The sequence below is a fragment of the Alligator mississippiensis genome, chromosome 9 (genome assembly GCF_030867095.1).
Source record: "Alligator mississippiensis isolate rAllMis1 chromosome 9, rAllMis1, whole genome shotgun sequence".
Classification (NCBI taxonomy): Eukaryota; Metazoa; Chordata; order Crocodylia; family Alligatoridae; genus Alligator; species Alligator mississippiensis.
In genome coordinates this window covers 62,036,579-62,108,667 of record NC_081832.1, presented here as the reverse complement: position 1 = coordinate 62,108,667, position 72,089 = coordinate 62,036,579, and the positions used below count along the sequence as shown (strand labels likewise).

General features: G+C 43.4%; 2 protein-coding genes across 2 annotated transcripts; both read right to left on the bottom strand.

Moving 5' to 3' along the window:
- Positions 1-22,805: 22,805 nt before the first annotated feature.
- On the bottom strand, positions 22,806-30,878 carry BNIP1 (BCL2 interacting protein 1). Its single transcript, XM_006270853.4, has 6 exons — positions 30,764-30,878; positions 30,590-30,682; positions 28,894-28,985; positions 28,192-28,293; positions 27,313-27,431; positions 22,806-25,215 (listed from the first exon to the last, which is right to left on the bottom strand). Exons 1-6 carry the CDS (start codon positions 30,845-30,847, stop codon positions 25,019-25,021), a joined length of 687 nt encoding a protein of 228 aa, XP_006270915.1. The 5' UTR covers positions 30,848-30,878; the 3' UTR covers positions 22,806-25,018.
- A 1,961-nt stretch (positions 30,879-32,839) lies between these two features.
- Positions 32,840-71,474, bottom strand: CREBRF (CREB3 regulatory factor). Its single transcript, XM_019478524.2, has 9 exons — positions 71,319-71,474; positions 54,739-54,927; positions 52,771-52,896; positions 48,802-49,873; positions 42,741-42,935; positions 40,393-40,582; positions 39,851-39,924; positions 39,442-39,564; positions 32,840-39,203 (listed from the first exon to the last, which is right to left on the bottom strand). The coding sequence occupies exons 2-9, from the start codon at positions 54,850-54,852 to the stop codon at positions 39,088-39,090; spliced, it is 2,010 nt and encodes a 669-aa protein (XP_019334069.1). The 5' UTR covers positions 54,853-54,927; positions 71,319-71,474; the 3' UTR covers positions 32,840-39,087.
- Positions 71,475-72,089: the final 615 nt, after the last annotated feature.

Genomic DNA, 72,089 nt, shown 5'->3' with positions numbered 1-72,089 from the left:
TAAGTGCCTACTTTAGGCTTCACATACAAGGCAGTAACACAACTGCCTTCAATGCTAAGTCCTGCTTGGTTTCAGACTAGTAAACTGTATACTAAGGGCTGTATATAACCTATCTGAAATCACACAGTCCATAAAGTAACCAGATAATCCATTCCATCAGGCTGCATTGTAAAATATTGAATTAATACCAAATTCCTTGTCTTTTCCAGTTTCTTTCAATCTGGGGCAATCACTATCCCCAAACAGAACTGCAGTTGACAACTGGCACATGGACCTGAATTTTATTCCTTGCATCCAGAGAAACTTTGGAGCTACATGGATAGCTAATTTTATAGAAAAAGAAATGTAATTCTGTTTTCTTCTCCTGTTTTCCTGCAGGGGGAGACTGTCATGGCAGGGATTAAGCTACCAAGCTCAATGTTCTTGAATAGCCCAGTAGAAATACATGCCATTTCCCCATGCCAAATACATACTTATCAGGAGTAAGTAGACCCGTATCCATGAGTGCCTTATTCATATAATCCTGGTTAGGCTAACTGATTATAAAGAATCAACATCTTTAAGAAAATGTTGTAGGTAGTTCTGAGGGGTAGACAAGAAACAGGCTTGCACACCATAGTCTGTTTCTGCATCACCTGACACCTTGGACAATCATTGACACCAGCAGTACAAACCAAGTGTAAAATGTCTTCCTCCTGTTCTGATCCAGGATCGGAAAAAGGCCAATTCCAGCTAACATGGAGTGCATTTGCAAAATTAACTAAAGTCAATGTGGTTTTAGTAAAGTGTGCCAGACCATCATGTAATGAATGAACATATCCAACCAGGCAGCCACTTTCAGCCTCCCAAACGAATTAAAAAAAAAAAAATGTTTATAGTGCAGCAGTGTGACCAGACAAGACTCTGCTGAAGGACAAGATCATCTGATCCAGAATCAAGAGCTAAACAGCATTTCACTTCCTTTTCATACAGGGGAGGGGGAAAAAAAATGATGGATGAGAAAAGCAACTGGAATATTCTTAATTGGCCTCACCAACTGTTTTTCCCATCCAAAATGCTATGTAATTCAAATTCAAGTTTAGTTCCAGCCTGCACCTCACAGCATTACTACAGCTTGTCCAACACTCTGGGCCTTGTGGTCCCATAGAGATCCCTTCTCACACTCATAAAGAAAGAAAACATAGGATCACCTAAGAAACAACCAGCAGCATATGTAAAATCTTTCCTTTTACAGCTTACCAGTAGCAATTGAAAAACAGACTAGATTATAGCTACTGACTCTAGTTACAGCTCCTTTAAGTACCACCTCTTCTATTTATCGGATGGGTTCACATTAAAGTATCCCTAATTTTTCCAGCACAGTTTTACTCAGCTTTAAAATGAAAACCACCTCTTCAGCTGGCCAGTTTTTCCTAGTCTATTATTGACTGTTCTCAGAAACATATATTGGCTTGATGGACCAACGGTTTGATCTGGTAAGAGTAAATCCTAGGCTAGTTTTGTTTTGTTTTTTTTAACTTGATTTCATCACCTTACACACCTTTGTCAAGCCAAGTTACTGGAACTGAAAACATTCATTTTATGCAAAATCATCCTGTGATTCATGAACTCTTGTTGGCAGATCTTTACATTCAGAGGGTACCCAGACCAGAAGTAAACTATTTCCAGGGCTTTGAATAAAAGCAAAAGCTGTTAGAAGCCCATTTAAAAAAAAAAAAAAAAAAGAAAAACTCAGAGAAACAAGTCAGTGGCACTTTTTAAATCAGTTCCATGTACTGAACAATCAATGTATTGCCACAGCAAGATATAAAATATTTTAAGCCATCCCTGCTTAAAATAGCATGTGTGGTGTCATCAAAAGAAAAATGGGGCAGTGGATAGAGCACAATGCTAGGGGTCAGGAGATCTGGCAGTTTCCCAGCTTTGCTACACAAACCCCAAGCCTGCAATTGGATCAGTCTGAGCCAGCCCTGGCACCCACACTGACTTCAGTGGGGCTTCATGAGCACAGAATGTGCCCAAATGTTTCCTACAAACCTTTTGCACTTAACTTGATATGTAAGAGAAATCTTATTGAGCTCAATGGAGTTTCTTATGAGTACACCATAAACACATTTACTAATGTACGTTGAACCAAGGAGTTTCTGTGTGAGCAGAGTGATTTAATCTCCTTGGGCCTCAGTTTCACCATCTCTAAAAGGGGGCTAATCTTTACCAGTTACACAGGGAATGTTGTGAAGTTGAATTGATATCAATACAGAAGAAAGATCTTTGAATCAAAAAGTCCTATAGATGTGAGTAATGTTCTAAAAGGGGAGGAGGGAGCAACCTTTTTGGCAAATGGACCACAAATTAGCCCTGTACCCTCCTTCAGTGCCAGTCCAATCCCCTTCTTCTGCCTGATCTGCATCTCTCCCTGCCACATCTCCTGCTCTGCTTTCTTCTTCCTGTCCTATCTGATGCAGGGCTCCCTGACCCCTCCCTGATCTGTACATGCTACACAAGATGCCCATGCCACTTGTACCACAGGTTGGCCACGTCTGCTTTAACACATGGTGAAGGGCAGACATTAGCAAACTCAATTGCACAAAGAAAAACAATGTCTGTGAAGTGCTGTAAGTGCTTTGTATTAATTACTAGCAAACTCAGTTGAGTTTAAAAGCACATTTGAGTGCCTTCTGTCCTAGATCCAACTAATCAGTATAACAAATAGCACAATTTAGATGATTTAATAATGTAATAGTCAGAAACACTTTCTAAACATTCTACCTAGTGGAAGCAGGAGACTGCAATATGGGCTTTCCCCTTGAGTATGAGCCCTGGCTTACTGTAGTACAGCAGATATTTCCTAAACCGGGGGGGGGAACCTACAGCCCATCTGCCAGAAGTGGCACAAGCAGCCTCTGTGTGGGGGTCACACTGAATGTCAGGTTGGGGGGGAAGCTGCACAGCAGTAGACAGGGGAAATCAGAGCAGCAGATCAGGCAGGGAACACAGGACAGGAAACAGAGCAGCAGAGAACGGGGACTGGAGTGGCAATCAGGGCAAGTGCAGGGCTAATTTGTGGCACTGCTGGCAAAAAGGTGCCCCCTGGTCCGAAACAGATTGCACTGTCCTTTGTATGTTTCAGTATAAGCTGAGAAGACACAATACCAGCTCCTAGAAATTGCCCCCAGATCCTATCTTCCTAGCTAGGTTTTTTATACCACTTGCTATCAGTAGAAGATAAAAGCCACTTTGAGTGCCCTTTGCCATCTGTGGAAGCTGCAACCAACAAACATGTGCATAGTACAGGCTACAAGTCTGTCACTAGGGGAAGAGGGGCCAAAAACAAGCCATCCAAAAGCTTTCCGAAAACTCTACAATTCTTACAAAAATTGTAAGCTCATTGTATTGCCTTACTCATGCAAGTTCTCCAGTTGATGTCAAGGAAATTACTTAAGCAGAACTGAATGCTGAAGGGGGTTCAGTGGTTACTCTGTACATTTTTCAGTGTCAGCTGCTGCTTCAAACACAGACACAGACACACACAGAGGCAAATAAACACACACTTAACTTTGTCTAACGGGACTACCCACACGCATACTCTGACAACTAGAGTGGCCAGACTCAGTGATGAGTCGGAGAGGAAGCTGACAGGCATTCTGACACCAGGGCGTGTTGCTGGCATCCTTTTGTGTGAGGCTTCAGTTTCTATTACTAATTTAGTTTTGGTTCTTGGGTAAAGAGGTAAGGTTTTGTTCTTATTTTGGGATGTTTGGGTATTAACATTGTATGAAGGTTCTCAAAAGAACCAAATACCTCTATGTAAATTGGTATTGCCAGAGCCGTACATGAAGAGTCCAAGCTGCATGCAGAGGTTCTTCTGACTTCAGTAGTTGAGCTGCCTATGAAGCAGTATCATGCGCAGAGACACCACCTCAGCTCCTGCCCAGCTCAACAAGTCTTTTAAGCAAGTTGTTTAGGAATGACTTTACTTGCAATGTTAAGAGCCCAAAAATACAATTACTGTTGAAAAGTGACAGTTCTGCCATCCGTACATTGGTCTTTGATCTCTTGAGTAAATTCTTCCTGTAGGGGCTTGTGTACAGCTCTCAGTAAAGCCACTGAGCGCTGTGGGTGTTTATCTGAGATGCTGCACAGGTCCCAGGTTAACCAAAAATGAGGGCACCCCAAATCAGTTCGACTTATGAAAGCATGGGGCTAAATGCTTTGACTAAGGTCATGCCATGAAGCAGTTAGGAACTGGGTCCAAGCTTTAGGATTTATTCCTGGTTGCAACTATTACGTACAGCCACCTATTTTTAATGTGTTACATACATACCAATCGGTACCTATTTTATTTATGCCTTTAATATCCCCATGAACATGTATGCAAAGGTTATTTCATCCAGCAGTATTTGGGAGTAGCCTAGTGGGAAAGTTGCTGGCCCAAAACCTGGGAGATTCAGATTCAATCCCCTGCCCTGCCACTGACATCATGCATGATTGCAAGTCACAGATTCCCACTGTGGGACCCCTGGAGGTTAGAGTCTGGCTGAACCCACAATTCCTCTGATACAAAAGGTGACATTGGCACTGTAGGCACAGAATGAAAAAGTGAATCCAGTAACATAATATAGATGTTTCTAGAGTAAAAATTATGAACTAAAGAACAAAACACTGCAGGAAATGTAAACTAACCTCAATCTCTCTCTGGACTTTCTATGTGCCTTATTTTGTCTTGTCTCTCTCCCAGCCACTTTTTTTTGGTCTCAATATTCTAGTTATAAAACACGCTATACTCTGCCCTTTGATCAGCTAATGAAAAGCCCTTTCATGTCCTGTCTTCATTACCATATTTTCTAACTGCTAGCCTTGCACAGGACAGACTCTTACAAGGTCAAAACAGGAGATGATGGATGACTTTTGGCATTTCATGTCCAGATTACACACACTAAAATGAACCTACAAAGGCAGTGGTCTGCTGTGCCTTGTAAGATCAGCTGTGTGCATGCTCAATAACCAATGGCTACATCCACTGAAATACACAATCTACTTTAACTGATGCTGTTTCAGATCCAAATGAAAATAATACTTTACACTTCTCCAACTCCTTCCATTCTAGGCTACTAACATTTAGCATTAATTTAGTGCTTTAATAAAAGTAACTGTTTCTCTTTTGTTTTTAAATCACTCACTGGAGATCAAAACTTCCATTCCATGCAGTGCAACTTGCATGAAGCAAAATCAGTTTCCCCACAGAAAAACTTGAATAAGAAATCATAGTACCCAGATGACTGTGGAAAAGATTGCTGTTTTCAACATTTTTCCTGTGGAAAAAAAGTAAGAGGTTCTCTCAAAGCCATTCAATATGTCAGCAAGAGAACTGGGGGAAAAAAAAGACCCAGAAGTCCTGGCTCCTGCAGCAACTACTTAGCCACTGTCTTGGACTGGATAATTCAGAATGGACTACTTTGTTTCTCATTTATATTGCATAGAGATCTCTGTGGAGATATGAAAAAGTGTGACTATTGTGCTATGTGCAAATGGGGGACATGCACACACACATAACCTACTTTATTTTTTCCCTAGGTGATAAAAATCTCTTTGGTTTTGCTACCACCAGTGGCAAGTAACTTGGACTTGGTAATATTCAAATTAAAATTCAGATTTACATTCTGTATCTATTTATACTGAACTTAGGCTCAGTGGATTCCCCTGTCCACCATCATGCCAAAGATAATTTAAATAAAAAATGGATTCCTCCCCTCTCCCCCAACATTGCCTGCCTTGTCAGGTCAAGAATCAAATCTTGGTGGTGGTGGAAAGAGCCCTCAGTCCTGACCACAGTGGATCGGCAAGGTACTGTCAGATGACACACTAAACAGGTGAAGTAATGAAAGTACTAAAGAAGGAGAGATACCTCAGCCTGTGCTATATAAGTAGTTAGCACAGGTGATCAAATGGCCCTTTCTGGCCTTAACATTTTTTGAATCTATGACAAAAAGCACAAATAGGCCTGTAAAGGGAAGATTTAAAAAATTCACGGCAGTTTCAACCAAGCATTCTAGTTCAGAGCTCTTCTCTAGTTTCACACTGACATACAAACTGCAACCCTGGGTCTAGTGATCCCTTTCCATGGAACAAAGATCTTTTGGGGAAAACTGGTTTCTCTATAAGTAGGTTGCTCTGTGAGAAAAAGCATTTTGAGTGTTTGCTGAGTATTTGTTCTGGGAGTGATCACTCATCCAAATAAGAGGAGTTACTCTATATAATTTGACATTCATTGACAATCAGTCTTTATCACAGAAGCAAGAAGAATGTGCATAAGGACTGTTTCCTGAGGAAGTTAGCTAGCTGGCCTTTTAAGATGATTCTTGAAAGATAGGAAGCCTAGATTAAGCATACAGTATAAAGAAATGCCTTCTAGCTATTCCCTTCCCTTCCAGATGGTCATTCCTTTTATTTCCAGAGCAGGTTAGTTCTCTACAAACAGCTGTTCCATGCTGAAGCCGAAATCAAGACACTGCAACTCATTAGCTCTTTCATCTAGAAGTCCATGTGGCATGTTGAGAGAGCACAAATGACAGGCGTCAGGGTGAGGTACAGGTGTCTAGGACAGGAGAGGCTATAAAAGCAATTAGTTTCCACTTAGACCATCTTGTTCCGTCTTATGTTCAAAAGCATTACACCAGAAACTTTGCAGATTTTGGTGTATGCCAGTTGAAGAGCATCATCCTCTTAAGAATGTATTAGACAGGCAGAGGCTTTCAAACCAAAGGTCTACTTTGAACCCGTTTCCCTGCAATTGTGTTAACAAAGATACCCATATGCCACCTGGCTACTAAAGGAAAAATTAAATTCAGGCCAGCCTGGGTTCAAAATCAGTTAGAAAGAATCAGGCAGCCAGCAGAACCTTTTTCATCACATTTGGCTGCAACAAAGAACAGGCCACTTTCCATTTGAAATGCCTTAGGGATCTGCTGATGTCTGGTATAAAAAAAAAAAAAAAACTTTGAAAAAATCAAAGTCAATCTTACTTCAATTGCATATTTCAGCATTGCCATGGCATTAGCAATTTATTTTTTTTTGTTACAAGCTCATCAGAGAGGCAGTGAGACCTTAGCATGGGCTGTGAGGTCAGGAAATCTCAGGTTCTCACACTGGTACTGCAGAGTTTCAGACAAGGTACTTCAATCTTGAGCATCGTGTCACAAGTATCAGGTGGGAATTCTTGTGAGGAACTATTATCCTTTATTTTCTATGTCTGGAGGTGCACAAAAGAAAGTAGTATATAGTCTCTGCTTGACGGTGCAAAAGTGCTAAATAGTTGGACAAAACCAAAGAGTACCGGGTGATCTACATGAAGAAATGTTCTGTATGGTTAATGGTGGGTTAAGTATTTAATTCAAAATGTGAACTGAGTTTTAGGGAAAAGGTGGATCCCCCAGGAGCTGAGGTACAGGAAAAGTGAGCAGCAGAATTACCATTTGATGCTTTTAAAAGCTTCTATCTTTATATCTGGCAACTGCCATTGATAAATAAAGAACAGGAGCAGGACTGCCACCGAATCAAAGGTGACAGTAGCTTTACTTTGAAGCATCTGCAGCTCAGATTGCCAAAGGCTACATTTTAGTAACATAAAACAAATAAGTGCGCAGTAGAGAGATCTAGCATTGATTTCAGCATACAGCATATAATAATCTGTAGGGGCCAAACTGTTCAGGCATCTGTAAGTGACTGGTGACACAATGAAGTCTATCATCAGTCAGCCCCAATTAGTCCAAAGAAAGCACCAGCGAACCAGGTCTCCGCGCAACAAGCGGCAGTTCCCTTCCGTGGGCCAGTGCTGTCACTTATAGGCCAATACCCCAAAGTAACGCAGATGGATTTGGGTTTTATCACTTTGACTTTTGACCTTGAGGCAGCCACTTGAGGTGCCCTGCCCCGGCTGCTATTTCCTTGCATCTCAAACCGCATTTGCTCCCCTGGAGTGGGGATGCTCTTAAGAAGGAGCCTCCTAGTGATGGATCAGTTCAGACCAGGGGTCAAGTTTATGTTGATCTACAGGTGTCAGAAGTGTATTGATCCAATGATGGAGGTCCCTGAAAGGTCACCATAAATCCTCATGGGGGGGATGAAAATACCACAGAACTCACTTGCAGATGCTAGAGAAGTAATCAGATAAGGTGAAGAAACTGCCATGCTAAGTGTTAACAGACAAAGTTAGAGCAACAAAGTATGCCACAGTAGTGTTATTTTTCTGTAAAAATCAGGGTGGCCAAACATATAGGAAGCTGAAAACTACAAGTTATTCAAGCTCCCGTCAGTGGGAAATATGGCATTTCTTTCAGCATCACACAGGGTGCAACTTCAGAGGGACTAATTCGCTCCAAACAATATGGAAAATACTGTTTAATACAAACACTCTGCCCTTCCTGGCCAAGATTTCCCATATGCTTGAGAAACAGTAATCAATTAAGCCTAACACAACTCCTGTTGCGAAGAGGGCTATTTCAGAGATGGTAAAACTCTTGCTCAAGTTCACATGGGAAGTCCATGGCAGAGGCAGGAATGGGACACAGGTGCCCCAATTGCCAGTTTTCCATCTAACCACTTCTGCCAACATTTTCCAAAGTGGTCAGTGATAGTGGGTGTGCGACTCGAGACTTTGAGCATGATTTTCACAGGCTACCAGCCACCCACAGCCACATTGCACAATGACTTCTACCAGGGTGGTGGGTATTTGGCATTTCTGGCAATCAAACCCAAATACACCCCAAAAAAATAAATCAGCGGCCATTTCTGAACATTTTGTCCCACACAATACCGAACAACTTCAGTAGTGAATCTCTACTTGTGCCAGAGCTTAAAAAGAGAGGTATGATACAGTTCCCGGTGCATAAAGAAAGTTACACATTATATAGTTAATGGAACTGCTTGTGTGTGCATTTGGAGTTGAAAATAAATGTCTGCAAGATCAGGCCCCTATGTCATTTTCAAAAGGCAGACTGAGCAAGGTACAAATAGTCAATGTCCACTGATGGCAATTTAGTTTGATTTTAGACATTCTTTTAGAGTTCCTAGTCAAAGATGGGGTTTTGTGGTGCAATCAGAGGCACCTATAAAGATGATTTTTTAAACCTGAAAAAATGTTCCTTCAATTTAACATGGATCAACATAGTAAACCCAAGAGCATAAACTTCTCTGTGCATCACCAGACATAAAAAGACTCTTTTTTAGAATAAACAAACTTAAATGGGCGCACATACAACACAATCTAAAACCTACTGAAAACTGATGTGGGGAGTGAGTATATTTTTAGTTACATTCTTGGTTCACATTCTCTGTTTATAAACCAAACAAGTCACTTCCACCACCAAGTGGTTTCCTATATGAAGAATTCCAGGGGAGAGGTTCCCGATATGCACATTCATGAATATAGCACCTTTCTATTGTACCAATTAGATGTCAAAAGGAGGACCTTAAGCTTCTTATTTTGGTCTGTAACATCTTGGTTTTAGTTTTATTCCCCTGTTAAAAATGGGTCTCCCCCCCTGCCTTCAGCTGCAAACAGAACTCGTTGTTACCTGCAGGTTACAGAAGTAACCAGCCAAGGTGAAGTAACTGCAAAACACTAGTAATTTGGGATAAGTGCTGCCAGAAGCATACCATGCCAACCATGTATAAATTAGCTGGTAAGAGGTGAACAAAGCCCCTTAAACCTCCCCCAGACAGCTTGTGGTGCCAACAACACCATTTTGACTCTGTAGCAGCAAAGTTCTTCAGCATGTGCTTAAGAACATCAGAATTGCCATTTACTGGGTCAGATCGTAGGTCCGTCTTGCCCAGAAGCCTCTCAGTGACAGAGTGGATGCTGAAGGGAAGAGTGAACCAGGTAGGCCAGGCGTACTCCAACTCATGGGTGTAGTCCATTCACAAGGTAGGCATGTGCTTAAGTACCTTGCTCAAATCAGGGCCTGTTTAATTCACCACTCTTGAGGGGAATGCAGATAATAGCAAAGTATCCAGCCTTGACCAATTATCAAGTCAATAACTGGAGGAAGGGGAGTGGAGGTGGGGGCAAGGCAGGGTGTGGTGGGGAATAAGAACAGCAGCAAATGAAACCCTGGTGGTGAACTGCCCCATAGGTATATTAACCGGAGTTTGCCATCTGTACACCTAAAGCTAATTTTGTGCGTAGAACACAAGGTGTTTATGAAGAGGCAGCCCTTGGACACGTATTATTTGCACTTTCCTTCTATTTTATTTGGATAATGCCAATTCAGCATTCCCTATCCAAATCCTCCGTTTTGCTTTGCAGTTGGTTAGGCAAGTGCTGGAAGGGTGTTGGACGTGGTGGAAGTTGATTTTGCAGTGCCACCCAGTGGCACCTAGGATAAATGGCAGCTGCTAGAAAAAGATATTCAATATGAAAACTTCAGTGCACACATGTCATTTGACAAGTCTAAATCTGGTGAACAGTTAGTTACACCTGCATGAGATGAGTAGGGGCCACCTTATTTAGGCTGCTGCAATACATGAGGAAAAACAGTCATAAGAATAATAGTAAACTAACCAAAATATGCTTATGTATAGCCATGCTCAAGTCCAACCTTGCAGCTACAACACAGAACAGCAGACTGCCAGAACCTTCACTAAAACCAGCTTTTTTTTCCTTTCATATTCATTAGAGGAAAACTGCGTGGAAAAACAAGCTGCTTGTCTTCACTTCCAAGGCCCTTTACACTACAGCCTTTCCTCATCCTATCCCATAATCCCTCATTCAGTATTAGATCAGCTCCCTCCTGAATGGCCCATAACAACAGCCCCCAGTGCCAACTTCTTAGATTTGCAAATAAGTACCCTCATGCCGTCTCCCTGCTACCCTCACACTTAAAAGGGCCATGTAAATACCCAATTCAAATCCCTCCATACAGCTTTCCTGTGCCACGATACCTACCTACAAAAACCTGAGGAGTCTTATGCTGCTGATGTGCTAAGACCCCTCCTCATCACACCCTTATGCCTCCCCCTCTGTCTGTAGCCATCTGCTCTCTCCTGCCTTATACTTAGATTGCAAGGTCTTTAGTACAGGACCACTTCCTTGCTCAGTGTTGGCACAGTACCTGGCCCATTGCAGTCCCAGCACAGGACTGAGAATAACTAATTATCTGTCAGAAGGTAGATTGAGAGTGGAGGCTTGCACACGGCTACCACAGATGACCTGGGGTGAGTCTCTCTAATGCTTCATTTCAGTTTCCCCATTTATGCTGCTTCCATTTTCATTGCCTTCATAGAGTAAAGCCCATGATGCCGGTTGTCAACAATACTCCGTGGGGGATGAGCAGAAGGCAGCTGGAGTGGGCTGTAGCAGGTCTAAACTGTGTGTGTGGCTCACATGAAATATAAAGCAGCTCCATTTACGCAGAGGAACTTTTCTCCCCTCGAGTCATGGACAGGGTGTCTTGGATTCAGATGTTTCAATGAACAACAAACATCTGGTTATTGTTACAGCAGCACTAAACCAGATCTGAGGTGTTGAGATGGAGATTTGTAGGCCAACATAGAAGGATATTTTATATCTGCTGGAATTACTCTACAGAAGCAAAACATGATTTACAAGATAAATAGTCATTGGACTGAAAGTACTCCGCATTTTTTTTCCTTATTGTTTTAGCTACTAGTTTTTTAGTTAGTGGCTTCTCCTTTACATCTCAGCATCATCTTCCATGTGATGCTGCAGTAGAAATGATGTATTAGGGTGTTCTTAAAGTTTTCTGAAAGGGAGATGTTCTGGGAGAGAAGAAACCCTATTTAGATATCCAAACCCAAATTCTGTGCTGACTTACACGCCCAAGCACAGCAAAGCCAGTGAGAACTAGTGCGTTACACTCATGTGGGAGTATAAATTCTACATCCTTAACTTTAAGTACATCCACAGAGTTTAGTGGATCATGCATGTATTCAAAGCCAAGCACATATATATCTCTGCAGAGGATCAGGGCATAGATTAGCAGAGAATTATCAAAAATGTGGTATCTTTTATTAAACCAACTAAATAGTTGGAAAAATTGTTCTTTGCAAGCTTTCAGGGACAAACACCCTTCTTCAACCCTGGATGAGATAGAAGACAATATACAAAATGCAGGTCTGTGAAAATGCACATATGTAGCAGTGAGGATCAGTATGTGAGAGACCGTATGTGTGAGACAGGTAGGTGAAGGGGGGAATGGTGCCCTTGTGATACAGTGTAGCTGGTAAAATGTAGAGAGGTCACCTGGGGTTATCAGACAGCAGGCAGGTTATAATGTGCCATAAATCCAATATCTATATTTAGTCCATGATTTTTTGTATCCAGTAGATTGATGAAGTGAAGTTTGTAGGCTATGGACTTCACTTCATTAACTTACTGGATACAAAAAATCATGGACTAAATAGAGGCAGACAAGGTTCTTTGGGTGAATCTGATACCTTTTATTAGACCAACTTAAATAGTTGGAAAAAAAATTTGGCAAGCTTTCAGGTTTAAAAACCCTTCGTCAGGCTGAGGAAGTCTCTGCAGTTGGTGTGTGCTCTTCCTGGATGGAATAAAAGATACCAGATTCACCCAAAGAACCTTGTCTGCCTTTATCCTTAGACCAACAAGGCTACAACCTACACCCCTGGACTAAACACAGACATTGGATTTCTGGCACATTATAACCTGACTACCATATGATAATCCCAGGTAATCTTTCTACATCTTACCAGCTACAGTTTATCACCAGGTCACCATTCCCCCTTACACCTCCCCCCCCACACCTATCGTCTCTCACCTCCTCTGATCCTCACTGCCATACATTTGCATTTTCACGGACTCACATTTTTGCATGCTGGCTTCTATCCCAGCCGGGAGAGCACAAAACAACTGCAGGCTCCCACTCTGCCTGAAGAAGGGTGTCTGTACCTGAAAGTTTGCAAAGAACAATTTTTCCAACTATTTAGTTGGTCTAATAAAATATATCACATTTACCCAAAGAGCCTTGTCTGCCTATGTTCTTAGACCAACATGGCTATAACCAACATCCCTGGATTCAGCATGTGCATTTTATCGCTAGATATACGAAACAAATTTAGTGCATTGGAGAACAGGGGTCAGAAAAGAATTCTCCCCTTGGCCAGTCCAAACTACACAGTGCCATAGGTTCATGACAAAGTCTTTTCACCTTCCTTAGAGGCATGAGATATTAGTCAACATCAAAGACAGGACATTAGGCTGTATGGACCAAGAGTCTGATTCAAGAGTGACTTCTCTTACAGAGAGCCTTGCCTTGATACAAGCAGCTAGATGCCACAGAGACAGTGATCTTTATTAAAAAAAAAATACCTACAGCAGCAGAATGAAAGGGTATTCCCCCTCCACAAGGTAATTTTGTGATGCCTATTAAAAGGAAACAATCCAAGTAGAAAACCATTAAAATGAATAGATGACTAAACTAAAGACAAAGGGAAATCCATCCACAGCCATCTCTTCTGTGTGGGCATGCTAGCAAGGTTACACAATTATTCTTTGCAGTGTGCTTTGCTTCCAAATCTCCATCCCCTTCCCCCTCTTCCAGTTTAGGATGGATGTGAACTGAAGGACTTGTGGATACAGAAAGACCAGACCTTTGGGAGGGTCAGGTTAGAAAGTGTGGCTGTATGTGATATTTACCCATCATGCTGTTGAAAAGAAGAAAGTGAAAAGCTTTCATGTTGTTCTATATATATGTGGTTCTATCTATAGGGCCTGGTGTGTACTGATCCCTGCAGAGACGTTCTCCCTGCCTGCCCTTTGGGCGCTTATCGCAGGAACAGAGGGACACATGCAGCATTATCGCCAAGCAAGGCTCAGAACAGCCGAGTGGCATTTTCCTTTCATGCAGAAACTGACACCAAATACAGGGCAGAAGGATTCAGAGCCCTACAACACAGCCTGCGACCCCGGCTGGCCGAGCCTAAAAGCCAGAGATAAGTGGGCTATGCACGCTGGTTCTAATGTTGCAGCAGAAGAGAAAGGTCGCGAGTGATAATATCTGATCAGCCTCGTGCTATGTGTTTAAAAATAAAGAAAGGCAGCCCTTGTGGAAGTCAATTGCAAGAGCTCTACTCGCGCAGAAAATCCATGCTTCCAGGGAGAGAGATCCTTCAACTACCTTAATTTTTCAGGACGCATCTTGCAAAATGGTATTGAACAACCCTGCATAGGCCAAATGATTTATGCTGCACTTTGCCATCTCCCACTGATCCTTGTAAAAGTTAGAGAGATTTGTGGTCACTACTGTTTTACAATTTGTATTGTATTAATGACCACCTGGACTGCATTTAAATTTTACATCCATCTGAGCTTTTGAAGCTCAGACTTAGATTTCTGAGAAGGGAAGCGCATAGCTTTACAAACCAAAATATCATAGATATGATCTCCAAAGCAAAACTTCGTACTTGATGTACAGGAGTTGACAATTGCTAGAGCTTCAACAGAATGAAAGACAACAGGTGAACAAATGAAATATTGGGTTTTTTTCAATAGGACAACTCTTCCCTTCTCCTATCCCCTCAGGCAAGGTGAGCTCTCTTCTTCCACCCCATCCTGGGTTAGTCAGTAGAACTGCATGGCATTGTAATACGTAAAATCCCCAATTCGGATAAAATGATGTTGTGTTAGGCACTGTAGAAATATATAGGGCCTGATTGTGCCACTTTCACTCTGGTTGAGTAAATGAGAATAGCCACGGAGCAGAAGTGCTACAGCAAAAAGGTTTTGTTCAAAATTCACAAGTCAGGCACCTCAAAAGAGTAAAAAAGAGTTTAAATATATATATTACATGCACACAAATACACAGCCTCTTCATACTTGATTTCTGGTTTGAAAGCTATTATGGTTCCACATTTTCAAATTTTTGCATGCAATCATGAAGGCAAGAAATGTGCCTTCCTATTACAAAAGTTGTGATACTCAAGTAAATCACATGACTCCAAGAGCTGGGGGTTTAGACCAGATGTTGCTGGAGCTGGAAATGCCAGCAAGAACAAGGCTTTTTTTGCACTTATGAACTTACAGTCTGAGTGCCCAGTTCCTCCTTGTCCTGTACTGTGTACCAGAAGGTATAAAAATGCTTCCAAACCACACTGGTAGCATTTTCCAATAATTCTGCACAGGTGCAAATAATTGCAAATGATGCAGGACCACAGCAAATCATGCCCTGTTAATCAACTTTTCTCTGTAGCCTTCTGCTCTTGAGAGCTTTGTCTGAGGCCAGAGCAAGGATCTGGCCATTCATTTTAGTTAACAGTCAAACTGCAAAGGCTAGTTTCCATATTGGACAAGAAATATCACTTCTGCATTAGAAATTCTGTACTCACTCCATTTCTAGTCATGTTTGTATCCTCTGCTTTTCTAGGCTCTGGTTTAGTCGAACCAAAAGCAGATGAAGGCTCCGAAGGGAATATCAGAAACTCAATGTCCAAGGATGATCCAAGCAGACTACACTCTGCTTTGCTAATTATTCTACAAGAACTAGAAACATTTACAGATTTCCATCCATCAGTCCTTTGCATGACCTCCACTGCAGCAGTTCTTACAGTGATTTTAAAGCCTCAGGCTAAAGATAACAGATTCAGTATATCTTCTTGTAAACAAGTTGAGGATATACAGGAAACTAGTTATTTGCCTGAAGAATACTTTGCCATCATTCCCATTATTTCTCAGCATGGTTCTTCTCCTTCTCCCCTCATTATTACTTCCTAGTAATTGCTGGATAATTCACCATTATTTGCAAGCCCTTTGAAGTGATCAAGTAACCAGAGTATCCTGTACCCCTGACAAATGCATGGACTGCGTTTATTAAATTTGATGTCCATCTGAACTTCTGAAACTCAGGTTTAGATTCCTGAGAAGGGAATCACATAACTTGATAGACAAACTATCATGGAAACGATTTCCAAACAGCAAGATTTCTTATTCGATACACAGGAGATGACAATCAATAGAGCTTCAGCTAAAAGATAGATGACAGGTCAGACAAACTATCAGCCTGTATCAATAGGATGACCCCTCCCTGCTCCTATCACCTCGAGCATGGCGAGCTCTATTTCCACCCCATCCTGGGTTAGTCAGTAAAATACATGACGTTGTTTCTGTGACCTAGATGGATTATTTGTGTGGCTAATTAACCTGGTATGGATTTAAAATACACAAAATGTGCTTTTAGGCAGCATTTGTGCTAAAAATTCAAATTTTCACAAATATGAGTGCTAGCAAGCTTTGAGTGATGAATTGTTCACAGAAAATGAATATACTCTATCAACTACACAGTTTGTTTTCTAATCCAAATAAATATTTGCAAACATTTTCCCATTATTTGTTTTGCTGCGTTAACCTGTTTCTGTGCAGATTGAAAGAGTCCATAGCTTCAGTGTGCTGAAGCCACTGAGGGCTAACTTTGCAGTGACTGATCCCATTATTTCTTGAGTAAACATGTCTCAATGTTTACAAAACTGAAAAATATTTAACAGTAATGTGAGCCATACAGTCAAAGGAAAGAGCTAAATATTGCATTAAGGCTCCTACAATATTTATAAAGTATTTTCCCCTTCTTACAGCTAGATATACATCTTCAGGACTGTAAAAAAAACAAAAAAAACCAACCACACTCCATAGCACAAATTCGTTCCAAATGTACCCATACATACAACACAGCCCTACAAGAAAGTTCAAACAATTAAAAGACTCAATTATTTCAAAAAAGGCAGAAATGCTTCAAATTAATGTAAGAATTACACCTTAACTGTTCATTTAGGTCATGTAAAAAGAATCAGATGGAAAATAAATCTAATGGATAGCAGCTGGTCTGCATGTATGGTATTTGCACCCAGGCCACAACTGATTTTTTTGCATATTTGAGCTCTTCCACTGATATTCTGCAAACTGGATTCTACTCTGGTATCAATAGATCAGATTCCAGATATGAAAAAGATACACACACCCAGAATCATCATCATCTAGTGTTTATATAGTGTTTTCACATACTGATCTCAAAGTGCTTTACCAAGCATGTATCATCATTCCCCATAGAGATGGGAACAGAAACAGGCACAGATAAGTTTGGCGACTTGTGCAAGGCCATCCAGCACAGCAGCAGTGTCATGAACAGAAAGGAAGTTTCCTAAAACCCAGCCCATTGTCCTAGTGACTGGCCTGTGCAGCTTCCCCGAAGCTGTAATCTTACTACACTCCGTATTATTTAATTAGAAGAAAGAACAACTGAGCCAGAAAATAATTTCTAGTCTTAAAATTCACATGAGGGAGACACACATGCTTATGAAATCATATTGATCTGTTGAACAATGCATACTGACACCCGGTGCCATAGCAGTGAGTGCTTCTCAGCAGCAAGAGAACATTAGGACTCTGAATCTTCCCTTGCCCCAAAAAAGTTCAAAATAAAACGCCCAGAACCTACCAAGCCCAGGGTCACATGACACAGAGGGACCAGTTACAGGGGTGTGGACCCTTCACTGAAATCTCCTTGATGCAGGCAGGAATTTAAGCTTGAAACCAACAAGAAGAAACAGAATGTCTCAGAAAACCAAGTTGCAGAATAGTTAAAATAACAGCTTCACAAAGGCCTATTCCAAACATCTCTCACATTGAGCAATAGCCTGAACGGGTGACTCGCATGCCTATTTTTTCACTGTAATCACTGGGGTAGATTCACTCCCATGACGTTTTTGCAAGGTTAATTGTGGACTCTGTTGATCCTACCCAACTGCCTTGGATCGGAGCTGGAAGCATAAAGGGCAGGTCATGCAATGCCAGAGTGACATGAGCAGCACAGCTCATTCCACTCTGCAGGTAAGCTACAACCCTATTCACCAGAGGGGACTTCTAAATATTATCTTACACATACAGGAAACACAGGCCATCATATACAGAACTGACCAGCATGGGCAAACCCTGAGCAGAAACAAAATCTAAGGTCATGCCCTGAGGACTGATTGTCAGTGCAAGGACTGAGGCTTTGCATGTGTGTGTGTTAGCAGCTCTACATGTCTGCATATGTCAGAGGTAGAAAAATCAAGAGAAATGCAGAGAGGCGGTCATGTGTGTTGCTGCAGAAGAAGCAGAAACAAAACTCCTTGGGGCACAGGGCTCATTGGAAAGGCCTTCATGGAATTAAGGAAACTGCCTGCTGCCATGTTTCCCTATTGTTTTTAGGGTGGCAAGGCTTTGAATACTTTCCATAGAAACAAAAAACGACTGTAACAAAAGTACCCGATTCCTATAGTCAAGGTCTCCCAATGAAAGGCCCCAAATATTAGTTAACTGCCTTAGAACACAAACACACCCACTTTTCCTCCACTGAGATTCAGCAGCAGCCAAGAGGACCACAGTAAAAGGCGAAAGATTTTTGCGATCTGAAGAGAAACCAGAACATGTTTGTTCATATTGTGAACATTGTCTTTGGTTAACATTTTCTTGTCTGGTTTGTTACACAATATGTTCACAATGGAGCAAACCTACAGTTCTATTAGAAACAGCTTGGAGAGAGTTATTTTTCCTATGAAGTCTCCTATTATCTACTGCTACTTTAGAATGGTGGAAAGTTCAATTGATCTTGCAATGATTTGAGTTTTCATATTTATGCACCCCCAACTGCCTATATTGCAACTGCCACTTTGGGTTTGCTCACTATACCTACACGGCTGTGAATATATGAAATTAGAGCTGCCCACAAAAGCTACAACCTTGGTAAAAGTTCAGGTAAAAAATGTTAACAGCTGCACTCATTCTTACAGATATATAGAATTTTCAAGACACTTCAAAGCCTATTAAAATATTTGCCTAATTTACTTCTGTTTTGGGGATCACAGCAACAAAAAATGAAGCTGCAGCAGGAGGCTGGCTCTACCTTCCCACTCTCTTGAAAAGGAGCCCTACATATTTGCAGACAAGTATGTACATGCACCCTGGATATTCTCAGGCCTTATAGATTCCAGCTTGACTTGTCCAGCCCTCTCCCTGCTAGCGTATGTCTCTGGACCACTTGGCATGTGATAGCAGACGCACACATTTGGTGGGGACATTTTTAGAAACTGCCAAGCTATGAATTCGCCCTTCTATTCGGCAAATCCAGTTCTGCAGAAAGCATTTCTAAACAGCAAATATGTACAGAGATTCATCCCCCGACTTCTTTTAAAATGATTGTCACATTCTTCACTATTTCCTTACTTCCAGGCCCAGAATTACCCTGGTACTTCATTATATCAATCTATTCTAAAACTGAGGTCAGACAGTTCTTCAGATATGGTGCTTTTACAAACCAAATAAATCCTCAGCCTTTCTATATATCAGTTTCTAACTACTTCCTCCAGAATTAAAAGCAGTTGTAGGCATTGTGGGAACATTCATTTTCAAAATACATCCTTTAGCAAGAGCTGTTCGACTGGTATACATCCTGGGTATGCAGTTTCCCTTTGGGCACTTCTCTCTCTTCAGCTTTCTCTCAAGCTCCCCAGACACAGCAATTAAGGCCTTCATCCTCCATATTCCCAGGCAAACTCCTGCACCTGCAAGGAACTCCATTGCAGTCATTTAGGTGCTGCACAGGAATAAGGAGCAGCCTAAATATACGAGCTAGTAGGACTTGAAAAGAGCCAGGAAACCACAATGCTTGAAACAAAAGCTATGCTGAAACCTCGAGGTATTAGTCTAGTCCTTGTAGAGGAGGAGATACAGTGTTCCCTTCAACCATCACTTTAGAGGGAGTGGATCAATCAGAGCTCTGAATACAAGTACAATTTTTTGTCAACAAGCATTTACAAAATGGTGTCTACTTGGCAGTAAACAAATTCTGAGCGTTGCTTAGTTAATAAGAGAGCGAGCACGGGTACCTGGAACAATTAGTCTTCCGTGAAGCATTTTCAAACTAAATAAAACATGCATTGAAATCCCATTGATAGCTCCTTTCCCTTTTGTAACCTGCGCTCAGGCTTCACGTTATTGCCTTAAAATCCTTACAAGGCAAAGGCCTCGATTTCTCTCGCACACAAAATGATCATACTACTGGCACTATACAAATGAACACTCTGACAGAGCACAGCACTGACTAGCTGTTAATCTCAAAGCTATTCCCCTTCCTCCTGCACAGGTGGGCAGAAGAAAAGAGATACATGAGGAACCTTGGAGCTGGAGGAAAGAGGATGCCTTTGGGGGGTGAGGGGTCTCAGAACTACCTGCCAGTTTGCTGCCAGGATCACAGGTGTGAGTTAAACTCTGATCAGGAGCTTCTGATTCCTTTTAGTTTTAAATCAACTGATTTAGTTTCTTTTTAGGAACATTTCTTTGGAGAAAAATCTATACACTACAACTGTTTTTTTTCCCCACTGAGTCATGCTACCAGCTTTTAATTGCTGGCTTTGATACCCACCTTGTGGCAGTAGCAGTCTAAATAATTAGCAAGAGTGCTCCTAATCCACTTTAATTACGATTTAGGTACTGCTAACATGTCCATGTGCTGTATTGTCTGAGGACAATAAAAGACTTAAGCAGAAAGTAGATGCCTGTATCCAAAACCACACTCCCCAAAATCCCATTTGCTGCCTCACCTAGACAGGGTTTGAACTCTCTAAGGTCCTCACTTTTCCACGGTGCATTTTCTCTATAAGTACCTCATGTTGTGCCTTTGCATGTGCTCAGAACTGTCCCACTCCTTCCAGGCTGAGCAATTTGCCATCTAGGTTACACCTGAGCCCAACTGGAATATGGAAATTAGGCCTTTTTCCACCCATTTCCCCTGAGGCCAATTCCAATAGATCCGTCTCAGCTACCTACTGGTTTGCTGCAGTAGCAGGGCTGGTGCCATTACTCTGGTTGCATATACTGTTTAGAGCAGCTGAACAGGAAGCAAGAGACCCACATTCATTTCCATTCAGTGTCTCAGGGCATTCAAACCAACACTTCCCATAAGAAGGCTCTAATCACCTGGCCAAAGACATGGGTTGAATTCCCTTAAGCACAAAAGGAAACCAAACCTGCATCTCCAACTTCCCAGGTGAATGTTCAACCTCCTCAAATACTTCACCAAAAGGGAACCTACCATCCCCTCTTTACCCTCACTTATGTGAGTGCCTGTCTTCAGGAAAGGATTCAAATCTATGGATCCTGAGCAAATGGAAATGTCATCCTGAAGCCCTGGGTATGGTACCTGGATATGGTACCTACGGATTTAAGGCTCACCTCTCCTCAGCATTTTCTTTTGACCAATTACTGGGAGCAGCACCTGACTTCAGACAGCTCCCTATTCTCAACTCTTCCTCTGAGCTGTATAGGGAAACTTTTGATGTCTATCTCCAGGTTCTGAATTCCACTCCAGAGGTCAGGTACTTGCAAGTTAAGCACTGAAGTACCGGACACTGAGGTCCCAATGTCCTTTATTGGAGCTGGCCCTAGGTGCTATGTACAGTGCATGATTCACTCCTACTGCATGTCTCCAAAATGAGTCACTGCACACCTCACTTAACCTGAGTATCATTAATCTAGTCATAGCCTTTTGAAAAGCTATGTTTGTCAATGTGGAAAGGCCTCCCAAGAAAAAATGCTTACACCAAAGGGTCAATACGTATCAGATGTGGGTATCTGAATGATCACCTACATTGTGAAGATATACATTGTACTGATTTCATTGTATGCTTGTGACTGTTGGTACATTCCACTCACCAGCTTAGTGACACCAGGAATATTCAAGTTTATGGTCCATCAGTGGTATTTGGCCCTTACTAATTGTTTGCAGAACTAGTTTGGAATCAAGGTATGAAAAAATAGCCTGTTAAGAGAGTTGGGTCAAGGCCTCTATCTCTCAGAAGTTAGTATATAGCTGTGGGGTGGCTGTTCTGCATTAACAAACCAGTATGTCCTTGCTTCTGGAAACTACAAATACCATAGTACTTCAGACAGGGGAGGAAGCTATGTTCTCTAAAGGAATGTGAGCAGAGAACAAGTGTCATGGAAAGGCTTAATAAGTCAGGTCTTTTTTCCCCTCCAGTTTTTTTTTTAAATGTTTAGTTTTGGAAGCTAAAATCTCAATGGCAAGTAAAAAGACAAGAGAGAACAGGAAAAGGAGTCTACAGCAATGAATTTTTAATATACTGCTACATTTTCAACCCTATTCAGAATGCCTGCCCCATTTAAACACCTTAATATACAAAATGTTTACGTCCACAGTGCCTTGTGGAGGCAATTTCTTTTGTAAGGCACATATATACTCTCAATTGCAAGGGTGAAGTTAAGATAAACCTGCTGAAACTTCCTGCAGGGTCAACTGCACTCCATTATTACAGCACAGATCTCCTGTCTGCTCAGCATTCCAGTATCTCATAGATTAGCCTAGAACTATTTTTATCCAGGCCTGGTCTTAGAGAGGAAACATTGAATCAGCTGCACTGTTTGACCACCTGCAGGCACTGTGCTTCCAAAAGCCAAAATCATTTTCCCCAGGGCAAGCTGAATCAATAAAACAAAACTGCTACGCAGCCAGCCTCAAAACATGATAGTCTGGGAGGGATAATTTTGTTGATTACTCTGAATATGTATGGAATGATATTCTACTGATAATTCCACACAGGGCTGTTCAGAATATCATTTTATATTAAACAGAACTTTTCAGACTTCTCATTTAATTACGGTGTAGTATACACATTTTTATGTTTCTACATACTAAACAGAATAGCTCATGTTCCTTTGCTGCCCAATTCAAACTCAATCTGCGACAAGAAGCCATCTCATAAAACAAATACAGGCAGCCTAACAGGACTTCTAAATATTTATTAGAAAGCCAAATGATGAAGGTATAAAATAAATGCATATAATTATGATCAGACAGAGGCGTTTCCAGCTTTATTCAGCAACATAACATTTATGTTATACAGTTTATCCCAAACTTGGGACTCTCCCACAATGCAGAAATATACAATTAGGAAGATTCAAGACAAACAGCACAGTGAGGGACAGTAGGAAGAACTGTGATAGATGAGCACTTTATGAATTCCTAGATTAGCTACAGCAAGGATCTGTTGGAGAAGCCTCTGAAATGAGTTACATGTTCACACTCCACTGCCCTCTACTGGACGTACCAAGTACGACAACAGGCCTGAGAAGTTTCCTTCCCACCACAGGAAGAAATAGCCCTGCTTCTTCAACTCTCCATACAAAGCCCTGTAGCGTGCGAGTAGTCACCCACTCACCCCTGCAGCTATGGTACGCGTAGACCTGGATTATTACAAGATAGTACGGTCCAAACTCACACCTTTGACTAAAGCTGACAAAAAAAGAGAAGCGATGCCAGCTGGTCATATGTGTAAGGGAACTCTGCAGACAAAGAGTTCTTTCCGCAGGAAATGCCATTACCCTCGTAAGGTCTCCCACGTGGAACTTAACCTTTAAAGGGCCTCATCCTGGATTTAGTCCCAAACTTGATTTCCGTTAAAATAATGGGAAGCACAACCTGCATTCTATCCAGGGCTGCCTTTTTTATCTTGACTTGTAAACTGCTAAACCTATCACCAAAGCAAGCTCTCCTGATGGCAGCAAAGCAGCAGTTAAACACTTCCAAAATGTGGCAGATATCAGTTGCCGACGCTGTGCATCCTTCTCTTGCTACTGCACAATACCACATGTATTGCTATCAATGCATGCACTATTAAGCAAATGGACACATTCATTTCTGCTAATCAAGAGAGGCAAACTCTGGAAATAAGGATCACTTTCAAGTGTTTGAGCTGGCCCATAGCAGGTGCTACTATGAAGTGAATGTTTATAAAGAAGGGAAACTAAGAAACTAAAGATTTTTTGACGTTCCTTGCCTTTGTGATTTTCATAAAGCTATGCCTATAAATAACAGACACATTGGATGCATTTGTGCTTTTGTCTTTTGATCAATGCAGAATTAAAAAAAACAAAACAAAACGTGAGAGACAATGTCAACCTAAGTTCTGCTCCAGGTGGCCTTTAGGGTTCATGATAAGAGATGCATTGTTTTTGCTTTGATTTCTCTCTTTTGGTAGCCTCTACTGAAATCCTGTTTTATGACTTTATAGTGTGCCTTAGGGAATCCTAATACAAGCCCTATATTGTTTACAGTAACGGCATGCAATTATCCAGCAGTGGAAAAACATGATCATCCTTAAACTGTGCTCAAAGCAACAGGCTTTTTTACTCTGATATTAACTGAAGACCTCCAAGCAGACGTGAAATAGAGCCATGGAGCACATCTGAACTATGTTCTGAGAGAAAACTTTGGCCTGAAGGCATTACAACATGTACCCTGCATTACAAGACAATATGCAAGTTAGAGCTCACCACAGGAAATGGCAGCATGAGTCTCTGTCAACTCATTCCACCCCAGAAGGAGCCACTTTTATAAGACAACAACAGATTCACCATTAAAATGGGTGTAAAATCTCATGTGTATAATAGAGTCTCCTTTAATCCACGAGTATTTCCTTCTTTCAAATAAGACTTGATTTATGTGGACAAAACGATTAGTTTAATAAAGGAATGTATCTTAGCTTGGGGTTTTTATTTCCTTTGAATTTGTTCTCTCTCTCTCACCCTTCTGCTGCTTAATTCTTGGCACCTTTCATGCCACTGGCAGGGCTACAGATGATCCAATCCCTAAGGTAAAATTAGATTTCACACTGAGAGGAGAGAGGGTGAGGATTAAGACTGATGCTGTCCCATGAAAGTTCACCAAGTGCCTCTTGGGTTCCCAAACTAAGCAAGCAGAAGGATGTTTCTTCTCTCCAGACTTCACTTTCACTTCTCTTCCACAAGCTCATTTGAAAGCAAAATCCTGTGTCTTCCTGGTCAGGTCACATATTCCATTTATACAATATCAAGTCCTGTCTGTTCCAACCCTCTTTCAACCAGATCAGTGCCAGGTCCCCATTACAACGAACCTCCTCACTGCCCTCTCTCCTGATCTTTCATGCTACATGGTGGTTCTTAAGTTTTGGCACTTCACAAAAATGGAAAGAGTCTCTTTTTCAGGATGTACAGCACTGTGGCCAGAAATAAGGCAAGGGCGAGGAAAATGAGCAGCTTGTCCGTCAGTTCCCTTCGATTGTACTTGGTAATGAGCTTTCTCCCCAGCTGTATTGTCCCAGACATTGACTTAAATTCTTCATTCGCATCCAGAATGGTTCGTGAAGAATTGGCTGAAATGAGAAGGTATAAAGTTTTAGGTGACTGTGTTTCAAAACACTGGACAAAGGAAACATGCCTGTAGTATCTGGCCCTGCTGGGTCAGTCAGGTTGATGAGTAACAGCAATGCAAATCACGTTCCTATGAGCAGCTTTCACCACACTGGAGTCCAGATGTGTTTCAGAAAAGACTCTGAAGCAAAATAAATAGAGAACTATATGGAGTACAGATATGATAACAGGACAAGGGACCTGTTGTTTTAGGTTACTGAATTAAATTTAGTTCAGGTTAGTTATGAATAGAGGTTGTTGCCACATGAGACCTCTTTGGAGGCCAATGTGAAATGAGTTTGGTGGTTTTAGGCCCTAGACAGATACCACCATCCCAATAGACACTGATACTACCTGTTTCAATGTATGCCTGCATCTAGCCACAGCTAGATTTAAGTAACTATCTTACATGAGGAGTGTTCCTTTGGGGCCAGGTAACAAATCAGTAGAAGTCAGGTGGAATGACACTGAGTCATGAAGCAGTCAAGAGTCTGAATGTTTCCTTAACTATTAATTTCCAAGCATTTTAACATTTGATTGTTTTCTAGACACAAACAATTAATTTACCATCTTTTGGAGGGAGGAAGGATGGCTGATACTGAATACAGTTTTTTTGGGAATATGCCCCAAATGTACTTGGACTATTAGAGTTTTTCAGTTTCCTGGTTTTACAAATCAATAACCCTTCCTTCAGATTACTGACTGATTGAAAGCAGAAGCCTGATGCTCTATTTTCTTGCTTTATAAAATCCACATCCTGTAACTGAGAAAATGCAGCAGGTCAATTTGGACACAGCTGAACGATTAAAGAAAGGTCAAACTTCAAACACTGTTTGCCAACAGGAGCAAGTAAATATGATAAATACAACCACCATGCATCAATGTTACTGCAAACCTTGATGCTCCATTCTAAAAGATAGGTCTTTGACCTAAAAAGAAAAAAAGATTATAATTGATGTTTCCCATGATCGGTGATGAGCCATGGCTTCCTTGCTGCCCAACCACATATCCACTGCATCTCCATTACTTTGAGAGAATTAGAATTTGAACTACAGACTCAAAATCCACAGCTGTGTCCTCAAAGCAGATGACCTCTGATAGCTCTTCCCATGACAAACTGTAAATGCCGTTCACCCGGAAACCGAGTAGCAGAGTGACTGCCAAACTGTCTCTCTTAATGGGAAAAGAAACATGCTGCTTCTGCGGGAAAAAAAACTGTGCGCAGCCGTCATCCACAAATGGGGGTAGAAAGTTGTATTATTTATTCTGTCCTGTTCTCTCCCTCTCCTGCCCCTAGCCAAGTTGGCACACAGCCGACTTCTAAATGGTTCATGAATCACCAATCCTGACAGCCCACTTGATTTGCAGCCTTAGAATCAAAAGTAAAAAAAAACAGGCTAAATCCAGGCTTCCTAGTCCCAGATGCATCACTGACACAGCCTTGGGTACATATCACTTGAACTCTCTGCATCTTAGTCAGCTCAGCTGACAGACTGGTAAAACAGCATCCTTATTAAGATTACCTCTGTTTGTGTATATGCACATCTAAATATACTCAAGACACACACCAGATTTTGTTTTCTTTGCTATTAAGCCAAGGATGCTAATAATATAGTGTAAATAATGGCAAACTATCTCCCCTCACCAGGCACACACGAAACCAGCTGCTTTTCCTACCAAGTCTGCTGTGGAGTTCCAAGGATCTCACAACCTGTTAAAGACTTCTCTGTGGACTGAAAAGGGCCTTCCCTCTTCTTTCTTTTTCTGAACTATAAAATCATTCAAGAACATATCACCAGTCTGGAACTCAACTCCAAGCAACAGGCAGTTGTTATTCCCTGTTTTATGTATAACTCCTCAGGCTGGTGAAACGTAATGATTTACAGCTCTGGAAACTGAAGTCCTCTACTCATCTACAGAGCAAGCTCACCATAAGCACAGCAAATTTCCACTACATGCACACACTGCCAACCTGCATCTCTGTAGGAGAGATGTCCCCAAAGCCCACACTGAGGAAAACCCAGCGAAATAACAACCAACGAACCAGACTGGATATGTACCTAGTGTATGCATGGTTTCCTCGCTCTGCTGGACCTGCTGAGACATCATCCTGCTAATGCCCATCAGACTCTCTGTGATGTTACTTGCGCCCTCTGCAAGACTTTCCTTTGTGGTTTTTCTGGAGGAAGACGGAAAAAATAAAATAGATAGGGAGATAAAATGACATGTCTAATGCATCAGACTTCAGGCTGCAACAAGCACCTTAGGGCTAGAATACAGCACCAACCATTACTGGCAGATGTACAAAGGACATGAACAGAATCTCTTAATGAAAGACATTAGATTACCCATGCTAAACCTTAAAGTGACCCAATTTTAAAACTGTAGCATTTTAACACATTTGCCAGGCAGCAGCCAAGAGATGGGACCAAGTAACATCAAGTGTTCACCAACAGCCATATAATGTCATGACATAGCATGGAGACACTGACATAAGTCACCACTTTATAACACTGTATATCTAGTTTGATGCTGCTCATTCATTAAGCCAAATGTTTAATTCACAATTTACATAAATTCTGTAGCCAGTTCTTGGTGTAAAATTCCTATCAGAAGCCGGTCTGTAACGTGCAATTGTCTATGGTAGATTTGATTTGAACCAACATAAAAATAATACCCCAACCTCGAAAGTAGTCTACCCACTCTCATCTCCGATATGCCCAAGGTGGGAAAACATACAGTTTAACTGAGAATTATGAACCAACCACAGCTTAACCTACACAAAAAATGACACACAAGACATTAACAGAAGGCCCACTTTCCAAATGGAACCAAGCAGTTTACAATGTACTAAAAAGAAAATACAACATATTTAAAATGTATAGAATACAGATGCTGTTACTCACATTTTCAAACTACTAAAAGGAATAATTTAGTACCTTTGTCTCAAGGGGTCTCCTCCTTGCAACAGCTGATCTTTCTCAGAGTTGTCAATAGCAATTTTGCAGGCTAGATTTGCTTTCCTCCAAGCTGCCTGATTGCTGGAATCACAATACAGTTTGAGAGTGATGGTGACAGTATGCAAAATGACAATCATTTTCAAGGGACAGTCAGGTAGCCACAAAGCAGCAGAAAAGACTGGACACAGATACTGCAGCCCAACCTCACACTGAATGATTATCAGGGACAATTAACTGATATGTACGGTTTACAATATGAACTACTTCTGCCTCTTCCTAAGAAGAGCAATATCCCATTCTATTAGTCATTTAATCTCCTTAGCATTTTTTTACAGAGCAAGACAAGAGAGAGCATCATGCCATGCACTGAAACCACCAAACCAAGGATACAAGTCCTCATAATCCATCCTGGTTTAGACTGTCATTAGAAATAAGTACTCAAAAGCAATTCCGCTTGAGGAAAATGTATTTCTTTTCCTCAAGTGGACAACTGGAAGGTTGGATCATAGGACTGGGAGTCAGAAGCTCTGTGTCCTGTTCTTGATTCTGTCATTGATTCTGGTATTACCTAGGGCAAATCACTCTGCTTCAAAGACCTCATCTGTAAGATCCAGATATTCATTGGTAAAGACTGCATGACTGCTTGAAGAATGTATAAATAACATCCATGACTTCACCTACCTGAGCATTTGTTTTTTATGGTTCTCAACTTCCTGGAGTAAAGCTTGTTTCTCCGATTCTTTATCTTGTTCCCTGGCCATCTGTTCAAGCTCCTTTAACATAAAAGCAAATATATTAAAATCTGAGCATAAGCCATTGTGTTACGTACAATCAATGTTTTTTTCTCACCTAGAGAACATAGATACATCAGTAAATTAAAAACTCATGTAATAACAAGGTTAACTACCTCTCTGACAACTACTGATATCCTTACATTTGGATCTAGGTTATCCTACAACACCGGTTCTTAACCTTCTCAGACACAAGGTCCCCCCTCAGTAGACCCAATACATCCCTCAGAAAATGCCAGCTCTTTTCTTTCCCTTGTTTCTTGAGTATGGGAAAATGACAGTATAAAAAAATTATTCTGTTGCAAAGAACTCAGGAAGACCACAGTAGGTCAGAATGCTTTTGACATTCTGGGTTCTTATTTTACATCTCTAGATTTATTTTGTGAACTGTACGTAGGTGCCTGCCCACCTAAGCACCAGTATTGTGTAGCCCTACACAGCACCCTTCACAGGCTCTCGTTGCTGAGAGTCACTCCACTGCCTCCAAACAAGTGATTGTGCAAAGTCGCCAAGTAGCAGGACAACCACCAATTCCTTCTCGCCTAAACCGGAAGACGCAGTGATGGAACCACACGAAGCCGTCTGCCTGGTCCTTCCACTGCTCGTTAGACCAGGGTCAGCAACCTTTTCAGGCTGCAGGGTGGACTGACCCAGTTTGGGTCAGAGGCTGCCTGGTGCATGGTGAGGTGGATACTAGGACCCAGCTGCCACCATTGTTTTTCCTAGTGGCTGCATGGAGAAAGCATTCACAGCAGGCTGTGCCTGTGGAAATGCAGGCTGTGGATGAGGATAGTCTCCCCAAGCCATCACAGATGGGGGGAAACAGTGGTGCTGGCAGTTGAGTCCTACTGCCTCCTTCCTCTGAGCTGAACTGGGTCGTCATCATCATCATCAGCAGCAGCAGCAGTCCCTTCACTGGAGAATGACCTCTACCACAGCTCAACGATCGGTCTCGAGGAGACTTAAGAGCCCAATCCTTGAGCCACACATCCGTCTGCAGAAGTTGCAAGTCTTCCCGTGGGGGAGTAGCTGCAAGCTGAGACTCCTCTCCTCCTTCCTCAGCTCTCTTCTCTGCTCCCAGGCTGAGGAGCTTTCCCTTGACACGGGCTGCTGCTCAGTGGAGACTGCGGTGCCGATGGCGTCAGCCTCCGCTACCTCGCGATCTGCCTTCGACGTGCGCCCGTCGCGCAGCTGCGAGGAAGTCGGGAGCAGGGTCCTCGCTCTGCCAGTCCAGAGTCGGGCCCGCGCTGGGGCGATCGGGTGCGCTTGCACCATCTCTTGAATGCCTGCTCCACCCCAAATCTAAACCTGGCCGCGGCGGACGATTCACTTCCCAGCTCGTTATCGACTCCCTGCTCCCACACGGGTTACCCATCCACCCTCTCTTTATCTTCCCCCATCAGGCTGTGCTTTGTCCTGCCCCTGGTCACCAAGCCCCTATTTCACGGGTGGTTTTGAACTCCCTCCGATGAAGGCGCTCGTCCCTGCTTCCACCTGGACGGGGCGAGGCCTCTCGCTCCTTTGAACGGAGGGGAAACGTGTGGTTGTATTAGCTGCGAGGAGGCCCCGGCCCGGCCCGGCCTCACCTGCAGGCGGCGCCGCAGGAGCTGGAACTTGTCCTTGACGCGGCCGTTGAGCTCGGCCAGCAGCGGCAGCGGCCCGGCGCAGTCGCGGATGTCCTGCAAGACAGCACAGAGTCCGCCAGGCCCGGCCCGGCCCGGCGCAACGCAGCGCAGCCCCCCGCCCGGCCCCGGCGCTACCTGCACGGCCGCCTTGATCTCCAGGTCGAAGCGGACGATCTCCTGGTGACAGACCCGCACCGGCACGTCCGCGGCCGCCGCCATGTTGGCCCGTTACGGAAGCCGGGCAGGGCCGCGCGGGACACGTCCGCGCCGCGCGCGCCCCCTGGAGGCCGGAGCCTCCCGCGGCCGGTGCCCCCCTCAGGGCAGGGAACCACCCACGTGGCAGCAGCGGGAGGCTGCGGGCCCGGGTGCGCTGCACCGCGAGACAGGAGCCCGGGGCTGGGACGAGGGGACAGGACGGGTCCCGGCTGCAAGGAGCCTCCGTGAGCAGGGCTCGTGCCTGTCTGCTCCACTCCGCTTCGCTCCAGCGACAAAGCAAGAATCATCCCACCCCGGGCTTCAGAAGCGACCAGCGCGATCGCTGGCAGCACATGGACTAAGGACGTTTTGTTACAGTCTACCTGGAAAGAAACAGCCCGTGGGCTGAAAAAATACGACGCTTTTAACACTCACCCGTGCCCAGAAGGAAGGGGCGATTGGAGCACGTGCACCCCTAAGGGTGACAGGGCACCCCTGCAAAAAGGCAGTTGCTGCTCGCCACCGCCAGCCGCTGCCAGTGCTGCCAACCGCTGGCTGGCGCTCACCACACCCCCACCCAGTGCCAGTGGCACCTGCGGGAGCTCCGCACTTACCGCCGGGAGCACGCGCCGTTCATGGATTGGAGCATGCCCAGCCCTGGTCTCTTAGGGCTGCATCCCCAGGCCCGATAGCCTTTAAGACATTTTTCACGGTCCAAGCCAAATCAAGTCCAAATCCATGAGTCAGCACAGAACCGTAAGTGGCCCTACAATTGGCAAACATCCTCTGCCCCCACCAACATGTTTCCAAAGATTTTCGGCAGGTGTCCTACGTGCAGGCCCAAGCCCCGGACACTTGGGGGTCAGATGCCTCCAAGGTTTGCCTGCCATCAGCCATATGGCCCCAAAAGCTCCTCCCTCAAGTAAGCTTTAAGCCCCAACACCTCAGCAGGTACTGAACCATGCCAGAAGAAGTTATCCCCAGGAACACTTAAGGAAAACTGCCTTCATGGACCCAGACACATGATGGCTGCAGGAAGCAAGTCATCTCCTCCTTCCCCTCAACCAAGCCACTTGCTCATAGCAGCATAGGGCAGCAAAAAAGAACCAGAAACTAATGGTGGCGTTGCGTCATCTTTTGTCACACTATGAAAAGGGGCAGCTCCTCACCCCTCTAAGCACTCCCATCTCATGCCCAACTGCTTCCTCAGGCTTGGGAGAGGGGATGAAGGGCTCCTGACCAGCAGAAGGAACAGGGACAATGGGCAAGATGAATGCAGGGGCAAATATCACCTGTCCCCACTGAATTCATAACCTCAACTAGTAGTCCCACACAGCATGAGAGGCAGGAGAGTAAGATACAGGAGGACTCCCCCCACCAATCACAATATTTGTTAACAAGTCTCACGATTTAGGTCCACCAAGAATGAGTGGCCCCAGACTGAGCCACGGAAGTTGGCAAAGCCTACTGTTGCTCTAAAGAGAATGAAGCATCCTTCCTTTTTTCCAGGAGTAAAAGGCGAATGCTTGATACTGTCCTCCCCCAGCCCCCACTGCAACATCGAGGAGGAGAGCGTGTAGCCACTGACCTGCTTTTTTACTGCTCCTAGCAGCTTGCACAAAGGCACTTTCCCAACTGTGCAGGATCTAGACCAGGGAGCAGAAACCAAAATCTTGTAACCTGAGATGTGTCAGGTTTTAGGGGACAACTATGAACATCACTGCTGGCATCTCTATAAGCAAGCTGCTCTTACTAGAGTCTAGTATGAGATAAAGATGAAGTTATCTTCCTAGTCAGCAGTGGTTTCCCCAAAAGAATAGTACAAGGAATCACCTTGTTGCTGCCTGCAATTTACCTGCTCAATGAAAACAGATGGCTTCACACTTCCAGCAATATCAGCTCAACACTAAGAGAAACCCCATGCACACTAGAGGTATAGTAGCAATTCATGCATCTGGACAGTGGGCTTTGGACAGCACACACCCACACCACACCAAGAACACAAACACTGGAGAATATTTTCCTCCACAATTTTTTATTTTAAATTACAAAGAATGTTGCATACATTGATGAGTCTGTATCTGAATAAAAGTGCTAGGGATCAAGGGTGACAGTAAACAGAGTCAATATATTTTAATTGTGCCTCTTTTTGGAAAAAAAAAAGAAAAACTGCACAACTATTAACCAACATTAAACATTGTAACTCTTTGTAACAGATCATGCTTTTAACAAAGTAAAAAAGAAAAAAAAATCAGATTCTAACAGAGACAAGACTTTCAGTAAGTTTTTCTGAGCTCCAGTCGGAAACTGACAACAGAATATCAAGAACAGCATTATAGTCATGACCCCAAACATAGGCAGAGCAGGTTGCCATGTTTTGTTAATTAAAATGATTTAATGTTGCCTTTTAAACAGTTCACTAGGTCCGCATGTGCTATCAGCCTTAGAGTTCACTCAACCACAAATACAAGATGTCTTACACATAGGTGAAGCATTCTGAAAGGGAGGAAAGAGTGGTTCAAACAAGAAAGCAGTTAGTGGAATACACAGTAGTATACACAAAGTATAAAAGGAGCAGGTACACATATGCCATTAGGCTTTTTTGTTTTTTTTAAAGTTAAGGAGAGGGGAAAAAAAAAGATGGCATAATAAAAAGGAAGGAAATGCATTTGTCAGTTAAAAAAAATGCAACCCAAGAGTTATTCCTACACTTCTAGCTTCTAATCATCCTGGCTTGGCTTTAGATATTGACTCTCCTAATGTTCCTAACTCCACTAACATGCCTTGCAGCCACAATATGGCTATGGTGGTGTAAAACCTATTTAAATCGAATGATAAAGATTTTTGTCCAGATCAACAGAAAGTTGTGATTTGGCTTAAATAGCTCTGGCCTTATTTTTAGATCCACTACTCAACAGAAAGATAATAAATACATGATCAGGATTTGCTATTGTGGAAGTTCACAAATGTTTAAGCAGCTGAGGAGTATAAATTCAGTGTGCACACTTTTTCACCCTGTGAGAAGCATTAGAGAATAACGGGATGTTGTAAAATGTTATCAAATGTCAGTAAAAGAATATAGAAGGTTTTTTGGATGCTATGAGGAAAAAAAAAATATATATATATATATACTCGATGGCTAGGTACAGACATTTTAAAAACCCTAAGCAGAATTGATAAGTTATGCCGTTTTCTGTAAACAGCGTAGTTTAGATCCATAGCAAACAGAACACACATTTGCCCTCTGGTGGGGAGCAGAGGGACAAATAGACTGGATTTAAAAATGGTGAAACCCAATCTGCATGCGCTGAACTTCTGTTCTGAGTACAGACCAGTTTCTGATCACTTATATGCATAAAAGTGTAATGTCTGTACCTGGCCTAAAGTGCCATCTCTGCAATGTTAACATTTAAACACCCCAATTCACACGGAGAGATTTCAGAGTGGTGTTTTTTCAACATGCTAATGCCCTTAACACAGTTACATGAAGAAATCAGCCACTGCAGCAGCAACTGTTTGAAATGTACTTTACATGATCCCTGGGGTAAACAAAATAAACTAGCTCTTTACTAGGCTGTTGTGGATAAGCCAAGGCTTCATTTGGTAAGCAGACAAAGAGATGCTACCCAAGGGAAGCCTTTTACTTTCAAACAAAGAATCATGATTAGATGCATTTTCTTGAAATTCAGGTGTCACGGCCAAATACAGATCCTAAGTTCATGATACGCAAGTTGGGCTATGCCTCAACAGAATTTCAGGAAGACTATTAAGCAAATTTGAGGAACAAAACTATTTGCTATCTTTTCTTCTGAAGGCAACTTGTATACAACCCTTTGAAAGTAGGTAGGTGAAGATCTTATTGGCTTCAAAAAACAAACCCTATGGATAAGAAAAGCACATCCATTCTTGACATTTTTGTGAATACACTCATCATTTTATTAATACAAGGCAAACATCAGATAATTTTAAAAGAAACCCAAAATGACAGCACTATTTCAGAAATATCTGAATCTTTTTAGATTACTTAAAAAGACTTTCCTGTGTTTTACCAAGAAACAATTTTGCTCTTGTAGTGGAAAGTTTTCTAAATTCAGGTCGATGAACAGAGCACATCTGGGCCCAATTCTCCCATCAGTACAATGTAGCTTCACCGATGCCAATGTTGGTACTCTTTATTTACATGGATATGACAGGAGAATTAAGCCCATCCATAGCTATATGGAGACTTGATAATTGCTCTTATCCCTGACCCCCCCCAATAAAAAAAAATCAGAAAACTGATTCATAAACTTATGGGAGGGGGAGGGGAGAGAGAAAAAAAAAGTCTCTAGCTAGGAAGGGACATAGTAAAAAAATACTACTCTTTAGCCCTAGTGCTCTCCCCTCCCCAAATCTCCCAAGGCCACTGAAAACTGGTATTCTACACCAAGCGATTATTGAGCGGAGCTGAAATCAGATCCGTTTGAAGTCCCTTCATCATGCTTGTTATCATAGTTCTGATTTGCTTTCAGAAGGGTCAGAGGGCTTAAGCAGTTCAAGGGAATGAAAAATAAACATTTAGTTCTAGATGTACAAGTAAGGCACAATATAAAGCCACATCATAATCTGTCATGAAGGAATAAGAAAGGACAAGAATCATACATGGTACAGTAGAAGAAGCAGTCCATATAGATTAAAAAAAACAAAAAAGTGTGGCACCTAAGTCCAGACTGACAAGATCTTAACAAGAGCAACATGACAGCATGCTTTAATATGGAAATAAGGTCTAGAGAATCCAGTGTAATCAGAAAAAGGAAGAGCTGTTGTATTTATTAAATCAAAAACTGTATAATTGTTTTTGGATACAGGATTAAAGTGAATATTCACAATGCCTACACTCAAAATTAAAATAAAAAAAAAAAATCCAGGACTTCATTAAGATCCACATACCATGTATGAACACTGAAAACCTTTAGCGAGTTCTCCTCTAAAGATCATCCAGAAATGCATGCCACAATTTCAAACAAGGAAAAAAGAACCCAAACAGAACATGTACATTTTCTTTACCCTTATAAGATTTGTTTGTGATAAGTATACACTAAATGAATATATTTTAATGACACTAGAGGAAGCAGATTGTTACTGGCATTAAAGTACAACCATTTCTAGACTGTTTAAATGCCACAGAGTCCCCTGGTTAAAATGTAAAGCTGCACAGCTTGCCTATGTCATCTTTATAATAAAAGTTAAACCAACACAGGTCTTAACTTTACTCTACATTTTACTGCCAGGTTTTATTTAGATCAAGTATCGCTGCAGCATTCTGACCAGCCCAGAGTTAGCAGCAAGTGGCAGGAATCATATAAAATGCAGTTTCTTTTTTTTTAAAAATCTTTTTAAACAAAGTGCTTTTCTAAGAGATACATATATAAATAGGTACAAAATAAAGTGTCAACATTAAAAAGCTCAACTATTTAAAAGCTTTAACTTAAAATAATACATAGAAAACACTGAAATGCAAAAGGTATGGAATCCACTAAAGAGATTCAAAGTCTTTTTTGAAATGCTAGACCAAAATCATATTCTGGTTTTCAGACAAAAACAAACAAACAAAAAAACGTTATAAAGCAATGGTTGCTCAGTCTACCTGAGCAGTGGAAAGGGGCATATATTTTATACCTTGTCAGTTTAAAATCTGTCACATACAATCTTACCTAACTGCAAACACTGGTGTCATCATAATCAAATATTACCATGCCCACACAGTTCTCATAGAGCATTAGCACCTTCCTGGTCTCAACAATGTTTTAAAGGCTATTCTCCAGAAAGGACTATCAGCATTACTAGAGACATGGCCTCAGAAATTCCAAAGAACAAAACATTCTTAGTCGAGTTTTTGTTGGCCACATGCATCTCTGGTATAACTGGAATACCAGGATGGATGCATATGAGCCACCAGGCTCTGCTCTGAAGCAGAGACCTGCACTTCTTCCCAAGGCTAACAAAAAACAAACAGACCTCACTCAAATCTTGCAAATCCTTTAAGAGGATTTTCAAAGCTTTGATTAACTAGCTGTGGGGCCTTTTTCAATCATGAATGAAAAAAACTTTATGGTACAGCCCAGTAGTGGTATTTTGGCTTTTTCCCCCTTTTGAGTCTTCCAGAGTATCAGGATACAGTGTGTCGTGTACACACTACACCCATGTGGCAGGATTGCCATCTTCATCTCCCACTCCTACCTTCTACTATTTGAGATTTATGACTTCATGCAATAAAGAGCTTAGATCTAAAAAAACCCAACCCCCCCCAAAAAAAACCCCCAAAAAACCCCAACCCTACATATAACATAAATGAATCACAGTACAAAGAAACTTAGACAAATTGTAAATGAAGTGGAGCAAGCCCCCAAAGGGAGTGGGCAGAAAACCTTCATGGACTTTTGCATTTTCCCCCAGCAGCTACATATATCATTTTAAAATATTTGGTATTTCTATTTTCAGTAAACAGTGTTTTGTCATCTTTAAATAAAAAGAAAGAAGAGGGGAGGAAAGGGGTCCTTGAAACCAGAGAATGATCTTGCCTTGACATAAATGACTTCCTCGTCAAGGGATAAAGCTTTTAAATTTGTACTTTAACACTGACTAACAAAGCCGACTTATGATCAGAAGAGCAAATAAGAACTGTGAGTTAATATTCTCCAATCATAGAAACTACTGAATTAACAAGAATAAGGTCACATAAGTTTAAAGAAGCTAGTTTTGAAATACCTGTACAAAAATATAAAAGTCTATAAATTTTTTTTGTTTTTCTTTCTAAGCCTGTGTTGATCCTTGGAAACACCACATGCATAATAATACATCAACTGGAAAAGTGGCAACTAAGGAATTAGATATTTGTAGCTCTTTTTTCTTCTTTACATATATACACATTACAATAAAAATAATTTTATTTTGGTTGTTTGGTGGAAGTATACTACAACAAGCTAAATATATTTTTTTAATTCTCAAAATTGAAAACTATTTTACTAATAGCTTACTAAAATCCAAATATATTAAAATTTCCTACAGTAAGTGCAGAGAAAACAAAGATTTAAAGACTCCAAGATGGCCACCAACTTATCTACTAGCAAACTACAGGAACAGCAAAATAATATTATGTATGAATGCTCCTTCTGTAGATAATTGGACCCAAACAAAAAAAATTCACAGTTCAGTAAGATCCCTAACCCTGACCTTTAGGTTTGTTTTTTTTTTCTTTTTTCTTGTTTTTTTTTCTTTTTTTCTTTTTTACATTCAGTACAGTATCATGTAAGCTGTGCAAAACTTTACTTAGACTGGCAGTTTGCCATATCAGTTGCATTTGTCTTTGGTACAAAAATAAACAATCGCATTAAATGTGCAAGTATTTGTTTTCTTCCGGCCAAGTACCGAAATTGAGTTTTCTAGAGCCATCTTTTATACAATACATAGACTCTGTGGCATATATCTACATTTTCAACATATTCCTATATACATTCAAAAATTTGTAAGAGCTGGAACAAATACATTAAAATCCATAATCTTACCATCTCTATACATCTCGTTTCCCCCCCTCAGGGTTTTCATTGTACAAAACAAAAAAAAATTTTTTTTTTTTTAAACCAGCTTATACTTATAGCTCTCCCCCAAAAATACAAGGCACAAAGAATATACTTTTTTCTCTTACTTGCACAGACATTTAAATACCATATTAAGCTCATAAAATTAAAGTCTTATATGGCACACTAGCTCTAATGCCAGGTGTGCTATGTACAAGTTAATGGTTGCAAAGAAAGCTTACTGGTTTTATTCTTTTTAGAACCAAAAAAGCAATAATTCTAGAAAAAATACCAAACTCTGACAATTTGCAAAAAAATGCTTCTTCTTTAATTTTACTTGGAGCATAAACCTGCCACAATGTTTGGTATTTGCTAAGATTTTTCACTACCAAAAATATATTTTTGCTTCTAAAACCAAATTTATATAACCTGGTCCTAGATTACTTAAATTTTAAAGACTCCTAATCTCTGCATTTGTGTGGGAAGCAGCTTTAAAACTATATGGTTTATGCTCCAAAAATGCTATTAAGCATTTTATACCATGCATTCACTTATCTTACTACATTGTTGTTAAAAAACAATGGAACCTAATTGTAAGTGTTTACATAATGCTAAAAACGGACATGCAGACCAGAATGCAATTTACAATGGAGTACTTGACAACACAGGTAGAGCTCTGACCAATGAGAACAGGTGAAGTGATGTCTGTTACACTTTTGACGTTGGTATTCGCAGCCCTACAAGGCCACCAGTGGGGTCTCCTTCTGCAGTTTTCTCTAGAACTTGGTTCACAAACTCTGATGTTTGTCCCGCTACAGGTAGTCCTATGAAGGAAAGGAAGGGGATGTGCTTTAAGATCGCTATTATTTGCACACACGTGCAAGTTTACTATTAAAAAAACCTATCGCAATGCCTAGAGCTGGCCAGTAAGCAAGTAGAAGAACTAAAGTTTGTGAAAGCAGGGTAACACTCCTTTAAAGATGAAGAGAAAGACTCTGGAGTCTAATATAATGCAATCGCATGAAGCGGCGAAATATGTAGATGTTTAACTTTACTCCTTACCAAGAGTATCTTTAACGAGTACATCAAGCTTCTGTTCCATGTTGGTTCCTCTGTCATCTTTAGGGATCTGCACTCGATTAACAATTTCTTGCTTTATAGAATTGATCACAAACAACAAATTATCTGAAGAGGAGGGGAAAAAAAGGTCACATTTGATTACATGTCTCTGGGTCAGAAGCTGCACCTTCCTGTGTTCGTTCATGTACTGTATCTACAACACAGAGCCCTCAGATAGCACAGGGCCTCTGATGCCACCATAATAACTAATTTCAAGTATAGCTACCATCACATAATCCATATCATCATTATGCAAGTTTGTCACAACCATCATTTTCTGCAGGTGATGAGAAGATGCAAGGTTGACAACAGCGTGTATTAAAGGAAAAAGTTGAGATAAATTTATGCTTACCATATTCTGTGTTGAGACCCCACAATTTGACTTTGTTGGCTTCATATTGGGCTTTCTTCTTTAGTCTGCAAGCCCTATAATAGCAAAAAGTTAGTACAATCTCCTAACTGGGGCTACACTAACTTGCAAAACTTCTCCCAGTGCAATAGTTTTTGTTCACACTGTAATCCTCTCACTGAACCCAAACTACTGCTACTATTAAGTACTACTCATATACTAAACAACATGATAAATGCCATCAGTTACTAGAGCAGCTCTCTTTCCTGTTTGTGAATTTCAATTCTGGTAGTCCTGGATGATTCCAGCTTGACTTACTTTCCAATGGAAACTGGCATGATCTAGTTTGAATCCTCCTCCCCGCCATCCCTATGTAAACCATATGCCCTAGTTGCCTTTTTGCCAACCCAATGCAATTCTTATAATGACTGCAAGGGAGGGAAATAGCCTCACTCTAAACAGGAAAATTAGGAAAGCTTCAGTTCTGTAGCACATCTAGAATACTCCTAATTCATTCATTCAGGCAAAGGGCATCCAGTTTTTACCTGGAAGCTAGTTTGTTCTTTTCTTTTCTTGATCTTGGTCTAGCAGTTAAGGGTAGTTCGCTGACTGGCGTCAGGTCACTGATCACCTTATTCAGTTTCCTTAACTCATTGCCGATCTGGAGAAGCTTTTTAGGGTTGGGAGTTAAGTCTTCCACATCAGTCCTCCGTGACTTCTTCACTGCATATTTTCCTATTTTGTATACACAGAAGACTTTTTTGTAGCATTCAAATATGAAGATGTGCATATGAGTTATACTCTTAATCCCTGCCCATTCATCACTGAAGACCCAAAGATCAACTTTTGCCAGGTCCTCCAAGTTTTTGCAATGCAAAAAGGACAGCTAAATAATCAGGCATAACCATCAATATGTTGAGAATCAGGATAGCAGCAGATACCACACATCAGGACCAAAATGGATCCACAGTTATGGCTAGTATGAAGGTACTAGTGAAGCTAACCGTTCAGTTCCAAAGCACTGTCCCAATAGTTCATGCCCTCTGTCTCTCACTGCCATGATCAATTCATGCCAAGAAGTAGAACAATCCATTGACTCCATCTGTTTCCCCCCCCCCACACACACACACACACACACACACACACGAGAGAAGGTAAAGGGCTAGAACAACCATAATTTTAAATAAAAGTGACCTTAAGCTAAACATGACCTGTTCAGAGGTCAGCCAACCCCTTCTGGACATTTTTTAGGATATTTCTGCATCTATGCTGTTCCATTTATAACAACTTTTCTTGCCGAGTTAGGCAACATGTACATATAAGGCAGGATCTTCATTCCTTAAGACTATCTATTATTGCTGCACTTTCATTCTGAAGTTATATAGAAAACAATGTTACTTTTTCAGGCAAGTAACCCATTTATTACTGAAGTGACAAAACCCTCCATAGGTATATTCCTTGGGGGAATTAATATTTATGATCACTTGTTTGAAGCATCAGGTAGACTTTAAACAAAAACTCCACAGGTTCTGCAGGTTCTGGATGATGCCAACAGAGCTCACTACCTTACAAGCTAAAAGGGCAGCTTGATATACAAAGTCCTTGAGCTATGCTGCCTCCATGCAGACACTGTTGTGCAGCACATCCCTACCACTCGCTTCCATTCCACCCATGCCAGATCCTGGATAGGATGCAATGGAGCCAATTAAGCACACCTCAGGCTGAAAGCTGACCTGGTACACACACAGCAGTTAGCACTGCCTCCATGGGTGGCTGTTAAGATTTAGCCAGTAGGTGGCTACACTGCCTTGTTTCTAAGATTTAGTGCATGTTGAGCAGAAGCAAATGGACACAGCAAGCATTGTGGCTATGTTTCTACACAGAAATAACAATGCAGGCATGCCCTGTGTCACCCCTCTGAATACATTTGAAACTTGTATGATAAGTAGGAAACATGAATCCCAAACCAGGACACAGGTACTAATTACATTTGCTAGTGATACAGATTCATGGCAGTTTGCCATACCAGTTGCATGTGTCTTTGGTACAAAAATAAACTGCATTAAATGTGCAAGTATTTGCTTTAGACAATGATGCTTTACAAGTTCTCTCGCATTTAAATAGGCAAAAAAAAATATTTGCAATTTTATTTAGGGAAGAATAGTAAGTAACAGTTCTAATGTTTTGTCTAAAAACCAGACATGCACACCAAAAGAGCTAGCATAAAGGACAAAAGTTCTCAAGGAAATGTTAGAATTAGGTAAGTTGCTTCCTTAAAAAACAGCTAGCAGAAGGTAGCGCAAAACAAAGAATACCCACACCCAGAACTCCATTCCCAAAGTCATCTGTCCTCACCAGCATCAGTCACTTTGGAAGTACTACAAAGTTGGCATGTCCAAACCCCCTCCCCCCCAAAAAACCCCCCAGCAAAACAAAACAAAAACCCCACTTCGCTGTCTGTCCTATTTTGGCATCTCAAGTAAAGGGTCATTCGCATGTTAGCCCTGCATGTAGTTTACTCTACTACTTCAAACAGCACTAGATCTGCTTCTTAGCATCCAGAGGCAAAAATCAGATTCACGACTAAGTTGTGACATTAACAGTATTGCACTGAGACCATTCACTGTCTCCACAGAGAGACTTCAGGAGTTACAATTTTCAATGAATCTACTTTCCTCTTAAGGGAAACCATACTGAGGTTACTACTGTATATTCACGAACCCTTTCTTGGCTACATTACAGAAAGCAATTAGCCAAGTAACAGGAGTTATACTGTTTTAATGGATTTCTCCTCAGGCACCAAAACAAGATTTCTCACTCATTTTGCATAAGGGAGTTAGGGGGCTCGGAGATGTCAGCATGAAAAGACTGGCTACTGGGAAGGTACTCTTACCATGATGGAGTCCATTTTTCTGATACATATTACTTGGTAATGTATCTCGATTCCACTCAGATGGCCTCAGCATTCTTTCTTGTTGAGATGTAGTCAGTTGTTCACTATATTCCCAAAAATATCTTCTTTTGCCTCTTTTCCGGCAAGATACTGCAGTCATTTCTTTTAAATCTTCCACAGAATCATTTTCATATCCTAGAGATTAAGTTGCATTGATCATTTGTTTAGAAGCTCATCAAGGATGGAAACAATTTTATAGGTACCAGAGCAAACATTCTAGAAACTAAAGTGTGATAAAACTTAAAGCCACACAACTAACTGGTTCCATACTACTGGGGCCACGTATTTGGCTTTCTACAGTTGGGATCTGTCCTAAATCCAGTGTCAAGCCAACATTACATCAATAATAGTTGGAACTGGGGAGAATATCCACGACATCAAGAGGCCTCTTCTCTTCTTCTAGACCTACTTTCCTTCCCCACCCATCGTCTCTTCAACCCTTAGAGAACCACCTTTTGCTTGCCTCTCATTCTTTTCCCATCAATTTTCAGAACACTTTCCAGGTCTCCCTTATTTCTTAGATCAATATCCTATCCCACGGTAAAAGTTTGACAAAAAGCATACTAAGAACTAACACGATCCTCACTATCAAATCATCCAGAGCAATAATTTTGCATTATGTACATACTCTTTAAAAGCTTGGGAAAAATAAATCATCCTGGCAGCATGCCCTGAAGGTCAAATTAACCAACTCTGTCAGAGCAATGGAAGACAGTTCTAGCATAGGAGGCTCTTTGTTCAGGACTAGCTGCCATCAGCCCACCTCTTTGTCTGAACGGAAAGGAGCTTGGCTCAAAGTGCTCAATCCCACGCCCGTGCCTTTTAAAGCAAAAAACCCGGGGAGTTAAATAATCCAAACTACAGAGACAAGACAATAGTTATATTAGAATGCAGTTTGTGTATGATAAAATTAAAAACATTAAAAAGTGGTGGTATCATTTCAGTGCAAACATCATCCCATCGTGTTGCAAAACAGAGTTCTGTTTTCCAACTTTTTTCCTCAACAAATTAAAAAACAAATTCTTAAAATCCAGATAACCGAAGGTCTAAAATGCATGTAATGTATTAAGATAATTAAAAATGAATGTAAACAGTATTCAAGTACTACAGATTTGCTGCCAAATTTTAAAGAAAGTCAAATCACTAAGCGTCAGAAGTCACTGACTAAACACTTGGAACCAGAGTTTAAGTGTGTAAACAACTCTTTAGAGCAGCAGCAGCAGCTTCTACAGAAGGAGAAAATAAATTTTCTTCATTTCAGTTTATTCAACTTATTCAGTTCAACGGTTAAGTCATTTGAACTTGAGAAACTGCACAATACTTAAAGAGAAAAAGCATTTCCCTCTTTCCTACTATGAATAAAAAAAAGGTACAAAGAGCCAACATATTAGTTCCAAAATCTGGAAAGACCAGAAATACACCATTCGTTTGACTAATTTCAGATTAACAGACCAGTTTAAAATGCAAAATACTTTTTGCTAAGTTCACTTTACCTCTGTAATATATAACACTAACAGTAATTTTAATTAAAAAGCCAATCTGAGGCACTGTTTGTCTCAGCTTTTCCAGACTACATAACTGTGTAAAGTTAGTTTATCTAATTGGGACAGAACAGGATACAGGAGTATCACGAGCAGGTTTAGGGAAGTGATAATTCCCCTCTATGCATTGGTGAGGCCGCAGGTGGGAGTGCTGCATCCAGTTTTGGGTGCCGCACTTCAAGAGGGATGTGGATAACCTTGAGAGGGTTCAGAGGAGGGCTACTTGTATGGTTGAGGGCCTACAGGTAAGACCCTATGAAGACAGACTGAGGGATCTGAATCTCTTCAGCCTCTGCAAGAGGAAGCTGAGAGGTGATCTTGTGGCTGCCTACAAACTCATCAGGGCAGCCAGCAGGGAATAGGGGACACTGTTTACCAGGGTGCCCCTCAGGGTTACTAGAAATAATGGCCATAAGTCTGTTCTCCTTCAGTTTGGATTGGACACAAGGAAGAAATTCTTTACGGTAAAGGTTGCCAAAATATGGAATGGGCTTCCAAGGGAGGTGGTGCTGTTCCCTCCCTTGGAGATGATCAGGAGGAGATTAGATGGGCAACCAGCTGGGGTTACCTAACCCCAGTTCTCTTTCCTGCCTGGAGCAGGGGATCAGACTCGATAATCTACCAGGTCCTTTCCGACACTAGAAATCGATGAAATCTATGTTATTTTTAGCTTTGCTGAATTCTTTAACTGCAAGTTTAGGATTAGTAATAAAAAAACCCCCAAAAACATAACAAACTAAGTATCATCAAACAATCAGGCCTCCCCTCCCCAAGGTCCCAACTTTCAAAACAACCCCCTAACCTTGTCATCAGAAGCAGACATCAAGTGGGATGCAGCCTTGCCTTAACAGCAGATGCAAAACCTGTCAAGCATTCCTGCTACTACAAAAAACCACAACCTGCCCACAACAAACACATCTGAACCCCTGGATTATACCAATTTGGGGAATATGCATGTGGAGATCACTTCCAGTGCACCAAATTATCTAATGGAAACCATGTGGATGAAACCAGTCTAAAACTATGCAGAGTGAATGATGACAGGTAAAAAAAAGAAAAACAGACATGTATAGAAGAACTGATGGAGGCATAGCATTCGAAAGCTTGCCTATGTCTATCCCAGCCATGCAGTTGGCCCAATGAAAATCCTTGCCTCTTAAATATCATTAACTTTTTCACTATTTACCAATAAGGAACAGAGATACAGAAATTAAGGCTAATCCCCAAGACTATACTGAGCTGCTGGCTCAGCAACAGAACATGGATCTCCTGAGTCTCTACAGGGAAAAAAAAGAATCAGAAAACCTAAAGCAAAAAACTCACAAAAATCTAAGCCCAAGTATATCTGTAAAGCTCATCCTGCCAAGATGACTGTTCATACACAAACCCCAAGAAACTTATATTGATTAGAGTCAATGCATCAAAGATATGGCCCACAGTGCTGCCTGTTTCAGACCAACACACCGTATGCAGCACATGCTGGCTCCTGCAGCCTGTACTGGCCTCAGCCCCACACTCACTGTATATGGTGCATGGAACCCATCTGACACAGGTTGCACATGGTGCAGGGGATGAATCTGCACATGCTGCACACAGCACATGGGGTCAGTCTAGGGCACGTTCTGTCCATGGTGTTCATACTGGACCAACCCTGCTTGCTGGATCTGGGGTTGATCCAAAGTCAGGCCCTTAGACTGGCCTCATGTGTCAAAGCCAGTGTCCAGGACTGGTCTGGCATGGACGCAGCATACATGGGGTGGATGCATGTTCCAGACTGGCTCCATGCACTGTATGTAGCATGCACCCCAGACTGGTCCAGCGCACCATGCACTGCATGCAGGGCTGGTCCAAGGCATGCTGTCTGTGGCACTTACACCAGAATGACCCTGCAGGCTGGCTCTTGTACATGAGGCCAGCCTATCGGCCCAATCCAGCTTGCAGACCAGCCCCACACCCCTCATCTGGCACACAGGATCAAATTAATTTGATACCCCTGAGTTAGAGGGGAAAAAAATTAAGGATAGTACCCTCTCCTAAAAAAGTGTTTAAGGATCTAATATACTCCAAGGGTTTATACTGGGTAGTTACAAGGGAACAGAAAAGGTAAACTGTGATTCGTAGATCTGGACAAGGAATACACAAGTCTGCAGAAATCCATCTATGCCTGGTCTTCCAACAAAGATATTTAGGAACTTGACACACATTTTCAAGTCAGCAGATCCCTACCCTTGTTGGGTCTAAAGCCTCAGATGAGCTGCCAGAGCTTACTACTTTCTATTCAAATCAAACATTCTAGTGTGGCAGGGAGTTCTGGTTATGCAACAGTGCATTTCCTCCTAAATATAAGTAAAGGGAAAGCAGGCAGCTGTGATGCACCAGTTCTCAGTATTATAGTAGGAGTGCCAAAAATGGTACATATTTGTTTAGGGACTAGTATCGTAGGCCTAATATGTGAATACTGGAAGAGAACAGGGAGGAATTCTGTTTATGATGATTCCTACCCTAGGTTGCCTCTACCGTAGAGCCAGCCTGAGTCCCATACATCACATGCTTTTTTTCCCCACTGCAAACTCCAGCAAACACTGTATACCATCCCAAAGTGTCTAAACTCTTCAGTCCACAGAAATAAAGGCAACCCTATGCTGCTCTGGAAAGGATAGAGTAACTATATTCATCAATTCCCAAACCAGAACTTGATATACTTAAATTATCAGATTAAACTTTCTCTTTGCCACTAACGGAGTTCACTAAAGGCATACTGTTGCAATAACCTAGTGATGAGGGTGAAACCTCAAAGACCTGTACTCAATATGGGGAGACAGTTTTAGGATACCATTTAAACAATGGAAACTAAAGAAGGCAGAAAGCTATTATTTTATGTCTCTTCAGATGAACCCATACTCCACACACTTGCAAAAGTGCAGGAGGAAGTGGGGAAAATAAAATCATCTATATAGAAAACACACACAATAGGGAGTCAATGAGAGTTAATGTTCTTTGCCCTCACACCTTAGCTCTAAATCCAGCTCTCTGCCTTTGGTGTTAGTACAACAGAATTTGTAAATACTTCTGCTCATTCCCAGGCCTTTTTCTGAAGTATTTTCACCAATAAAGGAAAAAGTTATAAATAAAACCCTGGTGCAGCACACTCAGAATATATAGTGGTTTAAAACTTTAGTTCACCAGCCAAAGCAAAGGGCCTTCATTTACTTGAAATCTTAGTGAGTTTATTATATAGGTCAAGCAGCACTTTTGTTTCCCCAGTTACTATGCTGCTACATGCAGGAGTACTTGCAGTTAATAGAAGGCAGAAGGGGCTCTTTGCCAGCAAAAAACAAACTTTCAAAGACAGCATATTACTAACATATTATCAGAGTAAAATCCCAGCAATATAATTAACCACCTTTTCAAGATTACTGGATTTCCCATGTATAATATGCAACATGCTTCAATGCTCTAACGCACCTAGCCAAATCAAGTGCTACCACACAAAAGTATAATAAAACAGAAGCCACTCAAAACTTCAGAAAGAGAAGAATAAGTTGAAGGAGTTCCATACAGAAGTTAAGAAGGTAATGTTTGAAGATACTTGCATAGCTATATTACAAGCCTTTAAAATTAATACAAAGCAACATAAGTATAAAGTCCTTGCTAACGAGGCAGCTTTATTCTAAAACTTTATCATCAGACATCAGCATGTTTAACTTGAACTGCTGATTTAAAAGTGATGCCCCTCCCTCAAAACACAGATGCTTAATTCTACACTAGAAGGACTGGATAAAATGTGATTATAGCTAAGAATTAGTTTAATTATTCTGCATGCTTTTTTTTTTTTTTTTAATACATTAATGGTTATTCCACATCACCTTCCAGAAGCAGACTGTTCTGTTAATTTTATAATTAAATTTTCTATTTGCACAGGAGACTATGGAGACCGAGCTCCAATCTCATTAATTTCTGTGATTGCCAATAAATGGGCCAATTAGGGGAAGTTGGGGGGGGGGAGGGGGGAATGAGGGACTATCATGTACAATGGCTCAGTAGGATCTAGGAAAGGGTAATAACTGATTTAATGTGTCCTGTTAGGACTCCGCATACCCCATCAATCTGTTGACAAAAAAATAGGGATGGAAAAAAAAAAAATACAAGTAGGGTCCTGCAATTAGAACAATAGGATGGGAGTCAAGATTCCCGAATTCTCTTTGTGCTTCTATTACTAATGTTATTGCATGATCTTGGGTCAATAATTTAACATCTCTGTGAAAAGGAAGGAACACCCGTCTTGCAGGGCTATAGTTAAGCTTCATTAGTGAACATTTGAAAAGAATTTTGGAACCCAGGGATAAGAGGTACTATATGTAAGGGCAAAGTGTTACCATATGCCAAAAGTATATTTCCCACAACATTTGTTGGGAAGATGCAAAGCTGCCCAGCTCCAGCAAGCCAAAAATTTTATGTACCTGGTTCAGAGAAAGTATCACTGATGTCATCATCTTTGTCATCTTCATAATCTTCCTCCTCCTCCTCCTCATTTTCAGACAACTCGTGCTCACTGCCAAATCCTTCATCATGGTCTTCATCTTCAACATCCTCCTCCTCATCCTCCTCCTCTTCAGGGTCTCTTTTGATTGACTGATTACCCAAGCTATCTGTGACAAAAAGAGAATAATTGTGCTCTTCTTTCTTCTGTGAAGAATCTGGCGCACACGTACTGGCAGCAAGGCTGCTCTCCCCCACAATTAGCCCGGGAGTTTCCTGGGGTGGGTTGAGGAGCAGCTCCTGAGTCTCTTTAAAAGGCAGAACAGGAGGAGTACTAGGAGTCTGAAGGGAGTCTACCACTTTCCTTTCTTGTCTCTTTGCCACAGCTCCACAGTAGCAGGTGTTTTCTTTTGCTGCATCTGCATGGGCCTGGCTCAACACCGGTCTGCTCTGTGGCAATGGATTGATCTTTACTTTTGCTTTTTTAACATAGTCTTTACATTCAACATGAATGTTCACTTTCTCATTAGTGTATGTGTTGGTCTTCACCATGATTTGTGTGCTTGATGTGGGCTTGCTCGCTTTTTGAACACAGTCTGACAAAGGCGCCTCAGCCTGAACATTTTTGGAGGAACAAACTGGGGCTGCTGCTCTGCTTGTGATCTTTTTGCCAGGTAGCAGAGAAGTTAGAGTGTTCTGTTTTACACTAAAAAGTGAATCTGAGTAATAAAGTGAATCTGAGACAGGTTGAGAGTCCTCGCTGTTAAGCTGGGCCAGAGTTGGAGTTTTACTTATCACCTCTTCATCTTGGTATGGGCTTGAAAAATCATCAAGGCCAAGATAATCCACTTCTTTTGTTCCCCAAATGTCACAGCTGGTTAGTTTGGTATACTTGGTTAGATCTTCACAGTATGTGTCCCACTGCTCCCAGTTTGAGGCAAATGCTTCATTACCCAGAATGTCTGTAAAAGACTCCAGGTTTTCAATGTCTTTGCAGTCCTCCATAGAAAGGAAGTTGTCTCTGGAGCTCTGCTGACAGTCCATTTCTCTGTCCTGTGCACAATAAGACAAGTTAACAAGATATATTTTAGGGAAATAGGCTTCCATTTAAGCCAACAATACTGGGAAATGACAGATAGTATGTGAGACTTTTTAAATCTCTTATAATGATACAATGCGACTCCACGTACCTCAGTTTTTAGCTAAAGCATTTTCTTGGGGCAAGGCTGAAGCCTAGTTTCCATGCTTCAATGGCTCCAGGCTTCTCTGCTGAGACTGCCAAAGATACCAACCAACTGTGGCAAGATTTTTTGTATGGTGTGCATGCCTGACCACTAGGAACTGGACTCAAACCAACAATTCATTTAGTGTATGAAAGAGCCATCAGATGGAAACTACTTTCCTCTCAACTGGCCTACGTCAGATTTGTACACATAATAAAAGAGATAAAAGACTCTATACATCTGCCTTTACCAATCCTAGGCCATTTAGATCCTGGAAAACTGTATTCTATCCAAATCTGTGAAATAATGTATGAAGGTGATCACTATTACCTGGGCAATGGGAAATGCTTATGTTGAAAAATATTAAGAAGTCAATGTTTCAGTTCTGTTCTGCTTTTTTTTTTTTAGATGATGTAACACCTGAAAATCTAAACAGTGTAGTTGCTCTTAGAACAGCTTTCAAACCCCACTCCCCGGCAGCAGTGCATCTATTTACTAGGGCTGTGTGAAGCTTTGGTTCACGATTCAATTCAGAGAAGATTTGGCCCGATTCGAAGGTCAAATCTCCAAATTGAATTGCTAGAAGCTTAACTTTCCAAATCCACCTGGAAAAGATTCGGCGATTCAGAGGGCAGTCTTTACAGGGAAACAGAAACTTTGAAGAGGGAGGGGAAACAGGGTGGGGAGGAGGAGCGGGAAGGACTGACATCTCTAGCTGGCCAGTGACTGTGACTTCTCTCTGCCAGTCTCTACCAGAGGTGCAGGGCCCCAGAACCCCGCTGCACCTGTATCTCCTTGACAGCTGGCAGGCTTCATGGCTGCAGCAGGGCCTAGCAGGCCTGCAGTTTTCACCCCACTGTGCCTTACATACACCGTGTCACCTATGTCACAAGTTTTGCTCGTCATAGATTCATAGACGCTAGGGCTGGAAGGGACCTCGGAAGATCATTGAGTCCAGCCCACTGCCTAAGGGGCAGGAAGTCAGCAGGGATCATAGGATCCCAGCAAGATGGATATCCAAATGTCTCTTGAAAGCATTCAAGGTAGGCGTTTGAACCACCTCCGGCAGCAGTCCATTCCAAATCTTGGGGGCTCAGACAGTAAAGAAGTTCATGGAGGAGTTTGTGACTGTTCAACCTTGTCACCCCTTGGGGCGCTCTGGTGAACAGCCGTTCCCCCAGGTCCTGGTGAGCACCCCTGAAAAAGTTATAGGTAGCCACCAGATCGCCCCTGAACCTGCGCTTTTCCAAACTGAAGAGTCCCATGGCTCTCAGCCTCTCATCATAAGATCTGTTTTCCTGACCTCTGATTATGCATGTGGCTCTCCTCTGCACTCTCTCAAGCTTCTCCACATCCTTTTTGAACTGTGGAGCCCAAAGCTGGACACAGTACTCCAGCTGCAGGCTCACCAAGGGTGAGTACAATGAGAGAATGACATCCTGGGATTTGCTTGAGAAGCATCTATGGATGCAGGCCAGCATTTTGCTCGCTTAACTAGCCGCAGCATCACATTGAAGGCTCATGTTCATCTTGTGGTCATTCATAACCCCCAAGTCCCTTTCGTCCATAGTGCTAACCAGCGTAGCACTGCCGAGCCTATAAGCATACTGCAGGTTTTTCCTCCCAAAGTGGAGAACCTTACATTTTTCGAACTTAAACACCATCAGGTTCTCATCCGCCCAATTCTTAAGCCTGTCAAGGTCTGCCTGAATCACCCTTCTGTCCTCAGGGGTGGATGCTTTACCCCAGAGTTTAGTGTCATCGGTGAACTTGGCCAGTCTGCTTTCAACACCAATGTCTAGATCATTAATGAAGATGATAAATAATATAGGCCCTAGGACAGAGCCCTGAGGGACCCCCACTGGTAACAAGACACCACGATGATTGACTTCCATCAACCACCACCCTTTGGGTCCTACTGCGGAGCCAATTCCCCAGCCAGCGGATCGTGGTGAGGCCGAGGCTGCAGTTAGCCAGTTTTGCCAAGAGGTGATCATGGGATACCAGATCAAAGGCTTTTTTAAAGTCAAGATATACAACATCAATCTCGTCTCCCTTGTCCAGGTGATAGGTCACCCAGTTGTAAAATGAAATGAGATTGGTCAAGCAAGACCTGGCTATCCCTCAGGATGTTGACATCAGCCAGTCTGTTAAGCAGTTTGAGGTGCAGTTTCCCAGAAACCCCTGCATTATCACCTTGAAACTTGGCAGGCTTCATGCCCTCAGCAGAGGCTACCATCCCTGCAAGTTTCATCTGAATCAGCCCCAAAACAACAAAGTTATAGATATTTAATTGATTCCCCATTATACTCTATGGCTGAATCGCCAAAGCGGCTCTGAATCTTCTGAAGCAGATTTGGGCAAATCGAAACGGAAAAAAAAACCCACCAAAAAAAAACAAAAAAAAAAAAAAAACCAATTCAAATCTCCAAATCGAATCACTGGCATCCGAATCAAATAGTTCCCTATTCATATAGGCCTACTATTTACTCAGTTCAAAGCTTTTGTATATCTTACAGTCTAAGGACCCTGAAGACATCTAGATATACAAACCTTCTTTTGAATGGATATTACTGTTGCTAGTCTGGTGGCTGAGGTAAGGAATGGGCAAGAATGAATAATCAAATCAGACAGGTGGCCTCTATTCAACAGATCACCCCCTCATTTCTCTAGGAATTTGGAGTGCAGCCCAAGGTAAAAGTCAGATAAAAAAAAAAGATTACTTACTAGTTCATACATGAAATCAGGATCTGAACTGTTTGCCAAAAGATCTGTGCTCATCAGCGTCTGTTCTGAAAACGTGTGGCTCCGAAAGGCATCCCCAAAAGGAGGGTCCATTCCACTCACACTGGGCTACAACAAAATCATTGGGATTTTTTTTATTTTTTTATTTTTTAAAAGAAGCTCTAGAACACTCAAATATCCCATCTCCAAAGATCTCTCTCATTATCTCAGCAGAACGTAACAGAGATTTCGTGTTTCCATAAAGAGACCATTTTAAAGATTGCTACATTACAAGTAAAACTTTCCTAAGACTTATTTCACTTGAACAGCCTTTAAACTTGCTCTGTACTTGCATTTGGAAAAATGTTTTAGATAAACAAACACACATAATATCTTAAACTGTTAAATCATATTTTCTCAACTAATTAGTGACATTCAGTGCTTTCACCTACAAAAAAAAAAAAAGACACTGACATTTGTATCCACTGTAGCTGCTGGACAGTTGCTCATTCATTCTTTTTCAGCTGGTCAAAATCCTTATTTGTTTAGCAACCTTAGCGATACCGGAGCATTTTTAAATGTGACACAGCAATATACCTGGGCATAGTCAGTACTCCTAAGAGCAGCCACTATCACAACCTTGCATCCCCAGCAGGCTTTACTTCCAATTTGCAATACTCTCTGCTTTTCTAGTTCTGGCAGCTTTTCCTTTCAGTCTTAGCCAGAAGAGCCTGCTATTTTTTTAGTCCTGGGTAGAGAACATACAAAAACCTCAATTTATTTGTAATGGATTTGTTCCATCTGCTAAGAAGGAAGCAGGGCTTTGTGTAGAATGATTCTGCAATTAGATTAGCCACACAAACTTAGTGGTGTAACAAGACCATTTGCTGCTTTCACCTTATTTTTAAATCTCAGTCTTCATGAGATCCCAAGACCTCCTGAAACTAATGAGTGGTAAGAGGAGAGGATGCACTGTGTTACTGAAAGACTCAGTCAGTCTACTGGTGTGTGAATCACTGCATTAATAAGAGGCTGCCCTCCACTAGTCTCATCAGGAAGACAACTCTGCTGAATCCTGCTGTGTGACAGATTACACAACTAGCAGCAGCACAGTTCTCATCTTAAACATCAGCAACATCCCAAAAATGCTATGGCACTTTTAGACTCATGTCCGCAGTAAGGATAAATGTATATTATAGCAGTCCACTTCCCTTGAGAATCCATAGTAGGCTACAAAATTGTCAGAGACCTAGACTAATTATTTCCTATTGATGTGTATGAATGCATAGCCACTAGATGGGTTAGTCTCAAAACCTACAGCCAATTAGAAAGGCAAACTGGAAAAATGGCATAGAGTCATGGCAGTTTACACTACAAACAAGTTGCTATTATAAGCCCAATTTCTCCTCCTTTTCTAACATCACAAAAGGATATACTGTTCTCTAGACCGGCAGAACCAATCAGGAGTTGAGGCAGAATCAGTCTACCTGCAAAGGGTAAAGACTTTCTGAATCTCAGACACCAAGAGAAAGGTGATGTTTGTTGGAAGAATAACTGTTTTAACATGTGATGATGCTGATGGGAAAGTATTAGTATGTTTCACCAACTTATCAGCCCATGCAGATATGATGGAGGCAAGGAAAAGAAAGAGGCCAAAAAGAAGGAGGTAGGTTAAGCACCCTTCTATTAAGAACTCTAGGAGTCATCAAGCCTGGGGAGAAGGCTTGAGCTTTAAATTCTGTTCTCCTACTGGTGATTATGATTTTACAACGCAATATCCCAGAAGAGGGAGAGGTTTAACTCTATCTGACTTCTGGTCTTCATGCTCAGAGTAGACAAGAAGGACATGTTACTTGGTACTATTTTTTCTCTTCTTTGGAATATTTCTTCCCTGTTGACTTCAAACTTTGCCCTGTAACTATGTTAGAGAGAGCTTAAAGTAAATACAACTGTAACACAAACCAGGCTTACCTGAGGCATTTCCAAGCCCAGATCCCCCAAATCCAATTCCAAACTTCTTGTTTTCTTAACTTGTAGGTTTTTTTCCAGCTTCACTTCAGTGTCAGTGGGTAACATGCAACTCATGTAATGAAAGGGACTCAAGTTTAAACCTAGTATATCTTCAGTTCACCCACATGGAGCTCTTCTCTTTGTAAATTTCTGTGTAAATATGAAATCAACCAAAAAAAAGTTAGAGTATCAACGTGTTTCTTCAAGAAAAAGTTAGTACCCCATTCTGATTAATACCAAAGCAAAACCAAAAGGGTCTTCCCCAGTATTGATTAATCCTCAATCCTTGTGGCAATCCTACAGACATTAATTCTCCCCAATCCTAGGTTAAATTAAAAAGCTACAGAAATCATGGAACTGAAGTCTTGTACAAACCTAACTGCTGGTTTAAGTCACTTTTTGTTGAGTCTCTAGCTTCACTGCATGCTGTCTACATGGATGACAAGCTCTTCAGGGCAGAGACTGCCTTTTTACTCAACTATGAAGTGTTTCCCTTACCACTAGGCCAATGCACAGAGCAACAGTCTTCATAAACTTGGTATCAAAGAGTCAATGCATTCTCAAAGAATTAGATGCAGTTAGTCACTAAGCAGGCAGTCACCAACTATTCTGAAGTAGGTATTGAAAGAATACTTGTTTTAGTGTTTCCACCACCTTTCCTTTATTTTTTTTGTGTCAGTTTTCCTCCATATTAAACTATATCCAGCAACATCTAGTGGAAGAGAAGCATAGCAAGAACACCAACCATTAAAGAAAGGGAATCTTTCTGCTAGAAAAATATTAAATTGCAATCCAATTCAAACCTGCCTAAGTAGGTCTGAATCCACCAAATTCATGTTAGACACAAACAGAACAGACCAAGTTAAATTTGATTCAACTTATTCAGTAGCAATATCCCCCACATGGTATCTTCCATAGAATCACACTTTGTTAGTTCAAATGCATGTCTAAATGGCCCTCTCCTATCTCTTCTTTACCGTCTGCTGTTATGCATGCAAGACAGAGAGGGGAAAGCTGAACAGAGAAAAAGTGAAGTCCTTCATACAAATAACAATAACTGCAACAGTCATCAAATAGGAGCTCTCATCATATTCACCCCAAAAGCCCCGACTTCAACGCATTTATATCACAGATAAGTATTTGGCCAAATACTATTACCTTCCTTTTCCCAGCTCCTTTGAAGTGCACTGCCTAGCCCAGGGGTTGTCAGTGGATATAGTGGGGTAATTGGGAAGGCCCAAGGGGGTATGCATGAGTGGGCGGGGTAGAACGCTGCCACCCACCACCCCACACTGCCACCTCCCAGGAGTAGGGCTGAGGGAAAGAGGGCAGTGGCACCCCTCTGTAGGCTGCACAAGCGCTGCCCGCCTGGCCAGATGCAGGGTGGGGTTGAGGGGGGAGCTCGCACACAGCAGCCGCTGCTGCCACCCGCCACCCCGCACTGCCACTGCTCCACCATGCACCACCTCCCCACTCCCTGCTCTGCATCCAGCCGTGAGGGGTACACTTTTTTTTTTTTTTCTTTTTTTTAAATAAAAGGTTGAAAACCCCTGGCCTAGCCAAATGAGGAAAAACAAAAAAACAGCCTCATTGGAAGAATGATAGCTAAGGTTTTGGATCCATAGTTCTTCTAGCGTCATTGGTTAAACAAATTTCAATATTTTTTTAATGGAATTCTTCACTTTGTAAAGAATTTCCAACAAAAAAAATGATACCACATCCTCAGATTTTTTAACTTATTCTCTTGCTTTGAAATGCATAAGTAGCACCAAAAATGTCTTCTTACACTGGAGACATACTTGAAAAAAAATATCCCTCTTTAGTCATATCATGGGTAGATTAAGTGAACCTTTCCTTCAGGCACTCTCGTATACTGACTTAAAAGTTGCAAGATGTTCTTATAAAACACTACAGTGAAAGACAGAATACAAAATAAAGTTTGTGTCCTTACAAGATAAAGTGGGTTTTCAAATAGCAAATCTATACACAGAGAACAGCAAAAAACAAAATAAAAGTCCACCATTATATACAACCTAAACTTTAAGCAGACAATAGATTCTCAGTATAATAATGCAAATGCTGCCAACAAAGCCATTCCCTCTAGAGCCCATATGTTAAATGAAAATGATTGCTGAGGAAAAATTGTTTCTGTTCCAAGATTCCCAACAATTCCTTTTCTATTTTTGTTAAAATTGATGTTTAAACTTTCAGGCAGATTGGCTTAAGGCACTAACTGAGCAATCCTTGTCTGTCTCAGTGCAGTAAAGACTATCCAGAAAGACATCTACAGAACTAGCTTGCTCAGTGCCATGAAATTTCACGTTAACAAGCAAATCTATTTTGCAACCTTGTCTAATCCGGAAGCAAAGCCTTGCTCCCTAAACCAAATAACCAACGGGGAAACCCTTTTGGGATCCTTACTCCTCATTCTGCCTGTGAAAAGGGAAATGGATTTCATCTTTTAAAACCAACTCTATGCGGACATAAAAGTCAGTCTTACCCTCTAAACATGCCAGCACCTAAATGCAGAATATCTGAATTGAGCAGCAAATCTCTGGACTATCATGTACAAGTTCTGACTTATTTTGAACACTGCATACAATCCCATTACCCTTAACAAACGGGGTATAAAACAGAGGGCACAATTTAGCCCAAGTGCCACTGAGATGGTTTCAAGAGCAATCTGGCACTTTCCAGAAGACACACTTCTCTGTTTTTATGTCTTCAGTTTGCAAAGTTCGCAAAGGATATTAAGAAACCTCTTAAACTTTTACAAGCATAAGGGTAAAAGGAATATTTTAGTTATAAGCTAAGAGTGTCATGCTTAAATTAATTATTCCTATATTTGACCAGGGAGAATGTCAAACTAACTGCTTTTTCTTCTAGTTCGCTTAAGGTTTTCTTAGTCTGGATTGTCATCAGAATGCTTATTTTATCATGTTAATCACATTTAGTAGAGATGCACTAATATATATGAATTCCATATTGGATTGGCACCGAGATGAGGAAAATTGAGAGCATTGGCAATCAGGTTTTTTTGGCTCAGGTGGCCCATAAAGTAGTCAATAAGTGCCACGTGCATGCACGCAGCCGCAGCACAGCATGGAAGTGGCCAGGAGTGCAGCCAAGTTTGGCTGAGAAGTCTGTTGCGGGGGAAGGGGGCAGATCAAGGGCCTGGTGGTGAGGGAGGCAGTGCAGGCTGGGGCTCCCCAGCTGAGGCAGGGCAGGACAGGGGACAGAGCTGCAGCTCGGCCGGGAGGCGCAGGAAGTGGGGTGGAGGGCAGGGCAGCTCCCGCTACTGCATGCACCCCAGGAGGGCATGGGGGTGCATGTGCCCCTGGATCTGCCCGCAAAGCAAGGGCAGGCTGCCACTGTGGGCTGGGGCTGGCATTGGGCTCTTCCTTGACGGAGGCTGGACTAGGCTGCAATCATGGCAGGTGGCAGCACTGGGAGGAGGGTTGGGGGGGGGCTAGAACCACCCCAAAATTCACCATAGGCCCCCTCCTAGTGCCACACACCCCGAATGCAGCCTGACCCAGCCCCCCACCAGGAAGAACCTGGCACTGCAGCAGCAGCCCCCCCTTGCCTTGCACACATCTTGGGGCACACGCCGCCCCCCTCCTGTCATGCCCTCCCAGGATACGTGCAGCAGCAGAAGCTGCTCCCCCAATGAGTCATGGCTCTGTCCCATGCCCTGCCCCAGCTGGGCAGCTGCCCCAGCCCCACTCACTCCCTCCCCCAATGGATAAACCCCCCTTATACCCCTTCCCTCCCCCCACAACAGACTTATCAGCCAGTCGCCACTCTCCACGCTATAGTGCTGCATATCGGCCATCGGATTGGTATCGGCTGATATGGCTAGTTAAAATAAATAAATAAATAAATAAATCAGCCATCGGTATCAGCCCAAAGTCTCTATTGGTGCACCCCTAACATTTAGATACACACTAACAAAGCTTCTATGGGAAGCCTCCAGATTTTCCTGGTAGATTTACAGGGGAAATAATTGCATGTAAAGATATTAACAAAGGCACAAATTTAGAACCTTTTCAGAAAGATTTTGTTCTACATTGTTCTCCATGTTTAAAACAGAGAAGGCCTGTCCTTCAATGCCTTCTCAAAAATAGTATCATGTGAATCCTCAAAAAAAACTTCATGCCAATCTCTTCCCCTCTACCTTGATGTTCAGGCTTACAATGAACAACCTTTTCAAGGACAGGCAAATGAAGAGCTAATGCACCAATAAACCGTGGCTATTGAAACAGGTGTAAAATCAGAATTAGCAGCAAAGGAAAAGCAAGTCAAAGGATCTCACAGAAGGTCCCCTTTGACCACAGAGTTCCTGAAACTATCCATCATTTGTAGCCTTTGCTCAAGACCAAGCTAGAGCACAAACAGTACTTAAATATTAGAGGTGCACTGATATATCAGTTGCATAGCGGGTCAGCACCGATAAAAAGAAAATTAACATTACTGGACATCAGCTTTTTTTGGCCAGTGCAACTGATAATGCCATTGATAAATGCCATGTGCATTCACACAGTTGCACACATGCAGGGGACCAGGAATGCAACCAGGCAACTTGGAGAGCACTGGCCTGCCAGTGAGTTCCCATAGCCGAAGTAATTCCCCATAGCCCACACGTAGCCACCCTGCCCAGGGGTGCTGCCACCACCACCACTGCCCGCCCTGCACAGTTGAGCCCGCCCTTCTCCTGCCCACTACCAGCCTAGCCCTGGTCCAGCCCCATACCAGGGAAGAGGCTGGTGCAGCCCCTGGACCTGAGCCTGCAGCAGGCAGCTTGCCCTCATACTGTGCACAATTTGGGGGAGGCGGGGGGCATATGTCCCCACCCCCATGCCTCCCCTGGGGGTGCACGCAGTGGTAGGGGATGGACCTCCTTTCCCATCCCCCTGCGTTCTCTGGACGAGATGCCTGCAGCTCTGTCCCACACTCAGCCCCAGGGTCCCATTCACTGCTCTGGCTGGGCAGCACCTGCCACACTCCCTCCCTTAATGCAGGGGTCTCGATCTGCCCTGCATACCCATGACCCTTTCCCATCCCCAGACTTACTGGCAGGATGCTGCTCTCCAAGCTGCCTGGCTGCATTCCTGTTTATCAGCTATTGGATTAGGGCCAATATGGCTGGTTAATAATTGGCTGTCAGTATCAGCCAAGAAAGTCTTTAAATCGGTGAACCCCTACTAAATATGGATTGGAATGAACTAGAAGAAGCAGATGAGAACCCAGAAAACTAGGGTAAACAGTTCCAAAGGTCAATACACTGGCAAAAATGTATTTAAGGCCACTTGCCATTATTTAAGACAATTCCATGAATCCCTTAAGTGAACATTAATGGATACTAGGTATTGATGATGGGATACTCTCTTTCACTTCCAAGTCACTAATGGACCAGGTGAGTTGTGACCACCTCACAACTGTCTATGAAATATTAATTTAAGACCAGTTTCTAGATGTGTCTTTTTTTTTTTAAGCACATTTCCCCCCCGACTTCTTTACTTGCAGTTTCAATAGAGATGCTGGGTGAATCATGGAGATAGAACTTTTTAAGCAGATACTGTAGCATCAAGGTTGCTACTTGGTGCACAGGGAGCTCACATTATCACACTCTGCACGGTGTCTTCTCTACAAATAAGATTTTAGTCTGCCAGGCTATTAATCTAGCACTCGATAGCACTATTAAATTTACTCAAAAAGAAACCCCTATAAGAAATGAACTTTGGAAAGCCTGCAGAAATTTTAGTTCAATGGCTTCAAAATCTATAGCCCTCAACACCTGATGCGAATTATTTGTACTACATTTATATGCATGGTTGCTATTGTGTCATATTTTAGATACACAATATGAAAATGGTCAAAAAGCATAACTGTGCCATGTGAAAGATGTGCACAGTGCCTATCAACAGAGCAACTAAGTGCTTACTTACAGTTCAAGTATATTATACAGACAATGATACATTCTCTATCATGTAAATGTGTCTTATGTCATTAATATGCCAGAGCTGCTTTTTAATAATTGGTAGGAAAAATGTATTTTCATGAATTCCCATGTGAGCTAATAAATAGTGTGTACTGTGCACACGTATACCTGTAATTAGTATGCATGCATGTATACGTATACATACAGTGTTTGTCTCAATACAATATTTATCAACTCACATGGGAATTCATGAAAATACATTTTTCCTCCCAATATTAATTGGGTACCCATCCCTGCAGGTCACATTTGATGGCAGGGGAAAGTCCCTCAAGACCCTCTGGGTGAAGATACAAGGGGGCTTGGAAGAAGGGGACCCGATGGTAGGAGTATGTTATAAGGCCTCCCCACCAAGAGGTGGCTAGTGACCAGGCATTCTACAGTGAACTGGCCAAAGCAGCCAATACTAAAGACTTAATTGTCATAGGTGACTTCAACTACCCTGACATCTGTTGGGAAGATCCTTCAGCCATCTCCAGCAGATCAACCAACTTCTTGGTGACTATAAATGACCTGTTCTTGACACAGGTTGTGGAGGAGCTGACTAGGAAGAGTAAAGCCACCCTGGACTTGGTGCTGGCTAGAGGGGAAGATGTGGTAGGCGACCTAAAGATTGGAGGTGCTCTGGGTGACAGTGATCATGATCTGATCAGATTCACCATCCACTGAAAGGCTGGGAACTCTACCAGCAGAACAAAAGTCCTAGACTTCAGATGGGCAGACTTTGGTAAACTCAGGAATTTAGTTAGAAAGGCCCTTTGCAACCAGCAACTGGATGACTTGGGAGCTCATGAAGGATGGCACTTCCTCATGGAGGCTATTCTTACTGCTCAAAAAGAGGTCATCCCCATACGATCAAAAAGGGGGAGGGGCCAAGAGACCCACCTGGCTCAGAGACATTAGGGAACTTCTCAAAAAGAAAAAAGAAGCGTATGTGCAATGGAAAAATGAATCTGGATCCAGAAAAAGAGTACACTCATGCAGCCAGGGTCTGCAGACATGAGACAAGGAAAGCCAAGGCATCCACGGAAATCAAACAGGCGACTTACATTAAAGATGATAAAAAAAATCCTTCCTTCAATACATAGGGAGCAAGAAAAGAAAAGAAAAAAGAAAAAGCTCCACTGTGGCACCCCAATTAAACACCGAGGTGAGGCCCACAGTTGACCCCCATGAAAAGGCAAAGCTCCTTAATAATTACTTTGCATCAGTTTTCCCAAAACCAGACAAGAACTGGTCACCAGACCAGAGGCACAGGGAATACGGCAATGACAGCGGTCCGCATAAAAATAAGTCCAGAACAGGTGAAGACACTCTTAGATCATTTGGACGTTTTCAAGTTGGCTGGTCCAGATGACCTTCACCTGAGAGTGCTGAAAGAGCTGGCCAAGCTCAAAGCAGTGCCTCTGGTGGGGCTGTTTGAGGAGACACGGAACTCAGGAGTTGTCCCTAATGACTGGAAAGAGGTGAATGTGGTTCCCATCTTTAAGAATGTAGAGGATGACCTGGCCAATTATAGACTGGTCAGACTGATAATTTTTTCAAAGATCTTCCCCAAGACCAAAGTCAGGAGACCATCAACCACAAGCTCACATCTGGTGGGGTACTGAGAAGCAACCAACATGGCTTTGTAGAGGGGAGGTCACACCTAACAAACCTGGTGTCCTTTTATGACCAGGTAACTAACCACCTGGACATGGGGCAGGAGGTAGATGTCATCTACCTAGATCTCAGCAAGGCCTTTGATACAGTTTCCTATGAAATCCTCTCAGTTAAGATGGAAAGTACTGGCCTAGACCAGGCTACAGTGAAGTGGGTTGGGAACTGGCTCAGCAACCAATCCCAATGATTTGTAATTGATGGGGTAGCCTTCATCCTGGAAGGCTATATCTCCAGTGGTCAACCCCAGGGATCAGTGCTCTTTAACATCTTTATTAATGACCTGGATGAGGGAGTGAAAAGTGCAATGATTATATTTGCGGGTGATACCAAGCTGTAGGGACAAGCAGGCACAATAGAGGACAGGTCAAAGATTCAGGAAGACCTTGACAGGCTGGTCCTATGGGCTGAACAAAGCCATATGAGGTCCAACAGGGACAAATGCCAGGTCCTTCATCTAGGTTGGAAAAACCCTCACCATATCAATGCAATGGGTGGTGGTCCACTGGCTGGCACTGCATCCAAAAGGGACCTAGGGGTGTCAATTGACCAGAGGATTAATATGAGCCACCAATATGACAAAGTTGCCAACAGAGCAAACAGAACTCTGGCGTGTATCAGCAGGTGTGTTGCCAACAGTTTCAGAGAGGTGCTCCTCCCCCTCTATTCTGTATTGGTGAGGCCACAGCTGGAGTACTGCGTCCAGTTCTGGGCATTGCACTTCAAGAAGGATGTAGACAAGCTCAAAAGGGTGCAGAGAAGGGTCACCTGCATGATCAAGGGCCTAGCAGAAAAGCCCTATAAGGAGAGGAGAGACTTCAGAATCTGGGTTTGTTCAGCCTGAGGAAAAGAAGCCTGAGAGGTGACTTGATAGCTGCCTACAAATACGTAAAGGGAGAACACCAAGATCTAGGAGAACAACTTTTCAAAAAGGCCCCCCTCGGGAAGACGTGGAGCAATGGACACAAGCTAGTCAAGGAAAAGTTTTGGTTGGACGTCAGGAAAATCTTCTTTTCCATACAGGTAAAAAGAATCTGTAACACACTTCCAGCAGAGGTGGTGCAGTCACCATCTCTGGTGGTCTTTAAGAGGAGACTGGACAAATACCTCGAGCTCATTTGAGCCCAATCACCTCCTGCCCATGGCAAGGGACTGGACTTGATGATCTTACAGGTCCCTTCCAGTCTTCCTTTCTATGAAGAAAAAGCAGCTTTGGCACATATAAAGTACAAAGGCCTTGAAACTTTCCCCATCATGACTAGGCCTAAGGACCAAGGCTTCTAGCCCAGGTATAGAAAATATGCGATTAAAATTAAAGGTCCTGTCCCCCCCACAGCCCTACTGGTGCCCCCCGCTCCCCACCCGCAGCCCCCACAGCATTGCTGGTGCCCCTTGCCTCCTACCCACAGCCCCTGCTCCTCCAGCCCTGCCAGAGGGAGCCCCCCAACTGCCAGAGATACAGACCTAGTTCTGCAGCCCCCTGCCCCCACTCCCCCTTGCTGCGGGGTCAGGCAGGGCAGCTCCCCACTGCTGTGTGCACTCCCAGGGGGCAAGGTGGGCCTGCACCCCCCAAAGCGGTACCAGGGCAGGCTGCAGGCTACAGCTTCCACCCTGCTTTCCTTCCTCAAGGCATCTGGAGCCAGCAGGGAGCAAAATTACTGCAAAACAGCAAAATCTGTGGGTTTCTCTGGTAAAATGAGAAATCCGCATTTGCCTCTGGTTAAAGGCAAAATCTGTGGCTTACTCCATTTTTCCATGGGAAACTGAAAACCCAGATCCCTGTTTATAAGGTATCGACTGCTGCACTGAAGCGAGCCATTACCAAGACTTTAGAAAAAAACAGAACGCAGTGCATCTCCTGAACTTTTCCTACACTTTCGTCTCTCTTCCAGAAGAGGGTCCATGTACGTGGTTTCCTCTTACAAATCACACACCCTTAACCTGCCATATTGTTTACCTTTTCCATATTATATTCTGTTCTTTAATTTTTTTCCCATTGCTCCTATTTTTACCCCTTCCCCCCCAAAGGGCATCTCACTCAATCTTTGCTAGAAAAGAACCTCACTCAAAGGCTTCCTCTAACTTCCCCCTGTCAGGGCTCCACCTTCAGCTATCTGCCCCTACCTAAAGACCCTTTCTCCTTACTGCCTTCAAAGACCAGGTTCTTGTTAAAACAGTAGTAGCAGCTCCCAAGACATTTTGATGGCTGACAAGCATGAAATAACCCCCCCCCAAAAATAGCACTTTACCAGAAGAGGAAGCGCATTAACTTGACCCAGGTCCTCAGCATCTGTATAGATTGTGTGCTTCAGCAGGCCTTTTTGGTGCTTTTATCTATCAGATAAAAGCACCAAGAAGCCCCACTGAAGCATATAATCTATACAGACATTGGGAGAGCCAGATCAAGTTAATGTAATGCCTCTTCTGAGCATGTGCTGCGCTTGGTGCAGGTACATAAGTAAAACAGGGTTTTTTTGTTTTTGTTTTTTGGAGGGCCAGGGGGAGATAGGTGTTCATGCCTGTAAACACCCTTTGTGGTCAGCTCCTAATCCCAATCCTGAAGAGCAGCCAAAAGCTCCAAACACTCAGATTTGAGAGAATGCTGCCATTCCGCTATCATGCTTCAACACAGACACTGGACCATTCTCTTTCTCCCAAGGGGAAGCAGCAAGCCTGTAAGCAACTTGCATCTCCACTTGCTCTCCTCTTGGCTTCCACCAAGTTTACTCTCCCCTTACAAATTCCAATTTACCCAGGACAACATGGGTTTTTAATACCCATAAGTACAGCCTTACCAAAATCATGGCGGAAGTGGTATGCGCTGCAGCTCCTTTAATCTTGCAGGCTCTCCCGTGCGTAGTCCCCCCTCCTGTTGCTGATTGGTAGAGGGGCCCTGCTTGCAGCTCACTCCTGATCATCAGGGAGGCAAAAACTATGGTTTTAAATATGGTGTTGTTTTCTCCTCCTCCTGCTGACTGGCTGAGAGGCCCCAATGGCCCTGCTGCTTGCTGCTGACCAGTGGAGAGGCAAAAACAATGCCATGCTTAAAACCATGGTTTTCATTTTCCCACTGAGCAGGAGCAAGCTGCAAGCAAGATCCCTCCGCGGATCAGCAAAGGGGAGGGCGGGGGTAACTGCAAGATTATAGGAGCCGCAGCATACACCATTTCTGCCGTGAATTCAGTAGGGCCCTACCCATAAATAAATATTATGAAAAAGAAACCCTGGTCTGCAACCAAACAGTGTCTTAGATACAAGACTTTATGAACTGTAAGCAGTTATCCATACTATTAATAACTCCAAGGAACTACTGCAACAATTTCAGAGAATGCCAGAGAATCCTAGTTTATTTTAAAAAAAGTAAGTTCTTGCTTTGTTTGAACACCTGTGCTTGTCTAAGAACTTCAGCCACATACTCCAAGTGGTTTTGGGATATTTCATTTTAGCTTATTATATAAGCAAGTCGGCAGATGCAAGTACCCAATTGCTGCTTTTTCACTGAATATCATATTTAGAAAAGAATGCAAACAATACCATTTCACTTTAAAATTCTAAAAGCCCCAACAACTTATTCCTACTATAAAAGTTAGCTTTTCTGTGAAAAAGAGATGGAGGGAGGTGGTTACATTCTATTTACAGGACAGTTAATAGCTTTCATTTCACCCTTAAGGCCTTGGCCTTCCTGAAAGTACAAAATCCCTTCCATAGTTTGGAAAACTTATTACTAGAAGAACTTTACCAAAGCACTGTGAAAGTAACTCTTCAGTTTTGCAGCAGAGACTGCCAACAAGGAATAACATTGAAACCAATTTCCTTTCCCAGAAAATTCCCCTGAAACTTGCACTGAGTCACAGCAAAGAAGAGAAAATGAAAACAAAACTATGCAGTTATAAAACGGAAGACGCTTCTTAGACCAGCAGTGTCACAGGGATGTAGAAAATTGAGAGAGACCAATCTCCTGTCAGCTCAGAGCAAGGAGTGAAGAGTCTTTGTGAACAGAACAGCAAGACAGAAGAAATTAATTCTCTGTGCTCCAAAAACTATTGAGCCAGGGAAGCAGTGAACTTATTAATAAATTCTTGGAAACAGTGTTTTCATTAAAAACAGACTTCTCAACACTGGATGATTTAAACTAACAAAAACAGAGGAAAAACATGGTCAGTTCATTCATTACCACTTGCAACATGCACTTTCCCCCAGCAAAATTAGCTGCTGGATATGGGGGGGTACACATTGTAAAGAAGTGAAGGGAGCAGAGGGCCTGATTCCGCAGGAGCCAAATTGCACAGCACCTTGAGCCAGGTAAGCAGCCAGCAGTACTTGCTGAACCAATTGAGTGCCTACCCACCTTGAGACTTAGAGCCAGGTAGTTTGCCTCAACCAGTGAAGTCAGCCAAGAGTCTCATACTGATGGAGCAGAACTGCCCAGTCCCATTTCTGGAGCTGGGTGGGCCCTCAGCTGACTCAGCAAGCACTGCCATCTGCCCATGAGGATTAAGAAACAGGGCTGGACAGCTCGGCTCAGCCAGTGGCTTCAGCCTAGGACAGTGGTCTCCAACCTTTTTAAGTAGATCACCTTTGGCATTTAAAAGCAACCCAAGATCTACCATGCGCCGCCACCACCTCTCTCTTCCACCTAGCAGGTAAATCTGTGGGGAGAGGCAGATTGAGACAGAGGGAGAAAACATTATTTGGGGGTGTGCCTCCCCAGCAGGTAAGTCCTACCCAGCTGGGGTCCCACTCAACTTACCCCTGCTCCTGCCTTTATGGCACTGTCCCCTCACCGTGGGGGACTTGATCTAGCCCCTGCCCCTTCCCTCCCCCATGGATGGACCTGCTGGGCTGGGGCGTGCATGTAGGCACTCAGCCTCCCACCACAGCCTCGGATCTAACTCAAGAGGCTTTGAGATCTACTGGTTGATGACCACTGGCCTAGGACTTGGTCCTGCTTGATCTGAACTGCCCTGCCCCACTTCTCAAAGTGGGGGACACCGCATCCTGCAGCTAGGGATTACCAGAGCAGGCACAGATTTTTGCCCTTCCTGCCCCCATTCCCTCCAAAAAACAAACAAAACCACCAAGAAACAAAAAAAACCTGCAACTGCCTGTTTTCCCCAAGAAACACCCCCCGACACACACACACACACACACACACACACACAAAAGAAACCCTCTCTCCTTATTGTTCCAACTTTTTCTGTAGGCTATCCAGAATGAAAGTTAACTAGTGTACATCTCTAACATTTACTTGCCTTTTATGCTAGAGCCAGATTAGTAGAGATTGTGGGGGGTTTTGCCTTCTGGAGAGAGGGACATGGCCCTTTTCTGTGGATCTCTCAAATCATAGAAAAATTAGAGCTAGAAGGGACCTCAGGAAATAATCTAGCCCAATCCCCTGCTCAAAGCAGGACCATCCCCAACTAGATCATTCTAGCAAAGGCTTTGTTGAACCAGGCCTTAAAAACCTCCAAGAACAGAGATTCTACCACCTGCCTAGGTAATCCGTTCCAGTGTTTCACCATCCTTGGTAATCTGTTCCAGTGCTTCACCAACCTCCTAGTGAGAAAAATTTCTTAATATCCAACCTAAACCTCCCTTGTTGCAACTTGAGACCATTGCTTCTTATCATCTGCCACCACTGAGAACAGTCCAGCTCCGTTCTCTTTGGAACCCCCACTTCAGGTAATTTAAATGCTACCTGCATTTTAAGTCTTGCAGCAGCAGGATACTGACAGCCCTCATCCTAATGTGTTACTTATGGCAGGTTAGTGTGCTTTTGATATCCTTGGGCATCAAGGATAATCCTGCTTCAAGCAGGGGGTTGGACCAGACCTCCAGAGGTCTGTTCCAGTCAACTGTTCTATGATCCTATTAGTAACAATTGAATATTCACATGGGTATCGCAGCTGTGCAAATGAGCTGACGTACAGACACATCAGTAGGGGTGCATCAACAGATTTTTGGGGCCGACACCAATAGTTGATAGTTAACACACACACCCCGCCCATGCCCATGACCTGCCAGGATGCAAGTAGCAGCAGGAGCTACCTACCCACCACCCTCCTCCCCTCTCCTGGGCAGCACCTGCCCCCGTCCCCTCCCTCATCACAGGCAGGATTGATCTGCTCCCCACCCCCAGCTTTCCACCACGCAGGGCTTGCCAGCTGGAGGCATCCCTCCATGCTGCTGGCTCTGCTTCTCGCTGCCCGATCGCTGCACTGCAGCTGCGCACAGCACAGGCATTTATCAGACAAATTATCAGCCCCATCAGGCAGATCGTTTTCTTTATATCTGTACTGATCCGATACTGGACAGATGTATCAGTGCACCTCTAGACATCAGTACACCATGTATTAATACATTATTTTAAATTTTAGAAGTATATCAGCTTTTAAATCCTTCCACAAATAAATCCTACTTGTAACATGGAGGGTCTGGTGCTGATGAAAGTTATGCTCGTTTTACATCAATGTTACTTCAAGGAGTTACTCCTAAGTAACACAGAAGTGAAAGTGTTTCAGTTGACAGTCTAAAACTGTCAACAGTTCATCTGGTACATATTCGGAGCGTCTACACAAGAGATTTACTGAGGAGTAGTAAACTGATTAGCTCCATAGTGAATGTCTTGCATCCACACGTACAGCCCTATTAGGCCATAGGAAACTAACTCTGCAGCAGGGTAGCACTTGTAAATACAAGCACTATCCTACTGCACAGTTTTTTCATGTGCAGCATGAAAACATGTAAACATTGAGCCAGCTGGCTGGGACCCAAGGGTGCTTCAGCATAAAGGCTGCCTGCCAGCTAGCCCCACACTGGAGCACCCTCATGGCCCAGCCACCCCCTCCACAGCACACTGAGCCAGGTCAGAGCAGCCCTGGGCTGGCAGGCTGACCCCCACTGGGGCCCTTGTTAGCTAGGATTTCTCTGACCTGGCTCAACGTACTGTGGTCCCAGGCACGTGTTCCAACAGCAGGGCTGGGAGCAATAAACTCCAGTGCAATACATGCCGGCATTTATTGCCGAGTGCTAATAGCACCTGCAGACGCACCCACTCAAGGCTTGGGAGGGAGGTGGTGGTAGGGGGTGGAAACTAAAGTATTTATTAACTCGGAACAAAACCTAGAGTTCTGGCCCTGAAACCAGTGTTAATTCTCTCACTGGTTTTCTTAAATAAATCTTCTGAAAAGTAGCGTTCCTGGCCAACTCACTATTGCACAGCTGTATTAAGGAACTGCCAAGTCAAAGGGATGAGATTAAAGACATGGCAATAATTTAGGCATGCTACCTAAATACATTATCAAGCCTGCAGAGCTCAGAGGGGAGAAATAAAGTTCAGCAATAAGACTTGAATCATACAGTAAGCTCCTAGCAGACAGGCTCCAGCTCAAAGCTCCTCTGGAGTTAATGAAGCTGTAGCTCAGTGGCTTTCTGCACGTGTGCGCATCTGGGGCCGGGGCCAGGTCCCAAATGGGATGGACAGCAGAGGGCTGGGGTTGGGGCTGCAATCCGCTCCCCACACACCCCTGCCCGGGGAACACATGTCACAGGGGCATGCAGGCAGCAGATCAGGGCTCTGCCCCTGCCCTGGCCCCATGCTGCCATCTCCCCAACATCCCAGAGTCTCCTTGGCCCCACCTCATCTCTCACTACTCGACACTGGTCCACACCTACCTGCAGCCCCATCCCATCCGTCTGGGCACACATCATGCCCCCGCGGGTCCAGCCCCTGGCGGCAGGTGCAGGGCAGATGGGCCAGGGTGCTCGCCTTCCCCCACGCTGCCCCTGCCAGGACTGGGACCAAGGCAGTTAATAGCCAACCCTCTCAGGCCTACGAACGTTCATTTATTTACATGACAGGAAAAAGGCGGGAAAAGCAATTACAAGTTACATATACTTGGATACCTGTGTTGTCTTTAAAATGAAAGCAAACCCAATTAAAACCGAATTAAAAGCCCACGTTTCAAGGAAGAGATCCCGAACAGGTTGTCACCTTTTTTCAAGATTTAAATTCGTTTTGGGGGCTTTTTGGAGCGGAGAGAGCAGAAACCCGCAGACATTGACCGTCACTCCTTCGGGAGAACCAGAGGGGAGAGGGGGCAGCGCGCAGGACCTGGCGGAGCGAGGCAGCCCGAGGGAGTTCAGCTCTTTGCGGCTTCCCTGCCACGATGCCAAGCAGCAAGAGCGAGACCCAGGCCTGCTACCGGCGCCTCAGCCCGCCCAGGAGGCAGGGACGAGGGCTGCGGCCGAGGAGGGCTGTGGGGTAGCCGGCAGCAGGGCTGCCTCCTGCCCCAGCCTCCCCCGCCCCGACCCACTAACACACCTCCCTCCAACATGGCTGCCCGCCGCTCGCACGGGGCTCAGCCTACCCCGCCGGCGCGGACCGCCCCGCCCCCCGCGCAGCGCCATTGGGCAACCGCTGCCCCGCGCCCGCCCGGATTGGCCCGCGCCGCCGCCGCTCACGCGCCCAGCTGCTCTGTCAAGCTCGGCTGAGGCGACATGTAAACAAATCCCGCGCTCGGGCTCCTCGGCGGGGCAGCGCCGTTTCCCTCGCGGGGCCGGGCGGCCGGGGCGCGGGGCGGCTCCGCCGAGGCTACCGCCGGGGCTGCGACGGCTTCCGCGGCCGCCCGGGCTGAGTAAGGGGCCGCGTCACGCCCCCTTCCCGGGCTGCGCACCGGGTGCCGCACGGCTGGATGCAGCCCGCCGCGCCCCCGGCGCCTGCGGCCACTCGCCCCCGCCTCGGCCCTGCTGGGAGCAGCTCGCCGCCCGCACCCCCCTGCTGCACCCACCGCCCGGCCGCGCCGCGCCGCGCCGTCCCGCCCAGGCAGGGGCTGCTGGAGCGGCCCGGCATCCCCCAGGACCACCCGGCCCAGCCGCCGCTCACCTGGCACCTCCCCGGGCCCGCGGGGGAGGGGGCGCCTCAGCACCGGGCGCCGCCCGCTCGGCCCCGGCGCTGCCTCCGGCCCCGGCCCGGCCCCTCCATGCTGTTCGGGTTTGTTTTGTTTATGTCCCTTCCTGACGGGCTCCCGGAAATCGCGTGACTCGCCCCCGTCACGTGGCGGGGGGAGGGGGCGCCGCCGACCAATCGCGGGCCGCCGGCCCGAGGGCCAATGGGAGGCCGGGGGCGGGGAATCCGTCACGTGACGGCAAAGGGGGCGTGGGGGGCTCCCTGTGCCTGCTGCACGTGCGGCTCGCCCCCCGCCGCCCCGGGGGAGGCCTGCTCAGCTCGGCCGGGCCCGGCGAACCGGAGGGAGGGGCGGTCACTGCTAAAATCGCTGCCGTGACTGGTCCGAGACTGTGGAAACCCCCGTCCTGGTCCGGTCTTACCTACCTCCGTGACCCCGGCCCGCTCCGGTCCGGTCCTGCCCGCGTTTCACTCGTCCCGACTAACCCGTTCGTCTCAGCACAGCCCAGCAGCCCCCGCACCGGCTCTGTGGGGCTGGAGCACAACTTGGTACCGGAGGTCGGGGCCGGAGTGAGGGTGCACGGAGCCGGCCTTAGTAACACAACGCTGACCTTCAAGGCTTGTGGCCAGGTTTGGTTTTATATATAAATCTCACGAAGCATCCTCTTTCTGAACTCATCTGCCAAACCCCCGTCCACAGCTATGTGATAATGAAAGAGGACATATATACATACCATTATCACATAGCTG

Coding starts and splice junctions, on each gene's coding strand:
- BNIP1 (XM_006270853.4), bottom strand. CDS start 30,847: ATGGCGGCGGCCGCGGACGTGCCGGTGCGGGTCTGTCACCAGGAGATC. Junction 27,432..28,191: donor GGAGACCCCTTGAGACAAAG/GTACTAAATTAT, acceptor GTCTTCCTCCAG/AAAAACCACAAAGGAAAGTC. Junction 25,216..27,312: donor GGAAACCATGCATACACTAG/GTACATATCCAG, acceptor TTCTCATTTCAG/CCAATTCTTCACGAACCATT.
- CREBRF (XM_019478524.2), bottom strand. CDS start 54,852: ATGAGTTGCATGTTACCCACTGACACTGAAGTGAAGCTGGAAAAAAAC. Junction 42,936..48,801: donor TGATACTTTCTCTGAACCAG/GTACATAAAATT, acceptor CTTAATCTCTAG/GATATGAAAATGATTCTGTG. Junction 39,925..40,392: donor AAGAACAAACTAGCTTCCAG/GTAAAAACTGGA, acceptor TTGCTATTATAG/GGCTTGCAGACTAAAGAAGA.